Genomic DNA, 72,089 nt, shown 5'->3' with positions numbered 1-72,089 from the left:
TACAGATTTGGTGTTGGATGATGACAGTTTAGCAGTTTTGTGAAACGGACTGAACTTTATTCCCTCACAGAGTTTTTCAGTGTCTAGTGTGGTGCTAGACTTAAAGCTTTATTGTAGAAAGCTTAATTTAAAGCAAGGCATTAAAAATAATAATTTATGTTTTAGTCAATCTGTTGTTAAACAAGCTGATGATATTTTTAACACAAATGCTGTTTCCAACTAGGTGCAGGCCCTCAGTGAGACCAGGTTGTTACGTCCAATGCCTCCCATTCCCTCCCTTTCCATGACAGTTTGGATTCTGATTCTGATGATGGTGGTGACTCTTTCCCTAGTAGAAAAGCACTTTCAATCCCCCTTAATCCCACGTTAAATATTTTTTCTAAAGTGTGTGAGAAAGAAGTAAGGCCAGCCCTTGAGAAAAAGCCAGCCACTAAGAGGTTTAACCTTTCTATTAAAGAAATGCCAGCCCTCAAAAGTCTCCAAACTAATCTAGGCATCAGGGTTATGAAGGCAGACAAGGAAGCAGGTTTAGTCATCATGGACAAACTCTGTTATGTTAGCAAAATGGAAGAAATCTTTTCCAACATTGACAACTACAAAACTGTTTCCTCTGATTTTGTTATGGAAAGCTTTCATAGGATTGACAACACTCTTACCAAGCTTTATCATAAAGTGCTTATTTCAGACTTTGAGTTGGAATTTATGGATGTGAAGTCCCCATTAGTGGGTTGGATGTTTGGGATCCCCAAAACACATAAAGATCCAAAAAATCCTCCTCATAGGCATATTGTGGCATCAAGTAAGACCAAGACTGAATACCTATCAGCTCTTTTAGAATTTTTCCTAAACCCGCTTGTTCAGTCCCCCCAGTTCTATTTAAAAGATTCCTGGGAATTCTTGAATCAGGTCCATAATTGCCCTCCTTTGACTGGTCACTGTACGTTGGTCATCCTGGACATTGTGTCCCTCTGTTCAAGCATCCTGCATCAAAGGGGCTTACTTATGATGGGAGATTACCTTGCCAAGTACACTAATACCCCCCATAGAGTTCCAGTAGTGTTAGATCTTTTGAAATTAGTGTTGGAAAACAATTTCTTTTCTTTTAATGGTACCATCTACCAGCAAGTACAGGGAGTAGCTATGTGGGAAAAGATGGCCCTGTCCTATGCCAACCTAGTTTTGAGTTCCTGTGAAGCAGATGTGCTTACCAAACTAGATGGTTTTGAATATGTCTCTCTCTGTATAAACGTCATATAGATTACATCTTTTTCCTTTGGACAGGGCCCCCTGGTGAGCTTGATGTGTTCTTAGACAAAGTTAACAGCAGTATTGATTTCTTAGACTTTACCCTTTTAGGTAAGGGAGAAACTGTCCACTTCTTCGATATGACCCTCTCACTAACAAGTTTTCTTCAACCATCCACAGAAAAAGTACCTTCCACAATAACTATTTGGATTTTGGCAGCCAAAACCCCTTTTTTATGAAAAAGAACATAGTCAAGGGGAAATTTGTATGCCTTAGCTGCATTGTTAGTGAAGATGAAAGTTTCACAAAAGAAAGCCTCTTTCTTAAACAGTTAATCACAGACAAACACTACCCAACACACTTAGTGGACACCATGTTGGAGGAAGTTGCAGTGAATTGACAAAACAAATACCCCCCCTATTTTGTCAAAAACCTTTTGCCCAAACCCAGTTCTATCTTCCAATGACAGCCTGTGTTTTCCTTTTCCAATTTCGGTTGATGCAGATTCTATTCAGGACATAGTTTCTAGGAACTGGGATATTATCTCCAATTGCCAAGCAACAGGCAAGGCATTAGGTCCCACTCCATCTTTCAGTTACAAAAGATCCCAGTCTCTCAAATCAGTATTTGATCTAGCTGGTCAGAGAAATTTAACCACACCTCCCCCTTCAGTTGGTATGTTTTGTTGTGGGAAATGTGTTTCTTGCCAGTACATTGCAAGTGGAAATGGTTTCACCTTACACACTCCTAGACAAGAAATTAATTTTCCAGACGCATTTGATTTTAATTCAACTTGCATAGTATACCTTGCTGTTTGCAGTCACTGTGGGGTGTTCTATGTTGGCAAAACTATTAGGAAGCTCAGCGATCGAATCAATGAACATTACCAGGCCATAAGAAAAGGTGATGAAAAGAATGCTCTAGCTAAATACAAGCTAACCAACCCTTCCTGATCCACTTTTAAATTTCTAGTGTTAGACAGTGTTTCCTTGATTAATGGAGATGGGAACCCCAGCTAGAAGTTAAGGAGCTTAGATGGCAGGTTAAACTGCAAGCTGACATGCCCCCTGGACTTAATGGTAATCTTAATGTAAAATGCATCCTTAAGTGGATTCGTTAGTGAGAATTCTTTCCCATCCCCTTCTTTGCATAAAGAATTAATTATGCAGCAGCTTTTATTTAAACAGTGTTCAGTTGATAACTTTTGTATTTCTGAAGAAGCTCGACTGTTAAATAAATGTAAAATTAACGACAATGAACAAAAGCGCTCCATTTTATTTCAAATTTATTTCAAGTTTTCTTACACTGTTGTCTTGGTGAATGTTTTTTACTGCTGGATTAAAAGATTTCAACTGCAGGATTAAAAGATTTCAAAGCTACTACATGAAGTGAAGTGATTTTTCTTTCATGTCCAAAATGTTTTATGGATTTATAAATATTTCTATATTACCGGTGTTGAAATTAAGAGCTGCTAAACTGTAAGTTTTATATTTCAAGATTTTTTATGGACTGATTAGATCAATATTTAACAGCTTAGCATTAAGTTTTTAATACATTTGACACTTTCAACATGCTCAAATTTTGAAGTGTTTGTATTCAATTTCATTTTTTTACAAAGAAATTTATGTATTTTGAATGGTTTATTTATTTAATATTATGTTAATTATTTAAGGTAGATAACTGCTGTTACTTTAAGATGATTTTGGATTTTTTTGTTTGTTTTTTGTTTTTAATTTGGTCACACAACCTTTTAGTATGAAGCTTGAACACACAACTTGCCTCTTTCATTCTGATGAAGCCTGAATAATAAAAACTGAAGCTAGTCAGTTACTCAACCAGACTTTTATAGTTTAAAGTTTTTATTCCTTCGACAGTCACTTACTAAACCTGTGTCATATGTTCTTATGTTTTGTTAGTGGATTTAGCATTTTGCTATTTTTTTCAGTTGTTCTTATAGCAGACTTAGTTATTTGGGACTATGCAACTAAGTACCCTGAAGCTATCCCACTAATGCTAATTCTTTAACAAGGGTGTTTGTCATATTATTTTCCTAAATGTAGATACCTAAAGAAATTTTCACTGACCAGATGACTCAATTTAAGTTCAGAATAATGCACCAACTGCACCATACCTCCTGTTTGCCATTAGATAGTGCCATAAGCCTCAACAGGGTTCAGTCTTTTTGAGATTGCATGTTAATTTTTGTCCAATCATCAGAAAACAAATTCTTGAATAAATGGTAGGTTTCACTTGAAATAATAGAAAATGTATACAACCTGATAAGACAGTATAAGATAAGATCAGAACAGATATGCAATATCAACATTCTAAAATTACGTAAGGAAGCTTATCGGTATGGGTGTGGAATCCAGGCCATGAGGGTTAATCATTGTACTGTATTCTGCACTCATTAGTCCAGTCATTGAGCATGTCTTGTCCAAACACCTGACACAACTTGAGTGACCGCAATGCTTTCTCAATAAGAAAATCAAAGACACTAATCACAAATGCTATGCTGATCACCTCAAAGCCCTGACCCTCTTTTCAGTATGTTACAGTCTACTGAGGGGTGATCTCTGACTTTCTTACAGATTCTCTACTGACCCCATACTTTCAGATCATCTACACATCTGCAAATCAAATAGTAAAAGGAACACTGACTCTAGAGATCTCAGTCTTTTCTGAAACTTAAAAATGACATGCTAGGGTGATAGATATTTCTTACAGAGGCTACAACTTCTCTGGAATTGTCTTCCTCTCCATGTAAAGCAAAGTATATCTGACATTCTATCCAAGAGTAATCTGGATGAGGGGATAAGAAATCACAGGTTCATCCCTGGATTGGTATCCTTGACCTTTATGGACAAAGGTAACACATAACTCTCTGCCAGCACCTGGGTTATTTGTATTCATAATACAAGGGACTCCATTGGGAATGCATGGCTAGACTTCTGAAGATCCTCGCAGATCATTAGCCAAATAAGTACCTATGAAAATTCTGATCCTATTAAAGGAAGTGCAAACCAGCATAGCTGGTTTAGCAGCAGAGACTAGCATCTCAAGTAAAGATGAAAACTGACCTTAATGCCTGCAATTCATGTAAACATTATACTATCTAACCAGAGAAACAAGAAATAAAGGTGTTTCAGTTATAGAGTAAGGAAGTGTTCTCAGAAACGTCTGACTAAGTATGATCCAATACCATATTCAAATCTTTTCAAGAGAAAAGGCAAACTCGACACCTTAAAGGACACTGGAGTCTCGAAGAAAGACTGCATAGGAAGTAGTGAATAAATGGCTTAAGATAGGAACAGCAGAGGAATCAAAAATTAGTTCCAAGTCCCTCAGGATTAGTCCCAAAATCAAATAGCAATCTCTTACCTGAGACTGTCAGATTTACTCCCTTAATGTTGACTTGTACACCAATACATTTGTAAGTGCAGTCAGTAGAGAGGCATTTTTGGGGGGTTGAAGTTTAGCCATTTAGGTAGAATTTTCATTTTCAATGTGTTATCTTATGACTTTCATTTAACCATTTTCTTCTGGATGATATGAAGCAGCAGTAAATAAAATACCACAGCATGCATCTACGTATCTGAAACTGCATGCATTGTTAAAGCTGAACATGACCTGCACATTAATGAGAACAAAAAATGTCATCGGACAATAGTAATTTCATAATCAGAGTAGTTGCTTGTAACTATATAGAATATTTTGACAGGGAGTTTAATGATAAACAGCTTTCTATGACCTATAGATTCTTTTGAGTATATCTGAACGAGTCAAAAATACATCTCACTGCATTTTGCTGTCCATTTTGCTACTTAAAGTGCACCAACTATAAAAGGTCAGATTTGCTTATATTTGTGAGTTATAAAAAGAAAAGAAAAGAAAAGAAAATACTACTATGAGCCTTCAGAGAAAGAAATCCTTTTCTTATTCATAGCAACAATAAAACTGTTACACAATCATGTTTAGTTTCACTGTCAAACCTAACAATATGTGAATGGAGTCTGATGTGTCATTTCAGGATTTCAAAGATTCAACTAAAATACCTTCTTTAATATAAGGAATGCCATAATGGCAGTGTCTTCTTTCTCATTAGCAATTTAAGGATGTGATATTTAGGGAGTGACATTCAAAAGGCAGGGGGTCATTCAGTTATATGATTCATAGAGGCATGTTAACCTTTCACTGATTGAAGATAGTTTTCTGACTTTTAATCCATCAATTAACTGATTATGGCTGTTTTATCTGCTTATAAAATACAGACAGAGCAGTTTCCTGTAGAAAACAATAGCTTGTTTAAATATTATTCAGAACTGTGCTTCTTCAGAAGACTTTTAAAGCATTTTAATCCATGTGATGGCTATTCATGATTTTTTGCTTGCATATACAAGTCTGGCATGGGCCAGTGCAAACCAGTACTTAAATTGACAATGGAAGATTTTCTTTGTGAAATAAATAAATGATTCTACTTAAGATGGGTGAGGTTGGGAGCGGATTTGATACTGGTGGGGATGCACCAGAACAGGACGCCCTCTTGAGTTCAAATATTAGAAATTACAATCAGGCATATGTTATTCAATACAGCCCTTTGTCCAACCAGATTAAGCAGATTTTACATAAAAACTGGGGTATATTCAAGGTTAATAATGATATTTACAAGAAGGTCAGTGAGAAACCAATTTTTTCTATGAAGGTTGGTAACAACATAAAGTTAAGCTTGGAGAAGGTTAGGACAGATGGGTCCCATGGTAGAGGAAACAATAAACCTTGCAAACGTTGTTCACAATGTGGATATATTCTTCGGGTACCCTCAGTTACCTTAAATAATAGAATTGGAAGTGTTATACATTTGAGGAAAGGGAATTGTTATACCAGCAAGATAGTTTACAATGCATTGTGTAACACCTGTGATGGGTTCTACATCGGGAAAACTGGGAGGCCCTTAAATGCAGGATATATGAGCATCTATATGAGATTAAACATCAAAAGGAGACAAATGCCCTTTTTAGACATAACCAGGATTGCACTGGACATACCGGGTTTAAGTTTGCTATTGTTGACTCAGTGAGTTTGGCTGTGAAGGGGGGGGGGGGACTGGAAAAATCATTTATGTAAAAGGGAATTAATGTGGTAACTCAGGCTGGCTGCAAATTTTTATCCTGGCTTAAATGACCATATATCCATATTTCCAGTTTTAAAGGAAAGGGCTAACCAAATCAGATAATGTTTATAGTACCTTTTTAAGGTACATTTTAGTTAATTGGCATTGTCACACTACAAAGGTTGCTGATTTTAATATATTTGTATAACAATGTATTGTTTTTATACAGTTAAAATCTTCTATTAGGATTGTTTTACTATATCAATTATATTAATATAAGCTTTTTTAAAATGTATGAGAATTCTATTTTATGAATTATACACACAATGCATACACATATATATTGTTAAAGTTAACATTTCTTGAACATGGCACTTTAAATGTAGCCTACAGGCTGACTAATTAGCTAATTGACTGGTTTTCAGCTACTGGTGGAAGTATTTAAATGTGAAGTACATTCTGGATTAGCACCTGTAATCTGCCAATTAATAACTCTTCCCGCAATTTGTATGGAGTTATATGCATCGGTAACGTATCTAACTATGATTCTAAAGTCTTTTTATAAGACTCATTGTTCTCACAACAAGTGGAACTATCTGGGTATCTTTCTTTCACATTGCTCTCATTTCTGCTTGCAAATCCTGGTATTTTATGAATTTGTGTCTCTCTGTACATAAGACACTGTAGTCACTGGGTGTAGCAGTTTCAATAATCAATGCTACTTTTGTCTTCTTTTCATGGACTACTATACGTGGTTTTCTCGCATCTATTTTTTGAACTGTTGTTAATGGATGATCCCATGTGATATAAATGTCATCATTTTCTATTACGCTTTGTGGCTCATGTTTCCAGTGTTTTTCAGCTTCTTCAGTATTATAATGTTTGCACAATCCCCAATGCAACAGTCTTGCCACATTATTATGCTTTTCAGTATACAGTCCTTCTGCCATTAGTATATCACACCAAGCAACAAGACGTGTGACTGTTTCCAGTTCTGGTTTACAAAACCTACATTTGTCAATTTCTCCCACATGTTCAATGGACTTTATAAACCAATGTGTACATAGTCCACTATCTTGGGCCGCCAATATTAACTTTTCTTCTTTTGGTTTAAATTCACCTGGCCTTAACCATTCCTGTATTCGATCTTGATCAACATGAGGTTGTTCCAAGAGTTTTCTGTACTTGCAACTATATTTATGCATTTTCCACATTTCTTGCCTTTCACTTGATCCTTCACGTTATATTATTTCATTTGTTTTTTGACACATTCTGTTGCTGTCTCATTTTTACCTACTTCTGGTTTGATTTCCATTCTCGCTTGACGCCAATATGCTTCTTATAAACTAAGCATGGACATCATCTTAGACTTATTCTCCTCATGTTTCAAAACTTTCACTAGGTTTGGATCTTATGAGGTTAGCATATATGTATGCAGTCCAATGACTGCAAACTATACATGTAATCAATTTCGAGGAGGCCCATTCCTCCTTCAGAATGGGGAATATATAATCTTGGTATGCACTCATTTTTATAAATCATATGATGAGGATGAAGCATCCTTTTTGTTTTCCTGTCCAACCTATCCAACATCTTTTGGGGCCAGTCAGTCACTCCAAAACTGTAAGTTAGGACAGGAAGAACAAATTGGTTTATAGCTTGGACTATGTTCCTAGATGTCAACACTGTTTTCAGTATTAAAGTCTTGTAAAATATTCCTTACTAAGTTTTATTTGCATTTGTTCATGTTTTGTTGTTGATCCTTCATTAATTCTCAAATATTTATACACCCGCTCTTGTTCAAGTTCTTTTATGTCACATTCCTGTCCCAAATGAATGTTTTCTTGGTGGTGCAGCCTTCCTGCTTTAAAGGTTGCTTTTGTACATTTATCAAGACCAAATGATATTTTTATATCATCTGAAAAAGTTTTGACCACTTGCAGTTGTGCTTTCAGTTCATCTTACAGTTTTAAATCATATACCAAAAGAAGATGAGAAGTCTTTACACTTTGTTGTTTTCTGGGAGCCAAAATATAGCCATTACCTAATTTGTTAAGTAGACAACTTAATGGGTTAACGGCAAGACAAAATAGCAGTGGTGACAGAGAGTCACCCTAAAACAACATCTTTGAATTTTTAACCCTGAAATAATTATTTGTCCTTAATCATGGCTTAACTGCAAAGTGGATTGCCAATGTTTTGTGGTCACTCTAACATAATCGATCAGTGTATCTTATACATTTTTAAGCACTATTTTAACCATGAATGCGGGATACCTGTTTTACAGTTCTCCAATATGACTTTATTTAACAAAAAAATGATCCTTTGTTCTCTATGACTTTCCTGGGTCTATATTATATCATCAAACCATTGTTTCAGCAAATGGCATTTCATCAGAAATGCCATTCATTGAACCCCTCACACTGTCCCCTAATTATATATACCAACTCCAAGATCGCACTATCGAAAGGGTAAATTTCCCAATCCCCTACAATAATGTGATTTCAGGAAGAGCAGTTTGACGAATGTCATGTTCGACCAAATGCCATTAGAAATGCTGTTCTATGAACTGCTCTTTTGATAATATAATAGGGACTCAACTTTTTTTATTACCATTTTGTTCTATTGCCATGATTGAGTTTTCTTCTAAATGACTATAAAATCTGTCAGCATCAGTGCCAGTGTATAGTTTATATGTCATCAAAAGGCAAGTTATTGGTCTATAGTTTTTAGGATAGCTTGCAGGTTTAAGTAAGAGTATTGTTTTTCCTGTTGTTAACTAGGCTGGTGTCTTGTCAGGATGCGCATATAAATATTGCTCACTCATGGGTAAACCTTTATGTAAAGATGTTAATACTTTTAGCCAGAAGTTAGGTACTGCATCTGGACCTGGTCTTTTCCAATTAGGAGCTTTTCTTAACTTTATTTCAATTGCTCTGGCCATTACTTCATCCCATTTCATATTCTGTATATTTGAACTTCTTATTCTTTCTTTTACTTCTTCAATCCATTTAATATCTTTGTTATGTTCTACAGGAACTTCATAGATATTTCTCCAAAATGTATCTGTGTCTTCTTTTTTGGTGGTGTTTCAGTTCCTTTTCTTTTGTTTCCTAGTTCTCCATAAAACTTTCTTTGTGTCATCAGTAAATTGCTTATTTTGTACTTTCCTTTATTTTTATCTACATATCTTCTATGTTTTTCTGCCTGTGCTGATATTTTTAGCTTATTATTTGTGATAGTGCACAATAGAGCCTGATCTGTTATAATACTGCTTGTTGCTTTTATCACGCCTATGTTTCTGAGTATTTTTGTTGATCTGTTCCCTCTTCTATACTCTTCTAACAGTGACTTATATTTTCTCTATTTGATACTTCCATCATGGTATTTGATTTCTCCCCTTCCTTTCCCTTACTACCCTGTGTTCTTGTGGTAAGACTTTATCTGTTATTAATTTAGCTGCACAGTAATATATCCTATGTAATTCTATTATGTTGCATGAATCTGTATAGACAATCCTAATTATTGTGTTCATTTGTTTTACCAAACTTCTATGTTTTTTTTTTTTTTTGGTTTTATTGACCTTCTGTAGTCTATTTCTTTCATTGATCTTAATATGTCTGTCCATCTCTATTAAATCAAACAACTCTTCCCTTATATCATTTTCTAGAAAACTGAGGGCACATTCTTTGTTCTCCATTTCCTCTGGACATTCTGTAGACAGCTCCAGAGCATCTTCCTGGGCCACATTCTCTTCAGTTTCATCCTTGGCTCTTTTATATGGGAACTTACTGGCTTATTTCTCCACAACATTGACTGCATCAGAGTTGCCACAGTTTCTTGTTCCTTCCCTTGCTGTCCAACTCCAAGTGAATATTTGTACAGGCTTCCTATGGAAAGCTCAAAAGTGTCTTCATATGGCAACTGATCAGATGTCTCCTGCTCCACTGTGTTTTCCTTAATTTGGGCTCCATTTCTCTATCCTGCTGTGATGTTATCTAAGTTAACTTTTCTACACTAAATCCTTCACTTCACAGGTAATCCATAACCTCATTTTCTATTTCTTTAACTTCTCCATTACTAATCCTCTTTTATATTCTTCCTCTGTTTTCTTTTTTTTTTTTCTATTGTAAAATTTTCCATGTCTGGATGCTTTTGCCTGTATTTCTCTTCAAATATTTTTGAAGCTGCTTTTTTGTATTGATTAGTTTTGCTTTCTCATTTGCATAAATATTGCACAATATAAAATCTCCTTTTCTTTCCCATGTCCATATTTCTTATCAGATGACTTTTTACTTAGGGGACTCATTGTTCTATCATGCGGTGATATAACCTGTGTTAAACTTTCAACACTAAATCATCCACTTTGCAAATATTCCATAAGTTCAACATTTTTTTTAACTTCTACTTTACTCATTACTGTTCTGTGTTCCCTCTTTGTGATCTTATGTATTTTTTCTTTTTTTTTTTTGGTGAAATTCTCCATATCTGGATGCCTTTACCTGTATTTCTCTTCGAATATCTTTGGGGCTGCCTTTTTAATGTTGATTAATTTGGCTTTTTCCTTTGTATACATATTGCACCATATTAAATCTCTCTTTCTTTTGCATATCTATATTTCTTTTTTATACCTTTTAAAAGTCTCTAGATTTTGTTCTTTATATTTTTGGATTTCCTCAGTTGCTTCTTTTTCCAAACAGTCCAAGGTTTCTTGGTCTATATAGAGTTTTTTATGATTTATAGGAAAATGTTCATTTGTAGGTGTCTGCATCCACACAGGATAAAGTCAACTGCCAATGCATTATGAGCAGCATTGGCCAAAAGAAACAAATATATACAGGCAGTAACATTGCTCAAACAAACAAACTAACCCTCTGGCCAATAACAAGCAGGCACTTGGAAGATTCAAATAGTGATTACCAGCTCAGACATGAGCTGGTCCAACTCTGCTGCTACTTGAGAGCAGACCAAGGACTTCCTAATATAAAAACATTGTCTAGGGCAACCCAGAGTGCAGAAGCAATAGATTAAGACTAGAAATCAATCAGAAAATATAGGACATCAAAAAAATGGTCAGTACAACAGTCCAGGGCACTGATAATTTCAAACAAAGAACAATGTCACAGTAGCTAATACAGATTAATGATATAGCACTAACAGAATTTCTGATAAAGGGCAGTTCAGTACATGGCAGTAAATATACAGTAAATGTGTAGTTCTGGCTGGGTCTGGATTATATATTATATAATATATATATATATATATATATATATATATATATATATATATATATATATATAGTATATGGTCTGAAAAAGCAGAGAGTATCCGTGAAGGTGCTTACCCTGTCTATCTGGAATTAAAGGTGTGCTGTGTGGAACCATTGTACTTCTTTTTTATTCAAACACTAGCAATATGTCAACAATAATAGCTAAAAAGCAGGTTTAAGGTCTTTACACACAGTGCAGACTGGATTAGTTGTTGACCGCAACTGAGCTGAAAATATAAGTATCTTGATTTTTTTTTTTGATTATTTTTACAGATTACTGAGTTTAAAATTTAATATATATATAGCACTTTGTCTATTCTGTATCTTTACAAATCCTTATCTGTTTAAAAACTTTCATTTGTGTCTCTAGTGCTTGCTGTCTGTAGGCTATTCTCACCCTCCCTCCCTATTGGTGTCTTGCTCTTATACTTGGTGGCTTTACAGTTGCCCGCCCCTACTGTGACACTCCTCCCAGTCTAGTGTCATTAGCTCATTCTGCCTAATACAGAGAGAACATTTGATAAGGCCTTCTGTTCCTCCTTTTTCCCTTTCAAAAAGTAAAACAAAACTTTTTTTTTTCTTTCGCCTGAACCTCCTTGTGTTCTGACTGTGCTTCTCAAACATTTTGGAAATATACAGTATATTTCAGAGCATTTATTATAACTGTAATAGCCTTAATATTGCTACAACTCAAGTGCTCTAGGTTACACTGCATCTGAAGTGTTTGTGTGTTTTAGCTGCTTTTCTGTATATATAGACTTTCCTGTTTCTTTTACTAAATAAGCTCTGTAAAGTTGTTTTATTGCATTCCTGCCTGTATTTCTGAGGTTTTTTTTGCACTTTTAAAGTTTGTTTTTGCTTAGTTTAATTGGTAGGCTACACACTCAAGTGCGCTAGCCGAATTAAAGCATTTACTGTGTTTCTGTACCTAATTTCTGCTACTTTGTAAAAAAAAAAAATCCTTGTTTCCTGCCTTTACTGAACTAGAATAGTCCAGTCTTCAGGTATTGCTGATCTCTGGTCTGTGTCATAGTTCCTGTGTTGCCCATATCCTTATTTGGATAGAAGGAAGCTTCTTTGTTCACCAGTGAGACTGGGGAGCTCTGAGCAGCCTATCTGTCCCTTGAGGAGTGGTTCCAGCCCAGTGACCTGTAGCTTATGGGCCGTTTTGTGTCATAGTTCCTGTGTTGCTCATACCCTTATTTGGATAGGGAGAAGCTTCTTTGTTCACCAGTGAGAGTGGGGAGCTCTGAGCAGCCTATCTGTCCCTTGAGGAGTGGTTCCAGCCCAGTTACCTGTAGCTTATGGGCCGTTTTGGGCCATTTCCTATCTCTTTCTAACCCCCTGCTTTAAAGCCAGCTTTAGCGCACTTTGCGCTTGTAATTTAAAGTTTGTCCTGTTTTTTGCATTTACCTGTTGAGGCTACACACTCAAGTACGCTAGCCTGTGTTACATATTTACTGCATTTTCCTGCTATTTGTTGAAAAAAAAAATTATCCTTGTTTCCCGTCTTTCCTGACCTAGAGTAGTCCAAATACAGGCTTTGCTGTATTCTGGACTTTTGGAAAGTTCCTGTGTTCCCCATTTCCTTTCTTGGATAGAGGGAGGTTTCTTTGTTCACCAGTGGCAGTGGGGAACTTAGAGCAGCCTATCTATCCCTGGAGGAGTGTTCCCAGCACAAGAATCTGGTAGTCTATTGGCCATTTTGGGCCAATTTCTAGCTCTTTCATGTCCCCCTGTATAAAACCCGCTTTGGCGAGGTTTTTGTGCTTGTTACTACTCTCCAAGTTCCTTTTGGTCCGGTAGCGTGGTGCTAGCAGCAGAGAGGCCAAAAGAGCGACTGCTAACCTGATAAAAGTGTTTTTTTCCTGCTACTATCTGGGCGACTGTCCGATCTAGCTAAACTGCAAGTATTTCTGCTTCTTGAACTGTTTTAAACTGTTTAAAGTTGTTTTTGCACCTGCACTTTTAAAGTTTGTCCTGTTTGTTGCATTTACATGTTGAGGCTACACACTCAAGTGTGCTAGCCTGTGTTAAATATTTATTGCATTTTCCTGCTGTTTGTTGCAAAAAAAAAAAAAAAAACAATAAATTATCCTTGTTTCCCGTCTTTCCTAACCTAGAGTAGTCCAAATACAGGTTTTGCTGTATTCCGGACTTTTGGAAAGTTCCTGTGTTGCCATTTCCTTTCTTGGATTAAGGGAGGCTTCTTTGTTCACCAGTGGCAGTGGGGAGCTTGGAGCAGCCTATCTATCCCTGGAGAAGTGTTCCCAGCACAAGAATCTGGTAGTCTATTGGCCATTTTGGGCCAATTTCTAGCTCTTTCAAATCCCCCTGTATAAAACCCACTTTGGCGAGGTTTTTGCGCTTGTTACTACTCAGCCAAGCTCCTCGTGGTCCTGTAGAGTGGTGCTAGCAGCAGAGAGGCTAAAAGAGCGACTGCTAACCTGATAAAAGTGTTTTTTCCTGCTACTACCTAGGCGACTGTCCGATCTAGCTAAACTTCAAATATTTCTGCTTCTTGAACTGTTTTAAACTGTCTAAAGTTGTTTTTGCACCTGCACTTTTAAAGTTTGTCCTGTTTGTTGCATTTACTTGTTGAGGCTACACACTCAAGTGTGCTAGCCTGTGTTACATATTTATTACAATTTCTTGCTGTTTGTTGCAAAAAAGAAAAAAAAAAAAAAAGTTATCCTTGTTTCCCATCTTTCCTGACCTAGAGTAGTCCAAATACAGGCTTTGCTGTATTCTGGACTTTTGGAAAGTTCCTGTGTTGCCATTTCCTTTCTTGGATTAAGGGAGGCTTCTTTGTTCACCAGTGGCAGTGGGGAGCTTGGAGCAGCCTATCTATCCCTGGAGAAGTGTTCCCAGCACAAGAATCTGGTAGTCTATTGGCCATTTTGGGCCAATTTCTAGCTCTTTCAAATCCCCCTGTATAAAACCCACTTTGGCGAGGTTTTTGCGCTTGTTACTACTCAGCCAAGCTCCTCGTGGTCCTGTAGAGTGGTGCTAGCAGCAGAGAGGCTAAAAGAGCGACTGCTAACCTGATAAAAGTGTTTTTTCCTGCTACTACCTGGGCGACTGTCCGATCTAGCTAAACTTCAAATATTTCTGCTTCTTGAACTGTTTTAAACTGTCTAAAGTTGTTTTTGCACCTGCACTTTTAAAGTTTGTCCTGTTTGTTGCATTTACTTGTTGAGGCTACACACTCAAGTGCGCTAGCCTGTGTTACATATTTATTACAATTTCCTGCTGTTTGTTGCAAAAAAGAAAAAAAAAAAAGTTATCCTTGTTTCCCATCTTTCCTGACCTAGAGTAGTCCAAATACAGGCTTTGCTGTATTCTGGACTTTTGGAAAGTTCCTGTGTTGCCATTTCCTTTCTTGGATAGAGGGAGGCTTCTTTGTTCACCAGTGGCAGTGGGGAGCTTGGAGTAGCCTATCTGTCCCTGGAGGAGTGTTCCCAGAGCAGGAATCTGGTAGTCTGTTGGCTGTTTTGGGCCAATTTCTAGCTCTTTCAAGTCCGCCTGTATAAAACCCGCTGTAGCGCGTTTTTGCGTGATTTTGTGCATAGCGTGGCATCGAGCAGCACCGCTTATTTGGGTTTGAGCCTTGGAACTGATCTAGTTCTCATAATAAACACCCTATTCCTACGCTAAAGCCTAGCACTTGCTCACTAAAGCAATTATATAAATCAGCACTAAAAAATTAAAAGCACTACACCCTCACAAACTCCCCTTGAGTAACTTGTTCCCCATTGGCCCTTTTTTTCAATTATAAAGGAATTCCCAATACTATTCTAGCATGTCCAAAGGTCAGTTGTCAATCTCCTCTCCGGTCCAGCTGGTGAACCTGGGAATCTTGAGACAATGTTACAACTGCCTAATGTACACAGACAACCCTTTCCTCCTCCCAACAAATTCCAACACATGTGAGAGATGCAACCATATAGCCAAACTGGAGGCTAAGCTCTCTCAACTCAGTACTGGCATAACCAGTCAGTAGGAGAAGGAAACCACACTCACTATAATTCCAGTCTCACATAAACCTACCACGACAGCAAACCAAACACATAAACGCACAAAAACATACTTGGAGGCTCTAAATAAAAATCTGCCTAAGCAGCAGAGACCTCCAAAGCAGACACCCAAGCAACCGCTACCCCAAAACAAAACACGTGCAACACATAGCTCACAAAGCCAGTGTGTCAAACAGTCACAGCCCTTAAGGCTAAACAACACACCTGATACACTTGCAATAGGTGACTCTATCATCAGGCACACTGACGTCCCGCTCACCAGGCTGAACAAGGAGAAGGTCACGGTGAGCTGCCTATCGGGCGCTAGGATCCGCCACATAACACAAGCACTCAGGTCACTCCAAGGCAAGTACAAATATGACTCAGTCATTGTCCATGCTGGTGTGAATGACCTGAGATGTACCTCCCTGGACTACATGAAAAGAGACATAGAGGAGCTCTCTGAACATGTAGCCCAGGCCGGTATGACCCTGACCTTGAGTAGCATCTTACCCTCACCAAGAATGATGCCACAGTATGAAGACAAGATTATCAATTTCAACAATTGGCTTAAGTATTGGTGTCATTCAAAGGGGATCCAATGCCTGTCAGCCTGGGATGACATGCTTGACAAGCCACGATGCTTCACTAGGGACGGCTTGCACCTGTCACCCCTGGGCTTTCGGATATTTGCAAAGGCTCTTGCTACCCCCATAGTGCCTTTTTTAGGCAAGGCTCAAAAGACAAACCCACCTCCATAGGTATCACAAGTAATAAGAAACTAAGAGTAATGCTACTCAACGCCAGAAGTCTAAACCTCAAGATGCACGCACTTGAAACTCTCCTTAGCATGGAGAACATTGATATCTGTGCAGTAACAGAAACCTGGTTCAAGGCTCTCGAGAGCACCCCAGCACTACCAGGTTATACCTCATACCATGCTTTTCGGCCCCAAAACTTGGACCGAACCACAAAGGAGGGGAGTATCAATATTCGTCAAAGATACCCACACCTCCAGGTTGGTGGCACAGCACGAAGCATCAGAGACTATCCATGTGCAACTAACAGTGGGTAAAACTGCCTTCCAGTTTATAGCCTGCTACAGACCACCCTCCCAAACCCAGGAACCCCACTCGGCCTTCCTGAGAACACTGGAAAATATGAAGGTCTCTCCAAACACCATTATATTGGGTGACTTCAACTACCCAACCATAGACTGGGAGCATTACTCTAGCTCCAACACCCTAGCCCAAAGGTTCCTAGAATTTATAAACTCAAATGCTATGGAACAACATGTTACCACTCCCACAAGAGGGAAAACATACTGGACCTGATCATCACCAACATGGGGACTATATGCTCCAGACCAGAAGTGTATCCCTCACTGGTAAGATCAGACCATAAACTAATCTCACTGGATAGTCACATCCCAACCCCACCCCATGCCCAGAAAACCACAGTGAAAAACTTCTCTAAAGCAAATTTCACACTCCTCAAAGCCCCCGGGCCTGTGGATAATACGGCCCACACCACAAAATCCTTTATAAATGCATTCTATGAACACCTTCAGGAATGCATGGATCATCAATCCCAAATAAAGCCAAGACCCAATCCTCCAAAGGCAGGCGTCCTGTCTGGTGGACCCCAGCCATAAACAAACTATACAATAGAAGGAGGAAGCTACTACATGATAGAGCAAAATCCCAAAAAGGGAAGGCATCTCTGATCAGTATTAGCAAAAAACTATGGGCACTCATAAAATCGTCTAAGGCCAGCTTCGAGAGAAAAATTGCACAGGACACTAAGGATAATCACAAGGCTTTCTTTAGTTATGTTAGGAACCTGGGTGGGAATTCCCAGATATGCTCAGAATTAGTCCAAAATGACAAAAAATACACCGAACCCACAGACATTGCCAACATCCTAGCTGACAGGTTCAGCAAAGCGTCTCCCCCCCACCTATAGGGCAAATATCTATCCCAGCTGAGTGCTGCCCCCCTGACATCTCAGATGCTCAGGTAAGAGCTGCCCTCTCCAAAGCAAGAAACACAGCATCAATGGGACCAGGCGGTGTCCCGGGCTGCGTCCTACATGAACTCCAAGAAGAGCTAAACCCAAACCTAAAACTACTGTTCAATCTCAGCCTTACTACAGGATATGAACCCAAAGAGTGGCGTACAGCAACAGTGGTCCCTCTCCACAAAGGTGGTGCCTCAACGGATCCTGGAAACTATCGCCCCATAAGTCTCACTAGCTTGGTCTGCAAAGCTATGGAAAGGATCATCATGGACCTTATAAATAAAGATATTGGGGACCTACAGACACTGGATCCTACCCAGTTCGGCTTTGTTAAGGGCAGATCCTGCCTCTTAAACCTGGTTGATTTCTTTGAAACAGTCACCAAGGCCATTGACAAGGGGAAGGTGGTCCACACAGCCTACCTGGACCTCGCAAAAGTCTTCGATACAATACCCCACTCGGGCATTATAGATAAGCTCACCAGCTTAAATATAAACCCTATGTCACTAGATGGGTTGCAAACTGGCTCAAGGACAGAACCCACATGGTTAGAATAGCTGGAGCCATGTCAGACTCCAAACCAGTTACAAGTGGCGTCCCACAAGGCTCAGTCTTGGGACCTCTCTTGTTTGGTATATATTTCTCGGAGGTACAGGCCAACATGGAAGGACTGTGGCTGACCAAGTTCGCAGATGACTGCAAACTGGGCGCCATAATAGACTCTCCAGCCGACACAAGCATCCTCCAAAAGGGCCTCATAGAAACAGACAACTGGTGCCAGAGCCATGGCCTCAAGCTAAATGCCAAAAAGTATATACTCATCCCCTTTGGCAAAAACAAAGTGCCCACAAATTACCACATAGGTGGTAATCCATTAAGTACAGAAGAAGTCATTAGGGACCTGGGGACCCAAGTTGATAGCAATCTCTCATTTGACAACCACATGGCCAAAGTGGTTAGAAAAACATTTTATATAGCCCACCTAATCATGAAGGGATTCACATCTAGATCAGGGGAGGTCATCGTGCCTCTTTACTCATCCCTCATCAGGCCCATAATTGAGTACAATGCCCCTTTTGGGATGTACCTTACCAGACACCTGCAGCAACTGGAAAGACCCAAAAAGTACCTCACCAAGAGGATCAAGGGCTCAAACAGATGCTGTATGCTGCCCAGTTAAAGAAACTCCAGCTCTACTCAGTGGCATACCGCCTGCTCAGAGGCGATCTGTGCCTGACGTATAAAGCCATGTCCAACCCGGAATTAATGGACATGCTGCACCTCAGAAAATCCAAATCCCATCGAGCTACGCGCTCGAGGGACTTAAACCTCAGCACTGAAATAAATAGGACATGCTGGAGGGACAGATTCATAACCCAGAGGCTCCCTTCACTCTGGAATAAAATCCCAGTCCAGGTTAGGCAGAGTCCCTCATTGACTCTCTTCGAGAGGAATCTTGATGAGTGGATGGAAGATCATAGGTTTACCCCGGGTATCACTTCTGTGTCACTGTTAGACAGAGGCACAGTATACTAACCTCGAAAAAGGGCATAGCAAAATTAATTTAAAATGGGTGGCGAAAGCCATACACACTCTGGCTAGGCTTATAAATGTTCAAGAAAGACAAACGACAGTTGAATAAAACACCTTTATAAAACACAGAGCTTTCGGGACACACCCTTCCTCAATGATTAACATAAGGTTCATTAAAAAGTTCACTTAAATACACCCAAAAAGACATCACATGACCCGCAGCCAGGATCATATGACCAAAAATTCAATTAAAAAGGGTCAATATTTAATACATATAAAGGTACATATAAATACATATAAAAAATGTGAAAATTCTTATATAGAAATGAAAATATGAGCATCATCTTCACTTCAGTTTTGTTTGTTGTATTTTAACCAATATTGGTTTTAAAGAAACAGCTGTGTTCAAACCTGGATATACATCAGCCATAAGACGTATTATCCATTCATATTCCTTTGTTTCTAACAGATTATTTATATCCCCACCTCTAAAGGGTTTCTGTACCATATCTAAAACTCTAAACTTAAACTTATGGTTCTCACCTAGTGTCCTAATGTGTTTACCCAAGGCATTATTTTCACATCCTCTCCTGATTTCTGACTTATGTTCTATAATACGGTCTTTCAGTTTACGTGTTGTTTTCCCGACATAGAAACAAGTACAGGCAACGCATGTTGCTAGGTATACCACATTATTAGATATACACGTTGCCAAATCATGAAATACAAATATTCTTTTGGATACTGGATGTTGGAACATACTATTAGAACCCAGTTCCATACTATTGGAAGAAATTATATCATTGCAACAACTGCAATTATGACAACAAAAGGTACCAGTTTTAGCCCTATAGACTGCTTAATAGTATTGATGTTAAAATCTTTGTAACATAACAAACTTTTTGAAGATCTTTTGTTCCTATAAGCAAAAGATGGTCTCGTGCCTACCAATGCAGCAATGTCATCCTGTGCAAGAAGTACTTTCCAATATTTACTTATAATATTCTTAACTATATGTGATCTTGAGGTATAAGAGGTAATGAACCTTAATTTCTCATCTTTAGATGTAATAGATGGTGGGGTATCATCAAAATTGCAACTGAAGGTAGGCTTATAAAGTGAGCTCCTGTTGGTTTCTATTTCCTTCCTTATATCAGTTAACAATGACTTAGAGTATCCACTCTCAATAAATTCCTTGTACGTTTCATCCATCTGTTTCAAAAAAATCATTTCAGTAGTATTCATTCTACTTACGCATAAGTTGTGCTTTTACAATACCCTGGAACACATGAGAAGCATGCATACTAGATGCATGTAAATATCTACCACATGATACTTCTTTTTTATGTATTGAGGTTATTATGTTATCACCTTCTATTGTTAAATTAACATCTAGAAAATTTATATCAACGTTAGAACATTCCATTTTGAACCTTAAAAAATTAGTAGTATCATTAAGATGGTCAACAAATTCTGTGAGTTCAGTCAAGGAACCTCTCCATACAAAAAAACAATCGTCCACAAATCTCTGGTAAAGCCTAACCTTCTCATTTATATATTTCACCCCATCAAAAATATGTATTCTCTCCCATTCATGCAACACTAAGTTAGCATAGGTATTTGCTACGGCAGTGCCCATTGCTATGCCTGTTAACTGCAAGTAGTATTCTTCATTGAAAATAAACACATTATTACGTAAAACCACATCAAGCAACATACATATGTTCTCAATATGCCTAGTTGTAAAATTTGAACAACGTGTTAAGAATTGACGTATAGAGTCAAGGCCTAAGTCATTCGGAATAACAGTAAATAGAGAAGTTATATCCATAACTACCAGATATATAGGCCCATAGGTTATATCAAAGTTAGTAGCTTTCATATGCCAACACTTCAATTTTTTCAAGAAGTCAACTGAATCTCTCAAGACGGCATGGCAATGGGACAACAAGGGACCCAATTGTTTTGCAAATATAGAAATAGGCTCAGTAGCCCAGCCATTGCCAGAGACTATTGGTCTCATTGGTGGATTGTCTCTAGATTTATGGACTTTGGGTATGCCATATAATTGAGGTATGACTGGACATGACACAGTAAAAATGAAATAAATCTATTGAAATATCACAAGATAACTGCAAGTCATAAATACACATATTTATGTAAGATATACATTTCTTTACTTCTGAGTATGATATACTTTTGAATGCTGTAACATCCTTCAACAAACTTAAAACAGAATCAAAATACTTGTGTTTGTCCATAATCACAACCATGCCACCCTTATCTGCTTGTTTAATTATAATATTAGAGTTATTTTTCAAGTCATTTAAAGCCAGGAACTCTAAATATGTAAGGTTGAAATTCTTAACATTATTCTTGTTAGCAAAGGCCTGTCTCAACTCATGTTCACATAGATCATTAAAGGCAGTCAAAATTGGTATATTATTAGGTATAAAAGTACTTCGTTTACAGACATTCATTTCATGTGATTCATTTTTAAAAATCAATTTCAAGCTTACAGATCTGGTAAACATTTTCAAATCAGTAAGAACATTTACAATATCATCCCCACAAGTAGGAATGAACCCCAGTCCTTTTTTCAACACAGAACAATGTTCAGAGGTTAGCTTAATGGAAGATAGATTCAATATACCTGCCCTTATCTCTTGGCTAATTTCACTTGTTTTAAAGGACTTGAATTCTTTCTCTTGTTGTCCATATTCGTCAACGGAAACGCTCTCGTTGTCGCCCTCCCTCTGGATCTAGACCTAGACCCAGTAGCACGCTCCTTCACTCGTTCTGCCTGCTGCAACTGAAAAGGCTTATTGAAAAAGCTCAAAGTACTTTGATTCAACTTTCTTGCACCTTCAGCAGCATTTGAGTCATTCTCTGTAGTTAGTCCATTTGCAGACGCGTTTTCAGGTCTGCTGTCTCTCACACATCTTTCTGGCACATCCTCAGGCTCGGAGGCATGTGCCGTTCATATGATGTCATCACGACGATTTTCGGAGTGCTCCATATGAGCGCCAACATTTAAAGTGGCAGTACTCTTCTCACAGAACACATCCAGAGTATCAAGCAAATTCACAGACTTCTTGGAATTTATGCCACCAGATTTATTTGTAGAAATCACAAAGGTTCATTCCTAGGCCAGGAGAAGATATTACCACATTGAAAATCCTTTATGTCTCTGATTAATTTACGTTTTAACTGCTTCCAGTCTATCATCTAGAGCTGATAGTCTATCTATCATGGATTGGTAAGATGAAAGCATATTCTCAAAACAAGGCAAAGCAAACAAATCATCTTCCATAGAGATTATCTCATTTTTTAGTTCAAGTTCTACACCCTGGAAGTGATTGTTCATTAAGACCATGTAATCATGGCTTAATTTGAGATTTAAACACTGCCATTGCTTAAGTAAGTCAGGGTAGGTGTTACCATAGGAGGGCATTTTTAATACCCTGAGTCCACGAGGCACCACGCCTTTCTCAATATAAGCAGAAAAACTAAAACGTTGCCACTGAAGGCGTTTATATGCACCCACCTTCCTTTCCAAGGTTTGTAACTTGCGTTCATACTCTATTAAATCCACATTTGGTGTAGGCATTGCTTTGTCACCAGCAGGTAATACTTCAGGAAAAACCTGTAGTAAAGGATTCACTTCTCTTCGAACTGGAACTTTAAGCGATTTAAAGATTCCATTAGGCTGCAATAGGCTTAGACAAAATCCAACTATCCAGCAGCAAATAATAACACAAACAACAGCTGTTCAGCACCCAATGTTCAAGAAAGACAAACGACAGTTGAATAAAACACCTTTATAAAACACAGAGCTTTGACACACCCTTCCTCAATGATTAACATAAGGTTCATTAAAAGTTCACTTAAATACACCCAAAAGACATCACATGACCCAGCCAGGATCATATGACCAAAAATTCAATTAAAAGGGTCAATATTTAATACATATAAAGGTACATATAAATACATATAAAAATGTGAAAATTCTTATATAGAAATGAAAATATGAGCATCATCTTCACTTCAGTTTTGTTTGTTGTATTTTAACCAATATTGGTTTTAAAGAAACAGCTGTGTTCAAACCTGGATATACATCAGCCATAAGACGTATTATCCATTCATATTCCTTTGTTTCTAACAGATTATTTATATCCCCACCTCTAAAGGGTTTCTGTACCATATCTAAAACTCTAAACTTAAACTTATGGTTCTCACCTAGTGTCCTAATGTGTTTACCCAAGGCATTATTTTCACATCCTCTCCTGATTTCTGACTTATGTTCTATAATACGGTCTTTCAGTTTACGTGTTGTTTTCCCGACATAGAAACAAGTACAGGCAGCATGTTGCTAGGTATACCACATTATTAGATATACACGTTGCCAAATCATGAAATACAAATATTCTTTTGGATACTGGATGTTGGAACATACTATTAGAACCCAGTTCCATACTATTGGAAGAAATTATATCATTGCAACAACTGCAATTATGACAACAAAAGGTACCAGTTTTAGCCCCTATAGACTGCTTAATAGTATTGATGTTAAAATCTTTGTAACATAACAAACTTTTTAAAGATCTTTTGTTCCTATAAGCAAAAGATGGTCTCATGCCTACCAATGCAGCAATGTCATCCTGTGCAAGAAGTACTTTCCAATATTTACTTATAATATTCTTAACTATATGTGATCTTGAGGTATAAGAGGTAATGAACCTTAATTTCTCATCTTTAGATGTAATAGATGGTGGGGTATCATCAAAATTGCAACTGAAGGTAGGCTTATAAAGTGAGCTCCTGTTGGTTTCTATTTCCTTCCTTATATCAGTTAACAATGACTTAGAGTATCCACTCTCAATAAATTCCTTGTACGTTTCATCCATCTGTTTCAAAAAAATCATTTCAGTAGTATTCATTCTACTTACACGCATAAGTTGTGCTTTTACAAGAAAGAAGAAACTAAAAACTATAAGAAACTAAGAGTAATGCTACTCAACGCCAGAAGTCTAAACCTCAAGATGCACGCACTTGAAACTCTCCTTAGCATGGAGAACATTGATATCTGTGCAGTAACAGAAACCTGGTTCAAGGCTCTCGAGAGCACCCCAGCACTACCAGGTTATACCTCATACCATGCTTTTCGGCCCCAAAACTTGGACCGAACCACAAAAGGAGGGGGAGTATCAATATTCGTCAAAGATACCCACACCTCCAGGTTGGTGGCACAGCACGAAGCATCAGAGACTATCCATGTGCAACTAACAGTGGGTAAAACTGCCTTCCAGTTTATAGCCTGCTACAGACCACCCTCCCAAACCCAGGAACCCCACTCGGCCTTCCTGAGAACACTGGAAAATATGAAGGTCTCTCCAAACACCATTATATTGGGTGACTTCAACTACCCAACCATAGACTGGGAGCATTACTCTAGCTCCAACACCCTAGCCCAAAGGTTCCTAGAATTTATAAACTCAAATGCTATGGAACAACATGTTACCACTCCCACAAGAGGGGAAAACATACTGGACCTGATCATCACCAACATGGGGACTATATGCTCCAGACCAGAAGTGTATCCCTCACTGGTAAGATCAGACCATAAACTAATCTCACTGGATAGTCACATCCCAACCCCACCCCATGCCCAGAAAACCACAGTGAAAAACTTCTCTAAAGCAAATTTCACACTCCTCAAAGCCCCCGGGCCTGTGGATAATACGGCCCACACCACAAAATCCTTTATAAATGCATTCTATGAACACCTTCAGGAATGCATGGATCATGCAATCCCAAATAAAGCCAAGACCCAATCCTCCAAAGGCAGACGTCCTGTCTGGTGGACCCCAGCCATAAACAAACTATACAATAGAAGGAGGAAGCTACTACATGATAGAGCAAAATCCCAAAAAGGGAAGGCATCTCTGATCAGTATTAGCAAAAAACTATGGGCACTCATAAAATCGTCTAAGGCCAGCTTCGAGAGAAAAATTGCACAGGACACTAAGGATAATCACAAGGCTTTCTTTAGTTATGTTAGGAACCTGGGTGGGAATTCCCAGATATGCTCAGAATTAGTCCAAAATGACAAAAATACACCGAACCCACAGACATTGCCAACATCGTAGCTGACAGGTACAGCGCAGAGGCCACCCCGCCCACCAAAAGGGCTAATATCTATCCCAGCAGAGTGCTGCCGGCCTGACATCTCAGATGCTCAGGTAAGAGCTGCCCTCTCCAAAGCAAGAAACACAGCATCAATGGGACCAGACGGTGTCCCGGGCTGCGTCCTACATGAACTCCAAGAAGAGCTAAACCCAAACCTAAAACTACTGTTCAATCTCAGCCTTACTACAGGATATGAACCCAAAGAGTGGCGACAGCAACAGTGGTCCCTCTCCACAAAGGTGGTGCCTCAACGGATCCTGGAAACTATCGCCCCATAAGTCTCACTAGCTTGGTCTGCAAAGCTATGGAAAGGATCATCATGGACCTTATAAATAAAGATATTGGGGACCTACAGACACTGGATCCTACCCAGTTCGGCTTTGTTAAGGGCAGATCCTGCCTCTTAAACCTGGTTGATTTCTTTGAAACAGTCACCAAGGCCATTGACAAGGGGAAGGTGGTCCACACAGCCTACCTGGACCTCGCAAAAGTCTTCGATACAATACCCCACTGGCATTATAGATAAGCTCACCAGCTTAAATATAAACCCCTATGTCACTAGATGGGTTGCAAACTGGCTCAAGGACAGAACCCACATGGTTAGAATAGCTGGAGCCATGTCAGACTCCAAACCAGTTACAAGTGGCGTCCCACAAGGCTCAGTCTTGGGACCTCTCTTGTTTGGTATATATTTCTCGGAGGTACAGGCCAACATGGAAGGACTGTGGCTGACCAAGTTCGCAGATGACTGCAAACTGGGCCATAATAGACTCTCCAGCCGACACAAGCATCCTCCAAAAGGGCCTCATAGAAACAGACAACTGGTGCCAGAGCCATGGCCTCAAGCTAAATGCCAAAAAGTATATACTCATCCCCTTTGGCAAAAACAAAGTGCCCACAAATTACCACATAGGTGGTAATCCATTAAGTACAGAAGAAGTCATTAGGGACCTGGGGACCCAAGTTGATAGCAATCTCTCATTTGACAACCACATGGCCAAAGTGGTTAGAAAAACATTTTATATAGCCCACCTAATCATGAAGGGATTCACATCTAGATCAGGGAGGTCATCGTGCCTCTTTACTCATCCCTCATCAGGCCCATAATTGAGTACAATGCCCCTTTTGGGATGTACCTTACCAGACACCTGCAGCAACTGGAAAGACCCAAAAGTACCTCACCAAGAGGATCAAGGGCTCAAACAGATGCTGTATGCTGCCCAGTTAAAGAAACTCCAGCTCTACTCAGTGGCATACCGCCTGCTCAGAGGCGATCTGTGCCTGACGTATAAAGCCATGTCCAACCCGGAATTAATGGACATGCTGCACCTCAGAAAATCCAAATCCCATCGAGCTACGCGCTCGAGGGACTTAAACCTCAGCACTGAAATAAATAGGACATGCTGGAGGGACAGATTCATAACCCAGAGGCTCCCTTCACTCTGGAATAAAATCCCAGTCCAGGTTAGGCAGAGTCCCTCATTGACTCTCTTCGAGAGGAATCTTGATGAGTGGATGGAAGATCATAGGTTTACCCCGGGTATCACTTCTGTGTCACTGTTAGACAGAGGCACAGTATACTAACCTCGAAAAAGGGCATAGCAAAATTAATTTAAAATGGGTGGCGAAAGCCATACACACTCTGGCTAGGCTTATAAATGCCCTAGGGCAGATAGCCTAGTATGAACCTATGAACATCTTCTTCAAAAACAGCACAAGTCAACAAAAGAACTTTAAATATTAGAGATACAATGTAAAACAGCATTTTCGGGCACTTATCTAGCACTGGATTGATCTGGATATACAAAAGTTTCTGGAAACATTGGCATCATTGCTAACAGAGTCACAGCTCTGATATAATGCACCAAATGGAAATAAAACTCAGATAAACAAATTAGCCTCCTGGCCAGCAAAGACCTAGAGGTTTAAAACAGGATATCCCAGCTCTGAAGTGACATGCCCCCTCTCTACTGCTAATAGGGAACAGAACAAAGACTTCTTAAAATAAAAGCACTGACTGGGGCTGCCCACAGTATACACAGATTGCTTTAAAACTGTTCATGTTTTACATTTCCCTGCAAAACGGCAGTATCACAAAATTATGTATTTTGCATTCATGTCAAGAATACTTAATACTGGGTTATGACTGGAGACCCAGTCATAGGTCTTCATAGTGCACGGAGCTTTATCTGCTCTATGTACTACTAGTTACAGAAATTAAAAAAAAAGCACTAAGCATTTTGCTGGCTTTCAGTCATAATGTTCAAAAAAGCAGTAGTACACACATTTATGTCATACAAAGTCAGAGATACATCACCAACATAGACTGCAGGCACAGATACATTTTTTTTTTATTCTGACACTATTGTTTACTGGTTGGTACTGGCAGATTTAACTGCCTAGTGTGATACCCAATCTTAGCAACTGAAACAGGGTGTGCTTAACAATTGTTAAGATTGTCCAACACACTGATTTGTCTTTTTCCAGATATCAGAGCATAATCACTGCTCTTCATGCACTAAAATACAATTGATTTCAGTCATGCTTTGTGGTCAAGTCAGTTATGTTCAAATGTTCTAACTTAATTTTTAAATGCCCATCACTGACCCCACTAACTCTGGAATTAAGAAAAAAATCTAATACTGCATAAAGTTCCAAATGTCACAGTCCAGAAAAAAAGAGGCACACTACCAAAGAATTAAAATAATTCACAACTTCTAACAACAGTCTTCACCGCTTACTATTCGATAATGAATTTTATGAGGATGTAAAGGGGGCAGATGTCCACAGAAGCCAAGCAATAGCGAAGCAGTATAACTCACAATCTGTTCTTCAGGTCATTAAGTGAAAGAAAATGATTCACCATGTTTGAAAAGACACCAGTGATGACTGCAAGAGAAAGCCTGAAATAGTGCCATATTTCATGTAGATGATAAGGTAATGGAATGACTCTTTTGTGGTTTGTTTGCTTAGTTTTGTGAGAATATTTGCATTCCTTAAATAAGGAAGCTGCTGCAGATGGAAAAAAAATTACAGTTAGGGAATATCACTTCCTTTAGTATCTGCAGAGGCACTAGTTGGTATAAATGCCATAACACCTATGCCTCTTATTGGGTGTGTAGACAGGGAATTTGTGCAGCCTCAGACCTTGAAAGTGCATGATTGTTGTATATGCTGATGTATATAGCTCTAAGTATTTATTTAGAATAGATAATACTCCATTGATACATTGTATTTCTTTGTCTAAATCACTGATAGTGCCATGTTCCACTGCAAAACATCCAGGCTAAGCTTTAACAGTACACCATCTTAAAGCAGTGTGCATTAGCTTGCTTCTCTATAAGAAACTTGATAAACGCAGTTATGTATAATATAAAAATATAAACAGGGATAAGAACCCAGTGAAGAAAACCAACATTCTTTAAGAAACACTTCACAAACATTACCTTGTTTCTGACAGACCATAAAGAGTGGAGGAGGTTGGGTTATAGCACTGGCATCCTGTAACATTCTTCAGGCGAGCATTCCTGGTTGCTCTCTGGATGGATTAAGGAGTTTTGGTCACCTTTCCTGATAATGTGGATTACTTAGCACAAGTCAAAGATGCCTACAGGAACCTGCCTTCATTATATCTATCTATCTATCTATCTATCTATCTATCTATCTATCTATCTATATGTATGCATGTATATAATTCTCCTGAAACAGGCCCTAACTCATTTCAGCCAGTGATGTTGCAGATAGAAGGAATTTGTTTTTGATGGGAGAGGACTTCAACTGACTGCTAGGGTCTAATGATTCAGATTCCCTAAATAAGTTAAGAAAAGTGAATTGGCAATATTGTAGAAGGAGATGTTTTAAGGTATATAGACAGGCATACCTCTCGAACTCTAAGTGCAAGAAAGCTAGACAAAGCCAAAAATAATAGGGTGACAAAGGCTCAAAATTAGGGACAGCTTTTAAATATTGTTCTTATAAACTCAGAAATTTGATAGAATAACATGTTTTGCATTAGCATGTATTTTTTGAAGGATATGAAATCTTAAACTCAAATGTATATTATTATTTAGGGACTTAAATGCAGAAAGCCACATACTGTATGAGCAACAGACCAAAAATATGAGGCAAAGATCTGGACATTCAATGAAAATCTGAAAAGTTGAGATGTATATGAAGATGGGCTCTGACTTTTCATAAACAAATCAGACTGATTCTGCACTCCCTATTCTCATGTAGCATGGTTACACAGTAGAACTGACAAGCCTATTTTTCAGATTCACTGTTACACAGGATTCAAGCTTCTGATGTTGCCTCATTTTATCTCACTCTGTAAAATATCCAGAGCCTACCCAGTGCACCACCTCCTGGGCAACATTTACACCTCAATCAAATAATAGATCAGGCATCACTAATATCAGAGGTATGGGGTGAGACTGGAAAAGTGAATAGGGACTTCTCACACAGATCTTATGTGAGACAAAGGTAAGGGGCATCTTCATATCTTATTTGTAGAGTTCAGGCATCTTCTCCAGGAATAGAAAATACAACATTTGTATATTTAAAGACTCTCAACGTTGGACACTAGAGTGGAAGCAATGAGAAGAGGACATGTACATTTCTACAAGAGGAAACTCCATATCTGATGAAAAAAAACAGGTTGTGCTGGAATTGTCAAGCCATTTGAATGAAAGCAAATATAAGTTCAGTACACAGACAATTAAAAAGTGTGTATTTATTTATGTGGTATTAGACACAGAATATCCTATTATAGGAGAGAAGTGATGTGTTCCAAGTACTATTTTTCAGAATTTGACACCATAACTACTGCACAACACAACCCAGTTTTTGGCTACACTCTTTGGTAATAGTTTTAATACAATAAATTAGGAAAGGTTATCTTTTCCATTATACCTAAGTGCAGTTCAGATAGTGGTACAGTCACAAAAAAGTGGAAAATCTTCAGGTGAAATGGGACCCCAACAAGGCTGTATAAAAAATTCAGCCTGCATGATAAAGATTTAAGGCTTTAAAAAACTTAGAAAAATTCTGTGCCTTTCTTCCAGAAAAAGTGTGTCATAGCAATGATCACAATCCTTAAACTTACTAAACCTTAACTAAAGGCTATATTATAGACTGAATTCCTTTCCTAATATAGACTGCAAAGTCTTTTCCGGGAATTGGACACTGTGGTATCAGAAGCTGTTATCTGAATCCATTCATCTTTGCAAATGTAATTTTGTAAAATGGGAAGGGGTGTGCACAAAGCCCTATAAATTCTATCAATAACAAACAGTGGTGGACATTGTGTAGGTCCAGCTGCTCATCTAAACATTTCTTGCTTAATGCTGTTATGATTATCATTGGGATAGTCTTCAGCTAGACTCCTCTTATTAAATTATCTTTTCTGGATCTACATTTTATGAGAGTAAGAGCTTCTTTAATTGACTTATTATGAGCATGGGTTCATAAGTTCATAAGTATGTACTAGGCTAATGGCCCTGGAGCCTTTACTAGCCCAGCCCATAGGATTACCCTGGCACCATGCCACCCAACCTTAGTTCCCAGTTCCTCTGTCGAGTAGAACAACTGGAGTGATCCCAAGGGTGAATTTTTTATTTCTTATCCACTCATCAAGATTTCTCTTGAAGAGGGCCAGTGAGGTGCTCTGTTTGACATTTATGGGAAGCCTATTCCATAGCATTGCAATCTCTGGGTTATGAAGCTGTCACTCCAGCATGTTCTGTTGATTGTGGTAATGAGGTTGAGGTATCTGGTGCTCATGGTGTGGAGGGACTGGAATTTCTTTAGATGTAGCATTTCTAACAAATCTGGGTCAGACATGGCTTTGTAAGTCAAACAGAGATCACCTCTAAGTAGGCGATATGAGACACAGAATAGTTTTTTGAGTCTGTCCATATAGGACAAGTGTTTAAGGCCTAGGATCCTCTTTGTGAGGTACTTTTGCAGCCTCTCCAGTTGTTGCAGGTGTCTAGTGAGGTACATGCCAAATGAGGTATTGTACTCAATGATTGGCCTAATGAGGGAAAAGTAGAGGGAGACAATGACCTCTTTCTTCCTGAATGCAATACCCTTAGTAATAAGATGTGCCACATAGAAGGACTTTCTGACCACAGTGGCAATGTGGTGGTCAAAACAGAGGTTGCTGTCAAATTGTGTTCCCAGAACTCTTATAATGCCTTCTGTGTTCAGTGGACTACCAGCAATGTGGTAATTCACGGGAACTGGGTTTTTCCCAAAGAGGATGATGACATATTTCTTGGCATTGAGCCTAAGTCCATGATTCTGACACCAGTCTTTGGTCTCAGTAAGGCCTTTCTGCAGGATGTCAACATCACTTGGGGAGTTAATAATAGCTCCCAACTTGCAATCATCTGCAAACTTTGTCAGCCAGAGACCCTTCATGTTGGCCTGGACTTCAGAGAAGTACATACTAAACAGGAGAGGACCCAGGACCGAACCCTGCGGGACTCCACTCGTGACTGGTCAGCAGTCTGACTTGGAGCCAGCTACTTTCACACTGTGGGTTCTGTCTGTGAGCCAGCTTGCAACCCACCTAGTGATATAGGAGTTGATGCCTAGCTTAGTCAGTTTTTATATGATTCCTGAGTGGGGAATGGTATCAGAGGCCTTGGCCAGATCAAGGTAGGCTGTATAAACCACCTTTCCTTCATCCACAACTCTGGTGACTGACTCATAGAAGTTGACCAGGTTGAGCAGGCCTGATCTACCCTTCACAAAACCAAACTGTGTGGGATCCAGAGTTTGGGGATTCCCTATATCCTTGTTTTATTAGGTCCATGATGATGTGTCCCATAGCTTTGCATATCATTCTCGTCAGGCTAATGGGGCGATAGTTCCCAGGATCTGTAGTCGCTACTCCTTTGTGGAGAGGGATGACTGTAGCAGTGTGCCATTCAGTAGGGACAAAGCCTGAGGTGAGGCTGTGATTGAAAAGGGCACAAAGGTGTGGTGTCAGTTCACTCTGTAGTTCATGCAGAACACAGCCAGGGATATTGTCAGGTCCCATAGAAGCTGTATTCTTGGCCTTGGACAGTGCTGTTTTAACCAGTGCAGCAGTAATACTGGGTGCCTAACAATCTACTGGTATGGTGATTGGGCCTTGAGGGGGAGGGGTAAAGTTGGCACTGAATCTGTCGGCCAGTATATTGGCAATATCTGTTGGCTCATTATAGGAGGTACCATTGTGCAGTAGCTCAGTGCAAATCTGGGTATTGCCGTGGAAATTCTTTACATAACTATAGAAGGCCTAATGATTGTCTTTGCTATCTGCTGCAATTTTTTTTCATAGCTAGATTTAGAGGATTTGATGAGGGATCTCAACTTTTTGTTGAGGCTGATAAGGGAGTTTTTTCCAGTCTTGGGACTTCACTTTATTCCGCATCAGTTCCCTCCTTCTGTTGTAGAGTTTGTTTATGGCAGGGAACCACCAGACTGGCTTCCTTTTTTTTGGAGGAGAGCGTCTTGGTTCTATTGGGTATGGCAAGATCCATGCATTTGTGTACATGTTCATATAGTGCATTGGTGTATGATTCAGCAGTCATGGAACTATTCTCCATTTGCATGGGTGCCGTGAAGTTAGCAACCTCTGTTTTTAGGAGCTCAAAGTTAGCTTTGGAGAAGTTTTTCATGGTACTTACCTTTGTGGGGAGGGTGGAAGAGATGTGTATGTCCAAGGTGATTACTTTGTGGTCATATCTAACCAGGGAGGACCTGACTATTGGTGTAGAGCAATGGTTGCCCATGTTAGTAAAGACCAGGTCAAGGATGTTGCTACTTCTAGTGGAGGTAAGTACAAGCTGGTCCAGGGCATTGGAGTTAATGAATTCCAGGAAATGTTGTGCAAGTGCTTTGGTACATGAGTAGCTTTCTCAGTTAATGGAGGGTAGTTGAAGTTGCCCAGTATGAGAGTGTTAGGTTGGACCCAAATATTCTCCAGGTTGCTTAGGAACGTGGAGTGTGAGTCCAGGAACATGGTTGAGGACCTATAGCAAGCTACGACCTGAATCGCTGTCTTGCCTAATGTTAGCTGCACCTGAAGTATCTCTGATGTGTTATGTTGGGCTACCAGTCTGGAGGTGTGTGCATCCTTTATGAATATAGAAACACCACCAACTTTGGAGCTTCAGTCCAAGTTTTGGGGCCGAAAAGTGTGGAATGAGTTATAGCCTCATAGTGCAGGGGTGCTTTCTGCTGCCTTGAACCAGGTCTCTGTTATAGCACAAATGTCAATGTTCTCCATTTTAAGAAGTGCTTCAAGTGAGTGCATTTTGAGATTTAGTCGTCTTCCATTGAGCAGCATGACCCTCAGATTGCATTTGTTTGTAGCTGTTATGGTGGTACTTTGGTCTTTGGAACACCACCTGCAAAAGGCACTATAGGGGTGGCAAGAGCCTTGGCCAGTATCCGATAGCCCAGGAGTGATGGATGCAGGCCATCTCTGGCAAAGCATTGAGGTCTTCCAATCATGTTATCCCAGGCAGACAGATACTGGACACCAGAAACTTAGCCAGTTGTTGAAATCAATCATTTTCTACTTGTACTGTGGTATCATTCTGGATGATGGTAGGATGCTGCTCAGGGCTAGGGTCATACCGGCTTGGGCTACATAATCCGAGAGCTCCTCCATGTCTCTCTTCGTGTAGTCCAAGGAGGTACATCTCAGGTCATTCACACCCACCATCAAGTTGATTTACTCCATACAACATTTTGTTATGGCAATCTTCCAGAGAGGAGGACCTTTTTTTTCCTGTTCAGAAATGCATAATTCCAAAATCTGGAGTAAGTATTTCATATCTTTAATACCAGATTGTATTTTGCAAACTGAAGTGCACAAGGCAGCTAATTATTTTCTTATTTATATATTGATGCAGTTATAATCAATGCTGAAAGATCTTGTGACACTAACTGAAATTCTGTAAAACTTACTAATACTGTTCTGAGTTGTATTTGCAGATGTAAACAGAAAAAGCTCCTATTACACAACATATATGGCATTCCTTCTGAAGTTGATAAGATAATATCTCCTTTTTCATTATTTTTCTCACTCGAAGAAAGAAGTAGGGAACTCAGGGATTCTGAATGCTTATGTGTAAAAAAATTGCAGAGTTGTAAATGCATTCCCTCCATTTGTAACTTATGGTTGGCATGATGGAAGTACAATTTTTAATGGAAACAGTAATATTGTGAATATCTCCTTGTTGTCTATACATACTATTGACTCACTTTGCTAACTGCTAATAATTGCTGCTTTAAGCCAAACACATTGTTTAACTTAAAACAATGTTGATGTTCCAGCTAAAATGCACAAAATGTAACCAGATGTGAAGTGAGGTTTAAGGAAGGCAATAATTAAGCAGCTTTTGTAATGTTGGATTGAATGGCAGTTGTTACAGTGAAAGAAAACATATATAATATATAATGCATGTAATGAAAAAACATCAGTATGGTTTGTTTTCTTTTCTGTTAATGTACATGTGCTTATGTCTTTTTTTTACTCAAATAATTTTTATTTTGAATTAAAACATAATAATGATTGTTTACAATTAATAAATATTCAACTATATACCATATTTACATTTAGCCTAACAAATAGATTAAGATAGCAACAGATCTATATAAAAACAATGATGTTGATACATTATATTTAAATTATCAGGAAGAGTCTGATTCCAATTGCAAGGTGTCAATCAATGTCAAAACTTTTCTCCATGGGTTATTGTCTAATGGCCTGGGATGGATTGTCAGTGTTTAGTTTTGATCTCCATTAAAACAGACTTCTTCAATAGACATAAAAATTCCTCCATGGTAGGCACTGTGTTGGACTTCCATCTTCTGGTTATACATTTTCTAGCTATTGCAAGTATAGTCCATATTAAATACAAATCCAATTTCTTCAAGTGAGGAGTATTGATTACATTCAGTAAAATTAGATATTTTGTCAAAATAAATGTATCTATATAAAGAGCGTATAAAATTATTAATCTCATTCCAATATGTTCTAATACTAACACAGTCATAAAAAACATGGGACCAGTCTGCATTTGCTGATTCTTGGTGTCTCCAGCATACAGTATTACTTGAGGTGTTTATCTTTGAAATTTTCTCAAGTGTTAAGAAGGATCTATGTCGATATTTCCATTGAAATATTCTCCAATATTGTGAATGAGATGTTAATTTAACTGAGAGTAAGATATTTGTCTTATCTTCTATTGATAGGGGAGTCTGTATATTTTTAATTAAATATTGCCAATAGGATACTTTAGGAGCCGTCCTATAACCAATTAATACATTATATAAGTATGATAACTCTTTTTTTGTATTAGTGTTGTTATAAATAATTTCAAGCAATACATTTAGGGGTATTTTTAAATGATGAATTGTTTACTATTCTACATAGATCCTTAAAATATGTTAAAACACTCTGCAACATTAGCCAATCATCAGGTGTTAAGCCATAGGCTGAGATTAAATGTTGTGTTTCCAAGACTTGTTTTTTTTTATAAAATGAAACCAGCATATTAAGCTCTTATTTCCCCATGAAGTAAAGATCTATCTATGTACTTTATCAGGGAAATTTCTTGCAATACTGAATGGAGTTAATAATGGAAACCAAAGTTTTATATCTATATTCATATTGACAAATTTCCTAAAGGCAACAAAAATGTGGTTTATTAGGTTTAATTTGGTTGGGTTTGCTATATTATATTGTAGATTTATACTCAAATAGTACCACATTCTGTTATCTTTATCTGTAACTATAAGATTTGTTGATAAAGCATTTTCATTCCTTAATATTATGTAATGCAACTATTTCCAATTAGAAAAATATTTGGGATTTACCCAGTCTATCACAGTTTTAAGTGTAGAAGTCCTTATGTAGGTTTCAATGTTTGGAAATTCCCCCCCCCCCTGTCCCCAATGTCTAATATGATGAGAATATGCCACATTATTTTTCTTTGGATACCATAAGAACTTTAAGAATATTGATGTATCTTTTTTAAGAAATCTTTTTTTTCTGGTAATAATATAAGAGCCTGGGCTATATATATTACTTTAGGTAGTAAGACCATTTTATCAACTGCAGTCTGTCTTAAAATGTTATTGTTCCATTTATTTACCAATATTTTAATTGATTCTATAATGTTTGTAAAATTGGTATTTAGAATCTCTACCATATTTTTACGCAATACAATACCCAAATAGTCCAAGGTTAGAACTTGCTTACCAATAATATGATTTACAGATACTTGTACATCCTGTTTTTTTTTATTTAACAACATTGACTTTGATTTATTAAAGTAGAGAGTTTTTAAAAGTTTCCTATTACTAAATCTACTTCATCCAATACTTCTTTATAGTTAGGTAAAGTGAGAAGCACATCATCAGCAAACAACATTATTTTGGAACTATATTGATCATATACCTCTACATCTTGAATTGCTAGATATTAGAATTGCAAGAATTTATATAGCGAATGCAAACAAGATAGGCAACATGGGACATCCTTGTCTAGTGCCTCTAGTGATCTGTATGGTTTCAGAGATAAAATGGCCTATTTTAACAAATGCTAAGTTAGTCTCATAAACTTTCTTTATTAATGTGATAAAAGAGAGAGGAAAATCAAATATATTCAAAATATTAACCAGAAAATCCCAGTTTAAAGAATCAAAGGCCTTTTCTATATCTAAACCAACCATCAATGCTTCTTGATTTTCTCTATTTAAATAATCAATTAAAGTTAATATCATTTTGATATTGTCCCATGTTTGTCTATTATATATAAAACCCATTCAATCTTTATTAATTATATTGGACAGTGGGACTTTCATTCTATTAACTATAATTGACATAAAGATTTTATAATCAGTATTAAGCAAAGATATTGGTCTATAAGAATTGCAATATTTAGGGTCTTTATTTTCTTTTAAGATAGGAGTAATTAAAGAATATCTCCATGAAGGGGAATTATTGCTAATGATTGGACTTCAAGAACGGTTTTATGTAGGAGAGAAGTTATAGAATTGGGAAATATTTTTAAATTTCTATAATTAAACCATATATCCCTGGTGCCTTGTTAGATTTACTTTCTATAATCCTGTCAAAAATTTATTTATGTGTTATTGGTTTTGCAACTCCAGACTTAGCTCTTCAGAGATTTTTTTAATGTTGGGGGATATATTATCTAGGTTGCAAATTTCATTTATACTTATTTCACTCGTATGGTGTTTTGCAAAATGATATTTAAAAGCATTTAAAATGTCACTTATGTCTGAGAAAATCTTCCTTTTTCCTTCATGTAATATGCTACCAATATTATTAGTTTTTGATTGCATTTTAACTTTCATAGATAGATTATGCAGATGTTTTGGAGAAATAGCATAAGAGTTATTTTTTTATCTTTCTATGTCTAAGTTAGTTTTATGGGATAATATCTCATTATATTTTTTATTGGCTTCTTCTATTTTCTTTTTGTTTTCTGACTCACATAAATTTTTATTGGATTTAAGTAATACAGGTTGATTTTGTAATTCCTGTAATTCTGATTCCCATTCTTTAATTTTATTTTTGTACCAGCTGATGGTTTTACTATATATATATAAGCTTTTAATTAATCCCATACCATAAGTATATTTGTTTCTGGTTTGTAATTAATCTCTAGGAAAAACTGAAGTTCAGAGGTTAACCAAGGTTTAAATTCTTTGATTTTTGTAATGTATGAAGGAATCCTTGAAGTAATAACTAACAATTTAAACTGTGTGTGAATTTCCAATACCAAGGAGTTATGGTCTGAAAATGGACATGGCTGTATTGAAAAATTTTAAATTTTAGTATATAAATCTTGAGAGGCATATATTTTATCAATTCTGGTTTGGGTTCCATGTCTATAGTCTTGATGTGAGAAAGGTAATGAATATAGCATCATAAACATTTCTTAGTTTAAACGTCTCTATCCATTTTTTTAATAGTTTAGCTGTGGATAATAGTCGGGGGGGGTTCTTATTTGTGGTGTCTGTGACATCTGTAATACAGTTCAGGTCACTTCCTACTACTATATTGCTTTTATAGGTAGTTGTAAGGAGGTGTAAGTGCTTCTTAGCTAATCCTACCCCCTTGCCAGGGAACCAATATAAATTCACTAAAGTCTATATTTTGTTGTTGAATTTTAATATAACTATAGCTATGAGCCCATCCCTCTTTACATATTTATAGATAACGTCTGGATTCAATGAGATCTTTTTCCATAGTATTGTTACTCCTCTAGTCTTTGATTTATAAGAGTACTGAGCTAGTATTCTCTAATTATTAAGATCCCACTTAAATGTGTTGTTTATTTTAAAATGGGTTTCTTGAAGAAAGACTACTCAAGCTTTATTTCATTTTAGGTATCTTAATAAGTTAATTCATTTGTTTGGGTTGTTTAAGCCATTAGTATTTAAAGACACCAAAGTCAGTTCCATGTCAGGATTTTTTTTTTAGTTAAAAAACAACTATAAATTAATAAAATCCCAGATACATAAAACCCTGATGTATAGTTACCTCTGTGTTAATTAAACAGTTTCTAATTATCTTAATTGGCATTATTTTTTTCATGAGGTTTAATAATAAACATTTTTTGTCAGGCCCTTTAAAACTAGAGGAAAAAAAGAATAAAATCCTATTAACGAAACTTGCACATGTATAAATATTAACCCACACTAACCATGGAATGAAGAACATTCCTAGTCTAACAGACAAAAATAAATCTGTTAGACTAACCTTCCTAAACATCTTCTTTCTCTTTTCGAACCCATAAAACAAAAAATATTAAAGGAGAAAAATGTATAAATTAAGTAACCGGTAATGTTTACTTTTCATCAATTCAGACTTTAATTTCTCTTGTAAATTAAATTAAGTAAATCAACAACCTACAATTGTCATCAATGCATTACTGGTGTGAAGGTGACCATTCAAAGAATACAAGAAACAAACAAATATTTTATGAATTTATGTTTCCAGATATAAGAATGTAAGTAAGTATAAGCTTGGTTACTAGTCTGACTTTATACATATTATTCATTCAAGCAGCTGCAGTGGTGGTGCTGTGGTAGCATTGTCGTCTCACAATAAGACGCTGTCCGGTTCGATTCTCAGCTAGATTGTCTTCTGCGTGGAGACATGTGTGAATGGGCATACCTTCATTGAAGGTTGTGCATCAGGGCTGGCAACTCGGCATGTAAAAATCTGTCTGTCAATCATTAGCGGACCGGAGTTCCGCTGTGGTGACCCCTAACCGGGAAAAGCCGAAAGACACAACAACATTCATTCAGGCTGTATGCCATATAGTCCTGTTATTTGAATGGTGTATAATTAACTAAAATAATGAAACACATGGTCCAAGTTGTTTAAAGAAGTTCCTAGATTAATGTAGCCTATTTAACAAATCTATATAATATTTATGTTTCATTTTCTTTTTTTATTAATTATAATCAAATGCAATTACCTAGAATAAAAGTAAAAAAAAAACTAAGTGTTTATACATAAACATGTATAAAGAATATCCAAACATTAAATGTATCAAAAGTTGTTAGGACACCTCCATGCATTATACACATGACATTAGTGTATTTCTGTCTTTATAAGGACTCTACTTAACTAACTGATTGATTGTTGAATTGGTTGCTATTAGCAATTTTGAGCAGTTTTACCAGATATAGTGAATAACATTATTATTTTATGTGAGTCTTTGGTATTAATATCAGCTTTCATTAGTGTCTGTTAAAGAGTATAACACTATGAGAGAGTTAGGTGCAGTTGTCTGTGATGTTAGTATTATCATACTTAAACTAGGGCTCTGTTTGTTATACTGTTTCATGAAACTGAAAGTTTAAGCAGCACTGTTTTAACTTCACAGACACATTTTAATAAGGTGAACCCATGGCTTATCTATTTACACCTTTTGCCATATATTAAGCATGAATTGTCTTTGATACAGAAAAATAATCTGACAAAATTGTAAACATATTGTAATTTTTAAACACATTTCCTGATTTATGCATTAAAGGAAGATACATCACAGATTGGCTAAAAGTCATGGTATGCACTCCTATGTATTATAGCAATAACCAACTCCTGGGTGTGGGTAATGCTGGATTTACCCACGGTTGGTGTGGTTTGGTGAACGGAGAATCTCGGTTGCTTATTTTAAAGCTGTCTCACTATGTTAAACCCATTTAACATCGCAAGACAGTTTTGAAAAAAGCAACGGAGAAACCAAGATCTCCGTTGCTTTTTACAAACCATTTCACTATGTTAAACGGGTTTAACATAGCAAGACAGCTTTAAAAAAAGCAACGGAGAATCTCCATTGCTTTTTTTAAAGATGTCTCGCTATGTTAAACTCGTTTAACATAGCGAGACAGTGTTGCTGTAAGTGTTATAGTAATGGAAAAAGTCTGGGCGACCAGACCTTTTTCCATTACTATAACTCAGATTTACAACGTGCACACTGACCAATCAGCGTGCACATTTTTGAATATTAATGGGGGGTCATTGTATAATACTGGTTTTCTCCCAGATGCATATGAGTCTGTGCATATCCTGTTATTTTTCAGATTTTATGAATCTTCCACTTTTTACTTATTTTATGGACATTGCCAGTAGACATAAATATATCTCTAATCTAATAGAAAATGTTAATAACTGTTTACTGAGTAGTATAAAGAAAGTATAAAACTGTTGCATGTCCTATTATACACAGTGTCATCTCTTTTAAACAAAACACCAGCAGCATCACTAAGTACTTCTAAATCGCTTTCACTGGAGGAGAAGCCCTCTGTACCCTAACAACCAATCAGGGAGTCACTACCTTCTATTTGCAATACTTTTGTAATCTGAGCTCTGTGACATATGAGTGGAAGACAGACTGACACATATGCTGTCTCGAGTGTTGAAAAAAGCTTCACCACTTTAAGTTTGATGTATATGATTTTCTGCTCAGCTAGCATCAATACAAATATTCCTTCACTTCAACCCCTTCTCGTGAGAGTCTCCCCATCAATCAACCCCATCTGTGGACACTGAACCTGAGAAATACAATCACTGTCCAACAAACCCCACATGCCCCTCTACACAAACAGTCCATCCCTTCACATATCACAAAAAGAAACAAACCCAGCCAAAAGTCCCAACAGCATAACCTGCTCATTTATTCAGCACTATATACAAAGGATGCTCACTTCTTTAACCTCCAGCTATCATGGAGAATATTAGGAGCATAAATCTTCACAGTTTACAATAGCATATTTCTCCCAACCACCATCTCAGACCTACACACAGGCACCTATCTTCCAAGTTCTTTCCCCTCTTACCAGTGCAAGCCATACTCTTTAATCTCTTACTTATTAAATCATATGTGGAAAGCTTACCTCTCAAATGGGTAATCGTGTTTCAAGCCAAAGATTTAAGCCAAACCCACTACTATTATAGCACTCTAGATAATCAAAGAAGAACAAAACGGATGTACAGAGATCACTCCCTCGTCTGCTGCATCTCACACAGAGCAAAGCCCAATCTATCAATCATGGGCAAAAAAAGCGTAAAAAGCTAGCTAATTAGACACCATTTTAATCGGGGACATGCATCGTTTGAAATAAGATTCACTTCCAGACATAGTGATCTCTAAAAAGTAAATCCTATGTATTAGTAACTAGCAAACATTTACTAGGATTAAGGCACTTACATTTAATTACTGGGAGTTATTGATCATAAGAGCAGATCTTGCATAGTTTAAAACTGGAGTAGATTATTATTTTTTTCTTTTTTCCAATAACTCCATTATTTAGCTATTAAATATTTTAAACTTGGGTATGACTGTATGAAACAACTATTTATCCATAGCACTCAAAGCTGTATAAATTAGTTGAAAGGAAAAAAAAACAAGACTTATAATCTTGTCATCCTTTATAAATCATGAAGTATAAGTTTGCTATTTAACTTTACTGCAAAAGTAATTCTATTATATTACATTGCTATTAATGGGATAGAACTAACATTTTTTTCCTTTCTTTTTTCTTTCATTTTGTATATATATACATAAGAACATTTACATGATCTAGTCTATGATTGTAAAATTCCTAACTACATTAGGCAGAGCCCCTCACTAACGCTCTTCAAGAGAAACCTTGACAAGTGGATGGGTAACAGAAAGTACACCCCTGGGATCACTTCATTGGCTCTGCTTGACAGAGGCTCAGTTAATTAATCAATGGGGCGGTGAAAGTCGACACACTCTGGCTAGGCTTATAAATGCCCTCGGGCAGATAGCCTAGTACCTACCTATGAACCTGTGAACCTATGATACCCTGTTTGAAATATAAGATAAACACATTATGTATTCCAGTCAAGTTGCAGTAGATACTTTGAGAGATTTAGCAATTTTTGATTCAGTTATTTGCTTTTTATTTTTTTTTTAACATCAGTCCAGGAAGACTTGTCTTTGACCCTTTTCAATGAAGGAGCTGTCCAATCCATATCTTCAGGTATGGATATAGCATTATTGTTTTTAGTGAATGCAGTGGCTTCTTCTAAGTTGTTGAAAGTCCTCATTTCATTTAGGTGTAAGATTTTAATTCGGGCAGGAAGACAAGTTGAGTTTTGATGTTGTTATGCTTTAGAAGCTTTATTAGTGGCCATACTTTTTTCCTCTGTTCCAGGACTCTGGCAGAATAGTCATTGTCAAAACTTATTGGGTTTTGATTATATTTTAAAGGGCTCTTTCTCCAGGCTGTCTTTAGGACCAGTTCTTTGTCTAAATAAGATAAAAATTTTATAACAATTGATGTAGGCGGAGTAGATGATGATGATGATGATGATGGCCTTCCTAAAGCTCTGTGAGCTCTCTTGATGCCAAATGAGAAACCCTCTTTTAAGTCTAAGACTTCTGGAATCCATTTATTTAAGAAAGTGATGATATCTTCTCCTTCAGCTCTTTCAGGGATGCCAAATAGGTTAGATCTCCTCTCCCATTTTTTCAAGGTCATCCACTTTGTTTAGAAGCCAAATATTTTGTTTGGTAAGTAATTCCTTCTGTGTTTCCTCTTCTTTCAATCTTCCCTCAAAGTAATTCAGGGTGGTTTCTATGTCAGTTATTTTAGATTGATATTGCTGAATGAGTTCTTTAAGTGTATCTGTTTGTTTCTGACAATTTTGCTTGTGATTTTTGTAGATTTTCATTAAAGTCATCCATTTTTAATGGCAGTTCTTGTGCTGCAGTAGTTACCGGTTGTAGTTCTCTTTTTATAGCCAATTCAGTGTGAGAATTATTCGAAGTACTCATCTCCACAGTTAAAAAATCTTCCCCTTTGTAGTTTGACAGGAAAAAATTCATCTAAATCTACCAAAGCTTCTAGTTATATAGTTTAGACTTTCATCTATCAATTCTGAATGTTTTTGTTGAAAAAACATAAATTATTTCCTGTATTTTATATTAGTTTTATAGAGCTCTGAAAATCTGCTGCTTTCAGTTAGCCATTCAGGCTCCACCCCATGTGCTTATTGCTTGAGTGACATTGAGATGCAGCTTCATGTTAGCCAGAGGATAAATTATAGTTTTTGTCTTTAAGCATATGTCAGTATTAGCTGCTAAATCTGCGGTGAGCAAAGCACGATGACAGTTCAACTGTTCACACAAATATCAGCTTGTCAAACACTGGTTTGTTTTACAGTCCAGTATTAATAGCGATTTTTGAAAATGCGATAGGCATATCCCTGATGTTTACAAATGAGCATAGCAAAGGAAAGATTCAAAGAGGCCATTTATGCTAACGTGAAATGCCTTAAGTATAATAAGATGCAAATAATAAATTTTGCAAACAGATTATGTTAATGAGATGTTCTTGAAAGTCATAGTGTAATATCCACTCAGTACGCACATCCTTTGTTAAAAGCAATGCTTCACCTTTAATATCTAAGTTGCATTCCATGAACTTGCCCCCAGCCATCCCTTCAGTAGTTTGCCCACATATACTCAAGTACTTCACTGACTTCAAATTAAACATTTCCCCCAATGATCCCCTTAGTAATTCATATATGTGTGCACAAGCGTGTCCCAGACTCCAAATTAAATGTTTTCCCTTCCTCTCCAACTCTGTATTTTCCTGTTAAATTGCTGCTTAGTGGTGCAAGTTCAGGGTCATTTACATATCTGGTATTCAAATTAGCTCATTTTGGATTCATCTCTAGGAATCTTACTGATACAAATGTGTAATGCCCCTTATCTGTATATTATTTTCCCCCCATCGCTTATGTCTTAAGTGTATTACACTTTTGTAATAGGAGGCATGTATATAAAAAGGCCTCCACATTTACACAGTCATCCTGAAAGTCTGTGATTCGCATAATCATGTAGCACCACTCTTTGCGGATTACCACTATGAAAATGCAAAGACCCAGATTATAAATACTGGCCACAATCTTTAATTTACATATAAATGTAAGAATACTATTTCTGCATTGCCACAGAAGAAAATATCTGGATTGTATAGCACTAAGTCCTTTATATTCTAATCATCTACTTTTGTCTGCTGTGATGTATATGTGAAAGGTAGTCATTCCAAAAACATTTAATCATATTTGTATTATTTTTCTTTTGTTTTGCTTCTGAGATTTCCAGTCAGGCATTTCATATGCAGTACCTGAAGCAAACAGCAGAGTAGCAGTGCTTCTGCTAATGGGAATGAAACACGGAAATGTAAGACATGCTGGTGGATACCGCTCGTGAATTGCCTCACTTATTTCAGTCAAGTGGGATCACACACAGTATCATCTGTTTTCTATCCCAACCAAAAATGTTTTAATATGAGTGAAATTAAGTATAGATGCTGATCCTTTAAGTGAAATTAATTAAAAGACAGAACATGAGTTTGAAAACTGATATACAGGGGTGTCCTAAATCATTGTACCTCATGTTGTGGTATAATCAGTTAATTATGTAAAAAAGTGAGTAAAATGCAACTGCAGTCAAATATAAGCACATCAGATTTATACACAGATGTACATAAATTGTCAATAGACACAAATTCATATATAGCTAGAGGTCAGTGTAGGGGTCATATAATCTTGTCTTTACTATAATGGAAAAATCAGTCACGGAAAATTAAATAAAAATAACAGATGCGTAATTACATAAAGTGGTACTCTTTCAAAAACAATAATAGAAGTAGCAAAAAAGGCTCAAAAACACACAAAAGCCTGTGCTGGACACAAAGTATTGCAGGAAAAAACAAAAGAACAGCAAGGCTACCATGACTATATAAAGATGTATATTGTAATTTATTAAATCCTGGATAAGCACTTTTGCATTTCAGGACGCTTCATTAGATCCAAACAACATAAAAACAGTACTGGTAATTTAAACAATGCATTAACCAAGCATCAAGTAATTAAAACATCACAACCAATAACATCACAGGACCATCTTCTTCCTTCTTTTTCTTAGGGCTGGTTTAAGGAATACATTAGCATTCAACACCGGGAACTTATTAGACTGTAATTTAAGAATCCATTTCAACTATAAGTTTTCTACATAATTATTCAAATCACCTCCTCTGGGGTTGGCCTTTGCACATTGTAAAACTCTAAAGGAGAAATTGTGTCCCAGATTCTCCTTGACATGCTTAGCCAAGGCATTTTTAATATTAAAAACTCTAATGCCATATAAATGTCTGCACTGTCTCACTGACACAGAAACCAGCGCATGCATTGCATGTGGCTAAATAGACCACATTTGGGGTTTGGTAGTCTGCATAGAACCTTGGTTCAAATATATAATAAAAGGGTTCCTATTAGATGACCGGAGACGCATTCTATCGAATGCGTCTTGGTCAAACTTAAAACAACGAAAAGGCAAAATAGCAAAGCAGCTTTTAAGTGAATTCTTTCCCAGGGAAAGAATTTGCTTTGCCACTTCCGTTACTTTACAATTTTCAATACTGTAGTGCAATTTTGGAGTTGGTATATTTAAATAGGTGGGGGGGTGTGGGGGCCGAAGCCCACCACTTTATGTATTCTTCCAATGTTTTTTTCTTTTTTTTTTCTTTTTTTTTTTTTGGAACAGTGATTTTTAGCTTTCGAGATTTTACACTTTTACTTACATGGGGTTGATTATCCATCGTTCACTTTTTTAAGCATTTGATGATATAACATAGACCCTAATAAAACATAGGGTATTGAAATATTTGTTATTTTGTAATAACTGGGCACACCTTGTATCTAAGACAAGGGAACATGCCTGATCTTTTTGAAGAAAACCTATCTGATCGTGGCCCTTTATCACACAACAATAGCTTCAATTCTTTGAGTTTCTAAATCCAAACCTGTGTTTAGAACCTAAAATACCTGCATCCATAGGGTTGAGTGCTAATGTATGCCTTAAGAAAAAGGAGAAATGTGGTCCTGTGATGTTTTAATTACTTGATGATTGCTTAATGCATTGTTTAAATTACCAGTACTGTTTTTATGTTGTTTGGATCTGATGAAGCATTCTGAAACGTGAAATCATTTATCCAGGATTTAATAAATTACAATATACATTTGTATATGGTCATGGTAGCCTTGCTGTTCTTTCCTTTTTTCCTCCAAAACAATAATCTGAACCTTTTTACCACGTCTGTTTTTTGGGAGAATAACAAAACTGAGCTTAGCTAATAAAGATGATTCTTCCTTTCCTCACTGGTTAGAGATCAGATCAGCTGTTTCACAGAAAGATGACAGAGTTTTGCAAACAATGCTGGCATTCAGCAGACTTGCAATGACTTCTACACAGACCTGCATGGCTAATGTGATACCAGACAATCCTTTTGCCAAATTAGAAATTAATTCTTCAGTTGCAGTTGGTTTAGATTTTGTTATCTATTTTTCTGGTAACTACTTTTTTTTGCCATCCATTAGGTTAAACTCAGTAAGGCCTTACTATGTATAGGCAATTCAAATCCTGTGTTACCAGCTCAAAAGAATGCCCTTAGTTACAGCAATTTGCTCTTCCAACATTTCTGGCAATAGTTCTTGATGCACTGAATATTGTAAAGGAGATAAAAGAACTACAGGTGGGCTCTTTTGAAAAAGGAAGGAACTAATTATATAGAAGTAAATACAATTTGTGAAAGTAATATGTGCAGAATAATGTTCAGGAAGATGAGTGAAGTTTAAAGAAAGGCAATAATGCTAGAGTGAATAATTCTTAAAAAAGAAAACGTAACGTGTAATGTATGAATATGACAAATGTTAATATGGTTTGTTTTCTTTTCCATTTATAAATGTGTGCCTATGTCTTAAGTGATAATTTAATATAGATGTTAAAAAAAAAACAGAAAGTAATACGTACCTTGGTAGTAGCAGTTAATTCATGGATGCCAGTAATCAGCAATGAATTTATAGTGACCAACAACTTTTATTCCTACCTCATTTTGTATCGAATACCTGAACCTTTGAGAATTATATGCGATTATCAGCATATATGTTGCATGGAAGTTTTTCTATGTCAGTGATTAATGATTGTCATATCATCTAAGCATCTAGGTCCCTTCTAATGGCAACCAGGTATAACAGCTAAGCATTTTCTACCACCTCCACTTAGTGTTAGTCATTAATATTTTCCTTAGAGTTATGAGAGATATGTACTCAGATCCAGAGCTGCAAGGCAGGATTTCTGGAACTGCACACTTGCTTCCATAATATAGCAGTCCCACCCCTCTCCCCCCGATATAGCCTCCACAGCATAATAAAATGCAGGTCTAGGAACATAGGAACATTAGAACAATAGTAGGCCAGTATTCATGCAGATAAGATGCCTAGCCCTATTATACCTTTAAGTAAACATGCTTAAAAGTTTGTACCTCTTTTAATATAAAAAAAAAAAAAAATAGCCAATCAGGCATTCTGGAAATGCTAACTAACACACTAAGTAAACTTTACATCAGAATCAGTGGCTCACCCATTCTGGGAAGGAGAATGGGGTTTCTGCATGTGATCTAGTGCTCCCCAGAAAATGAAAGGAGTGATTTAATCGCTGAAGTGCATAATACTGTAGTCTGGCATAGTGGGGGGGGGGTGCAAATTGATATTATACGCAGTGATGTACATGATGTCAAGCTGCTGCACCCAGTTATTGCAGATCAAAAATCTTCCAGTGTACTAAGGCAGCGTATGTGATGTTGTTCGCTTGTTCTTCTGCAAGTTTCCTCTTTCCATTCTCAGTCTTCCAACAACTGCAGCATTCCCAGAACAAGCAGTGAAGGGGGGCTAGCATGGGAGACAATTAAAGTTAAAGCAGTTAGAGCAACACTGAGCAGCTATTGGTCAGCAAGATCAGTACACAAGAGGGGGACTCAACATCTAGGCTGTACTACAATGCTCACACACTGATATCACCCACTATTACAACCAGTTTACCACACTCCTCCAGGAGGCAACAAGGTTGTGAACCTAGTCCCTTAAGTTTCACAAAGTCTGTAAGTATACACAGTAATGTTTTGGTCATTAGTTAGAAACAAGGATTCCACCATCACCAGGCTGGAAAATAATTAGGTAAGAGCACGCTGCCTTTCCAGAGGCAGTGTACATCATGTAATGAGGGTCTGTAGGACCTCCCATCCTGACAAATATGTGTATCATGACCTGGTGATATGTCATGTGAGGATGAAATGTTGTAGGTACTCTACCCAGGCTGGTATTGAGAAGGACATGACAGAATTCACTACGCATGTCTCTGAGGCTAAAACGATAGTGGGCTAAAGTAGCATCCTGCCATCACCAAAACTGATGCCACAAATGAAAGAGAAAATAGTTTTGACAGTTAGCTGAGTAGTTGAGTCCACTATGCACCAGCATGCAAAGAAATTACTGAAAAGTCTTCCTGCTTAACCAAGGATGATTTTATTTCTCAATATGGATTTCACATTATGACCAAAGGTCTTGCTGTCTCGGTGCTTTTTTAAGGCAGACTCCATCTCCTACAAATTGCAGCATAATACATTCTTATTTAGATTGTATCAAGGTGGATCTATGCAATGCTAGAAGTCTAAATAAAAAAGATACCCAAGCTTGTCATCCTCTGAAGACCTGAACACATTCATATCTGTATAACTACAGAGAACTGGTTTTATTGAAGTGAGAGCACCCACTTTATACTTGGATTCAGTGTCTGTCTTCAGACCTACTATTTGTTACTAGCTACAGATCACTTTGCATATCTCCTGTTAACCACAATAGTTGCCTAAATGCTTTAGATAACATTGTTGTTCATTCCAGCATGATTTCCTTACATGGATTTAACTACCCAGCCATTAATGGCAAACCTATAACATAAAAAGCGAATATGCTAGGCATTTATTAATACCAATCCTCTTGATCAAATTGTCATTCTTTCTGCTAGAAGCCATAATATCCTTGATATTGTCCTCAGAAATATGACCCCTCCTACCACATGACTCTGTCTTTTCTACTCCCTCAATAAATATAACCACAAACCCATTACATTTGCCTTTAAACTGGTGGATCCCTATGCAAATACTACTGGCTGCAGGGCCTTCTCAAAAGCAACAATCATTGATGAGCTAGATAAATTCCTAAGAAGCTCTCAGCATACTGACCCTATAATAAAAACTACTTCCTATACCTTTAATTTCTACTTATACCTAAGTAGTTGCATTGAGAAGTCCATTCCTAGATGCTTAGAATATAATGATAAATTAACATTTATGTTGAAGTATTTGTCTCAATAAAGTGTTTAACAAATGAAAGAAAATAATCAATTAATTGAATAATTGAATAAAGCTCTACCTCTCCACCTCAAAAAAAAATCAATAAAACAGTATAGCAAAAAGTGAAATGTACCTCTAGAATATGAATTGAAGTTAACTGCTTCCACAATATCTACCTGTAAATTCTTCTTCAACTAGGTGGTCAATTTGAGAGACCTCAGAGATGCTTACCGAATGATATTAATGGTCTTTCGCTCCTCCTAGATAAACTGTAGTCCTCTCCTTCTACTGTCTCCTTCATATCAACATTTGCCTTGCTTTATAAACCATAAAAGACCCTCCCCTGTTTGACTTCCTATACTTCCTCAGAAACAACACTTCTCAAGCACCTGTGCCAAGCAATGTATATAAACAAAATATAAGAGCTGTTAGCTCGGGGAATAGGTACCTAAACTAATGCATACCATGCCTGTGTCACCAGATAACTGTACACATCAAATAAAGAAGAACGCTGGCAACTTTCAAAATGAATCTTGATAACTGCATGTGAGTCAAATTTCCCACCAGGGTTTTCCTGCATTTCCATTCTAGACCAGGGGTATAAATATTTTTTGAATTATATAGTAATTTAAGAAGCTTATTTGGCTAGGCTATTAATTGTTCTAGTGTCTGTTTGCCTTGTATCAACCTATGAATCTGTAATCAATACCATTAAAAAAATCCTCATATTGAAAAAATACATTCTGTCTTATCTCATGGCATAAAATGAACAATTTATTTTTAAAAAGTGCATGCCATGTGTAAGTCTTAAAAATTTCTGGAGACATAAACATACAAAAACAGCAGGTTTATTTTGAAGAAACAAATGAAAATATAGCACACATGGCTTTTATCAACCAGTTCTCAAACTACTTACATTATTTAAATTACCTTAGGTGTAACTTTCAAAGTCTGCAGAAGTAACTTCCAACAACAACCTACCTTAGGGGTAACATTCACAGTCTGCAGACGTAACTTCCAACACCAGGCTACCTTAGGTGTAACATTCACAGTCTGCAGAAGTAACTTCCAACAACAGCCTACCTTAGGTGTAACATTCACGGTCTGCAGAAGTAACTTCCAACACCAGGCTACCTTAGGTGTAACATTCACAGTCTGCAGAAGTAACTTCCAACAACAGGCTAGCTTAGGTATAAAATTTGCAGTATGCAGAAGAAACTTCCAGCAACAGGCTAGCTTAGGTGTAACACTCAAGGTCTGCAGAACTAATTTCCAACTACAGGCTACCTTAGGTGTAAAATTCACAGTCTACAGAAGTAACTTCCTATGGGCTACAAATTAAAAGTCACAGCTGCAGGCCTTGCCAGACCTTCTTTTCAGCTCTATAAATAAAATATTCCCTTGAACTTGCCTCATCATGTAGATCAGAGCCTGTGTATCTACCTTTAAGAAGCATTTCCAGATGTAGCACGTGCATATAAATAGTGAACATGTGCAGGAAGCAGTGCCATTTTGAGAGAACAGCCAGAGTGTTAACATGTATGAGTGCAGTAATCAGTCTGTTTATAAGTTTATTTAAGTTTAAGGTACAAAGCTTCATTTCTAATGTGTGTGTGTGTGTGTGTGTGTGTGTGTGTGTGTGTGTGTGTGTGTGTGTGTGTGTGTGTGTGTGTGTGTGTGTGTGTGTGTAATAAAACTGCTTGAACAGAATCCATGAATGTTCATCTGTTTTATACTGACCAGACGAGTGACGTGGTGTCAGAACTGGGATTTAGAGAGCTGCTTCCACAAGCCATGAGGTGCAGAGTTGAAGGTGAAGGCAAACCAAGCAGGCTGAGTGAAATGGAGCACAGACATTGAAAAGGGGCCAGAAACAAGCTAAAAGTAAAGAAAACTGCACAAATTATTTATTTGGCAAATAAAATGAAATGACACATTATTAAACAAACGAGTAGCACAAAACATATTATTGAGCAAACAAAAAGCACAAAATGCATTTATTAATTAAACAAAATGTTCAAAACCATGATATTTGATAAAACTGGCAGTAATACTTATAAGGAGCTCAGAATTACCTATCATTTATATAACAAGCATGTTTAAAGAAAAATGGGCACAAGAAAAGTACATTGAGAAAGATAAGAGATTAAAGGGGCACAACAAGCACAATAAAAGGGCAAAATTAAGCTTAAGTGACTGCATTTTTTTTGTAACAGACTGTGTTTGGACACAAACTACTATTTTGCATTGACCAAAGCCATTCAAAGTATAACTAAAGTTGTTTGAAGTATCTCAAAGTGTGCAAAGTGTTTGCAGAGTGTGTGCTTTATTACAGTGCAAGTATTTAAAAGAGTTTGCTGTGTGCAAAGTGCAGTTGTATTGCAAAGTGCAGTCAAAGTACAGCCATTTTGGAAAGTTTCTTGTGCTGAGTGCATTTATTTGCACAGTGCTGCCATTTCAGAGTATTTCTTACACTGTGCAGAATTATTTCACAAAGTACAGCCATTTTGAAAGGTTTCTGTGCTGTATACAATTTATTTGCAAAGTGTATTCATCTCAAAGAGTGTTTCTTACAACAAGTTTTTTCTGCCGTGTATAGTTATTCACAAAGTACAGTAATTTCAAAGCATGTCTTACACTGATAAGGAGTGGTTTCTTAAAGTACAGTGGTTTTAGAGTGTCTTGTGCTATGGAGACTATTTGGCTAAGTGCAGTTGTCTTAAAGAGTTTGTTGTGCTATTGGGCATAATTCCAAGTACTGGCATAAAATTTTGGCATATATTTATGTGTGCACATTCGTATATAATTTCAAGCACCTTCACTGCTGTGTGTTGATATGGCAGAGGCATTTTGCAGACTGTCAGCACTTGTGTTTGATCATAATATAGCAGAGACTTGGAGAGTATTCGAGCAGGAATGCAATATTTTCATACAAGCAGTATTTTCTGACAAAGATGCACATACGAGATCATTACTTTTCCTTAATTTAGCTGGGTCAGAGGCCAATGAAAGAGAGCATTCATTTGTGTATGCACCAGAAGTATATGCAGAAGATGAGTCAAACCATTATATTGTGGTACTGGATGAATCAAGGAAAGACCATTTGAGTGTTTAAAACATAAATTTAGAGAAATGTGTAACCTGCAGACAAATGTTACATTAGAAAGATACATTTTATACAAGATACCAAAGACAAGATGATACTTTTGCAGCTTATATCACTCACTTGACAAGGCTAAAACATGCAGATTTGGTGACCTGTAAGATGATTTAATTAAGTACAGTATTTTGTGTGGTGCTAATACTGCTGCAGTGAGAAAGATTTTGCTTTGTGACAGTGATTTAACATTGAGCAAAGCCATAGAGATTTGTCAAATCCATGGGCTCACAAAAAGACATACAAGTACGCTTGCAAGTGATAAGAGCATGGTTTCAGCAGCTTCTAGAGAAAATGTAGACAGCATGCAACATGTGGCAAACAAAAACAGGCCTAAGCACATGACAGCAGCATCCCCTGTAGGTGTGGCAGGGAGAACCCAGAGCTTTCTAGAAAGTTCCAAGATGAGTTCAGTTAAAGGAGCAAGCTCAGTGCAGTATAAGGGTGAGCAAAACTCAAGTCAAGTCTTATTGTTAACTGTCGTAATTGTGGAGCCAATCATGAGTCTCAAAAAAACAAGTTCTTAGCATTTGGTCAACAATGCCACAAGTGTAAAAACTGGAACCATTTTCAAAAGTTTTGTAAATCAAGCAAGTCACATTCAGTTATTAAGAAAGGTCACTCAGAAAAGCATGTTGATCATGTAGAAAGCTGCAGCCATACTTTCTATATAGATTGTGTATCAGTGGTCAGTGAAAAGGTTAATGCAGTAGATCTGTTGGCAAAAAACAAAGTGTTTTGTACTGTCCTGATCAATGGTAAAGCCACAGAGCTCAAAGTAGACACTGGTTCAAAGTGTAATGTAATGTCAGCAGAAACATTTGCCAGTGTGAGAGCTGGTGAGCAACTTAATTTGGCCAGTTGTGCAAAGCTTGCTGCTTATGGAGGTGAGGAAATTCAAACCGAAGCCTCAGTAGTGTTTTCATATTATAGGTTCATAGTTAGGTACTAGGCTATCTGCCAAAGGCATTTATAAGCCTAGCCAGAATGTGTTGGCTTTCGCCGCCACCTTAGATTAGTTCCCTGTGCCTCTGTCCAGCACAGCCACTGAAGTGACCCCGGGGTAAACTTTCTGTTTCCCATCTACTCATCAAGGCTTCTCTTGAAGAGTGTTAGTGAGGAGTTCTGCCTAATGTAGGTTGGAATCTTGTTCCAAAGCATGGGAAGTCTCTGGGACAGGAATCTATCCCTCAAGCACACCCTATTTATTGTTGTGGTGAGGTTTAGATCCTTAGAGCGTGTGGCTCAAGTGGATAAGGTTTTCTTTAGGTGGAGCATGTCCATCAATTCTGGGTTGGACATGGCCTTGTATGTCAGGCAGAGATCACCTCTGAGTAGCTGGAGTTTCTTCAGTCGAGCTGCATAGGCCATCTGTTTGATTATTATGTTGCCTTATTTTATTTTAAAAGCTATGGTTAACCCCATAACACAGAGCGTTAAGTTAAAAAAAAAAAGATCTATCATCTCGAGATCTCTTTGCTTCGCTTTGTTGCTATGTTAAAAGTTTAACATAACGAGCTTAAAAAAAAAAAGCAGCGGAGTTGCCAATCAGCAATCAGCATGCACGTTTTAGAGGAGGAATTGTATAATATTATCTATTTGATTATTCAGCAGGGAACGGTTACAGCTTGCAATTTTATGTTGTCTGAAGACCTCTGCAGTCATTATTAGGTGTCAGAGACAATTTGAAAATGAAACTGCTTTCTTTTAACAAAGAAGTACATCATGTAAGCACATATCTCAGTTCCAGCTTCAATGATACTATTTTTTCAGAGTATGCTGATTTGTTCAACGACAAGCTAGGCAAACTTCCAGTTGTGTACTCCATGAAGTTAGGCCAGAGGTCGGTCCAGTGGTCAGACTAGCAAGGAGGCATCCAATAGCTATGCAGGACAAAGTCAAGGTCCAGTTAGACAAAATGGTGCAACAAGGCGTGATTTCTTCAGTCACAGAACCAAATGAGTGAGCATCGTCCATGGTAGCTGCTCATAAGAATTCAGTTAAAATCAGAATATGTTTTGACCCAAGAGATTTGAACAAGGCATTAAAGAGACCTTATCCTCCTAAGTGCACAGTCAAGGAGATTGCCACCCTCATGCCAAATGCCACAGTTTTTTCTGTCTTGGATGGAAAGAGTTCATTTTGGCAAGTAAAGTTTGTTCACAAATCTTCACTTCTGACTACATCCAGTACACCATTTGGCAAATACAGATTCTTCAGGATGATTTTGGAATAAATTCTGCCAGTGAAGTCTTTCAGCATGCAATGGAGCAAATTTTTTCAGTCTACCTGTGTGCAATAATAGTTGATGATTTACTTGTTGGAGGCAATGGGGAAGTAGAGCATGACAGAAACCTCAGGAAAGTTCTGGACCAAGTGTGTGAATTGAATTTAAAGCTCAATCCTCTGAAGTGCATATTCAGATTACCAGAAGTTACTTATGCAGGTCATTTGTTTACCAGTACAGGCTTATGACCAGATCCTTCTAAACGAACAGCCATTTTTGAGATGCCAGCTCCAGACAATGCCAAACCTTACAGCATTTTCTTGATATGATGTATATATATATATGTATTGTATATAATTATATGTGAATTGTAAATCATGAATATATGTAAATGTATGCAAAACTATATAATTATATACAAAATTGTGACATTTAAATGCTAATATTAATATTATGTGAAGTGAAAATGGAAAAAATAAGCAATGATATTTATAAAATTAAATTAAAATGTAATATTTAAAATATATAATATATAATATATAATGTGTAAAATAATATAATTATGGTGGGCTTGATATCTAAGTCTGTGTCTCTCTTCTTTTTGAGGGCAGGCTTCAAAGGCACTCTATCATTGAGGTCTCAATATAAAGTGGGCTCAAGTTATGGATAATCTGCTCTGCTTATATATGTTCTGTCTTAATTTAAAGATCCCACACTCACTTCTGTGACTTGTTCAACTTAAAAGATAAAACTATAGTTTGTATCCTTGTTCATTATGTGTTATGTTGTAATGTGTGTTCATTATAGATAATTGGCTGATAAATTGGATCCCTGAATTCTTTTTAGATACATCCTGTCTGTGTTTCTATATAGAAAAGATAGGCATGATTTGCAACTAGTGCAATAGTTATGCCTTTCTGGCTATCAATCTCGATAAGTGAGCATTAACATTTAGTTTATTTAATATAATGGTACCTATAAGTGGATTAAAGTGGATCAGATTAACAATAAGATGTTAATATACAGATCTTAGTGCAGCTTCATAGTCATATTTACCTTAGTTCATTTATAGTCCAGAGCAACAAAGTAATTTATAATTTTTTTCTTATTTCTGTTCGCATTTCTGGGTTCATCTGTTAAAAAATTTTTGTTCATTGTTTAATCTTTAATATATATCAAATAACCAATATTTTATTTTTTTTTTTTTATATGCTTTGTGTATATTATGTGCAACAGTCTATATCTCCTCGCTCCTTTTGTTAATTGTTTCATATATTTTTGACCTGTAACATAATATGCTCTTTCTTAGAATATAGGACAAGCTAAATGTTCTCATATAGGACAAACTTCTAAAATCTAAATTATTGTCTTCAGTTGAATATTAAATTATTGATATTAACCTATTTTTGTTTTTTTTGACTGAACCTAGTTAATTAAATCTTGCATCTCATTCAGAGAATCTGACTCTTTCTCATTTTTCTTTTTATTACATCATGCAAAAAATGGGGTGTGTGTACTCTCTCTTCTCAGGTGAGTATATATTTGACAAGACTTCCCGATATATACCTGTATTGTCTACTCCCATTATTAGGCGCTTTTTATTAACTAATAAAAATGAAATGGTCTAAAATGAAATGTATGTAATGGTATATGTAAAAAAATTTTTAAAGTTATTGACCTCCTCATAAAATTTTTTTTCAATTTTTTCAACTCATGTTCATTACCCTTAAATAGAAAAACAATAACGTTTAAAGAAGCAAACATGTCTCTGATAGATTGTGAGTGTTGATTTTTTATCTTCTTCCCAAAAAGTGACTGGGTTGGGCGTGTAGCTATTGGCATGATGTTACTCCCCATAGCCCATCATCCCTTTGTAAATAAAATTTCCCCAGTCACCCCCCTGCCAGAGACAATAGGTCTCATTGAGTTAGTCCTTGTGGATTTGTGGATTTCGGCAGACCTAATAATGGGTGTGGTTCATCTAATCAAAAAAATTAATTATTATTGATAATCAATAATACCCATTTTTTACATTTCTCTTCTAGTCCATTATATATTATTATAATATTTAGTTATACATCATTTCATTTTTCAAATTAAAAATATAATGAGTCTTTTTTAGCATCATCCTAAGCTTTAAACAAAAATCAATTGTAAAATATCAAATATCATCCACCTTTGTCTGCAGGTCTAATCTAATTGTAATGTTATTGTATTGTTAACCATCCAAAGCTCTAGGTGTTTCAGCGTCAGATTTTTTCCTAGTTAATTTTGTATGTTGATTTTAATTTAGAATACAATTCCTTTTCTACTGCTTTAATATTAAAGGTCTTCCAAAATCCACAAAAATCTTTATAACCCAATGAGAGACTATTGTCTCTGGCAGGGGGGGTGTACTGAAAAATATTTCATTTTATTTGAAAAGACACGATATGGTTAACTGTTTGGGCAAATTTATCCCTGACTTTAGTGAGTTATCAGCAGTTTTAAGAGAGCTCACATGCGGAAAATATTGCATGGTCATGGTTAGAACAACACCAGAGAGCATTTGATAACTTCAAACAGCAAATTGCTAACCTGCCTACATTAAGATACTATGATGTCCACAAACTGGTTGTTCTTTCCTGTGATGCTTCAAAGTTTGGTCTTGGCTCAGTCATTCTTCAAGAAGGCAGACCTGTTGCCTATGCATCTATTACTCTTACCCAAACTGAGATGCAGTATGCTCAAATTGAGATGGAACTTTTGGAAATTGTGTTTGCATGTTCAAAGTTCCATGATTATATTTATGGCCAAGCAATCCAGATAGAAACTGATCATCAACCTCTAGTCACTATTTTAAAGAAGCTTATGCGTTCAGCTCCAGCAAGGCTACAAAGAATGATGCTCAGATTGCAAAAGTACAATTTCAAAATGGTCTTTACAAAAGGTAAACTTCTTTATCTGGATGATACCTTATCCAGATCACCCAGAAATACCATGGATCAGCTTGATGTAGAGATTTTTGACTATGATGTCATGGAAGTGCATAATTTGTCTAACATGAGATTTGATGAGCTAAGAGATCATACAAAGACTGATCCAATTTTGCAAAATCTCAACCACTACATCAATGTAGGAAGGCCACCAAAGCAATCCAGTGTACCACCAGAAGTACAACCTTACTTTCCATACAGGGATGAGATGCTGATGAAAGATGATATCATTTTCAAAGGTCTAAAAGTTATTGTTCCTACTTCCTTACAACATGAATACATTCAGATTTTGCATCGTGGCCACCCAGGTTCCGACTCTACCAAAAGAAGGGTGAGAAGACTAGTATTTTGGCCTTCTCTAGCAAAAGACATTGATAAAGTGCTTTCTTCTTGTTCAGTGTGCAACAGTACAAAGCCGCATTTTCAAAAAGAGCCACTTCAGCTAAGCCAAATTCCTGAACTACCTTGGTCAACAGTAGCAACTGACATTTGAGTGGAATAGGCAACATTACTTAGTATTGGTACACTCGTATTCAAACTGGTTTGAGATTGATTTGCTACCTAACCTGATGTCCAGTGCTGTTATCACTAAGATAAAAGATCATTTCTCAGTCCATGGTAGTCACACAAAGTTATTTCTGCCAATGGTTCTCAGTTTACCAGTCAATTGTTTCAGAGATTTGCTAAAGAGTGGGACTTTATCCATGTTACTAGCAGTCCTGAATATCCTCAGTCAAATGGCCTTGCTGACATTGCAGTACAGAGTGCAAAGCAATTACTGGAGTGGTCAAAGTGTGACAATGCTGATATTTTCTTGAATTTACTTAATCTCAGAAATATACCCAGTGACAATCTTCTAGGTTCGCCTGCTCTAAGACTTTTATCTAGGCAAACCAGAACAACATTACTTATCAGTTCTAGTTTGTTGGTGCCTAATGCTAAAAACAACAGAGCAATCAAAGCCAAACTTTTTAAGAAGTGTTCTTCTCAGAACTCCAGCTATGATAAAACAAGAAGCAGATTTCTTCATCCATTAAAAGAAGGAGAGACAGTGAGAATGCAAATGGCGAAAGGCTTTGATCGAAATGTTCAAGTGAGAGGTATATGTACCGAGCCAAGATCCTGCTTAGTGGAATCAGACAGTATTGAGTACAGGAGAAACTGCAGACATCTTCTTCCTGTATCAGAAACAATATTGCAGGATCGTACATGTGATACAGAGTCTAGATCTCAGAGCAACCCAGACAATGTTCATGCCGAGAAACATGTCGCTGTATCCATTCCCATTCCTAATGATGTCCCAGATATCCCCAAAGTTGAACATTCCTTGAAGACTATCCCCATTGATAGATCCAATTCTGAATTTTATATTACACGTTCAGGTCGTATTTCCAGACCTAGTGTAAAATACACAGCAACTCGGACGTGACTGTTTTCTATATGTCTAATTTCATATGATTTCATGTCAAATGGTTAGTTCTGTATAATTGCATGTCAAAAGATTAGGTAAACTGCATGTCATTGAATAATATCATTTTGTATATGATCCATTTCTCAAAGAGGGAGGATGTAGATAAGAGCATGTGTATGTACCTTTAAGAAGCATTTCCAGATGTAGTATGTGCATATAAATACTGAGCACGTGCAGGCAGCAGTACCATTTTGACAGAACAGCCAGAATGTTAACATGTATGAATGCAGTAGTCAGTGTGATTATAAGTTTATTTAAGTTTAAGTTACAAAGCCTCATTTCTCATGTGTTTGTGTGTAATAAAGCTGCTTGAACAGAATTCACAAATGTTTATCTGTTTTATCCTGACCAGACAAGCGACACATCCTGCATAAACTATAGGCCCTGAATGCTGGGAGTCCAACCTCAGGAATCATGAAACATTGGGCAGAACCCCTTGCTTTACCCCACGATGAACTTCAAACTTGGGTAACAAACTTGAAATAAGAAATCCAAACCAATGCCTAGCTAGACAAAATGATCCTTTTATGAAACACAAAAAAATCAACATGCGCAAAGCACCTCAGACTGAGCGCTTTCGCCTGCTAACAGTCAGGCATCATCATGACATGACTCTGATGATGCCTGACTATTAGCAGGTGAAAGCACACAGTCTAAGGTGCTTTGTGCATGTTGATTTTTTTTTTGTGTGTCATTAAAAGATCATTTTGTCCAGCTACGCATTGGTTTGGATTTCTTATTTCATCTTTGGGATTTACCTCTGTTTCTACTGAGGGACATTTTCTTGTCCTTGTTATTGGGTAACAAACTTTTTTGTCTTTAAGCTTTCAGGCACCGTCCTTTTATCCAAGCTAAATTAGAAATAGGTATTCATAGTAATACCATTAACTTTCTAATTAGATTACTGTGAGAACTTTACAGGTACAAGGCACATTCAAGGTGAGATATAGAAGAAAATCCTTGCAACTAACTTCTGTTTCCTTTTTGCCTTGTGAACTCTGCTGATAGCGATAGCTGTCCACAGTGTTGCTGTAGGATTCAGCTGTGACTTGTAAGATAGAGAGAGGGAGAAAAAGAGATATATCCCATTCACCACAGAAAATATGCTGCAACTACATGCTTCCCACTGTGAAATAACCTGCTTGGGACTTATATTGATGGGTTATAAAACCTAGAACACTCATCAGTATTTCCTTTAGCCAGACCAGATCTATTTATAAATGTACTTCCAGGGTTGGTAGGATAGTGCCCAGTGACATGATACTGAGGTGGCATTTTGTTTATTTGGGCACTGCAATAAGGCATAATTGGTCAACAGATTTACGTCTGCCAATAAATCTTTAATGAACAGAAGGCTCATTTCACAGCCAAAAACTCCTTTTCTATGGTTGAATGCTTATTTTCAGCATTGCCTTACTTTGAATGGCAAAGCATAGAGGGTGCTCCTTACCTTGAATATCTCAAGACTGAAGTATCTATATACAGAATAATTTCCTAAGTAAATTCAGGAGTTACTAACACTGTTCACCAAGAGTCCATTGTACCTTGGTAGGAGCTTTTCTTTTTGTGAGGTTTGTCAACAAGCAATAGTTGTAACATGAGGTACAAATTTTGTGCAGTGCCCAGCTTGCCCAAGAAAATGCTTTAACTAGGGAGGATATATTCAGTTTTATGACCTCTATTTTCTCTAGTTGTTTTACTACAACTGTTGATATAAAATGTTCCAGCCTCCATTTTGGTAAGTGAGAACTCCCGTTAATCTGAAACGATTACAACATCATCAAGCTATGGAGCAGTATATCATCAGGCTTGGAAAGGTAGCTGGCAGTCCACAGATGCCAAATGGTAGAAGAAGGCCTTCAGGTTCTACAAAGGCTGTTTTTTTTTTTGTTTGTTTGTTTAGTTTTTTTTGTAGCAAACAGGGAAAGCCATATCCATTAATACTCTTTTCTAATTCTAGTGCTGTTATGTATCTGCCGTTTCCTAGAGTCTCTGTTATCTCTTAAATTCTGTGCAAAAGATAGCTGTCAAACTTTGAACTGCTATTTAGTGTCCTAAATGTATTATAGAATCAGATACTTTCAACAACTTTTGGAACTAGCTGTTCCATCCACATTGTAAGTCTTCTATCACTCCTAGTTTGAGCATGTTTTGAAATTCTCTTTATAATTGTTTCTGTGACTATTTTTTTCTCTTCAAGGTTTCAGTATAAGGTTATTCCCACTAGGCTAGTAGCCTCTTTTCAGGGCACAACCAAAGGGATATTTACACTACTAGGAGAAATTTGTCCAGGGATTCAGGGAACTTCTCCTACTTTTTTTGATAGGTGACATGGGACCTTTTACATCCACCTGCGCTACAACCAATTCAAACAGATGGAACATCAGTTTAACTTCTCATGTGAAGAGCAGCATAATAAGGAGTGCTGCAGCCAATGTATGGTGCACTGCAGTGTCAGCAATCATTTTACAGGTTGTGGAAATAGAACCCACAGCCTTCTGCAGCAAAGTAAGGCAATGCTGAAAAGAAGCATTCAACCATAGAAGGCTCTTGCCGCCCCTATAGTGCCTTTTTTAGGCAAGGTTCAAATGACAAAGTCACCACTGTAACAGGAATAGGCAAGCAAAAACTGAGGGTAATGCTACTCAGTGCTAGAAGTCTAAGTCTCAAAATGCACTCACTCAAGGCACTCCTTAAAATGGAGAACATTGAATCTGTGCGGTGACTGAACCTGGTTCAAGGCTCCAGAGAGCACCCCTGCACTACCAGGCTATAACTCATACCACACTTTTCGGCCATGTAACCTGGACCAGAACACCAAAGGCGGAGGTGTGTCTATATTCATTAAGGATATCCACACCTCCAGGCTGGTTGCACAGCATAATGGATCTGAGGTTATCCAAGTGCAACTAACTCTGGACAAAACTGCAATCCAAATTGTAGCTTGCTACAGATCCTCCACCATGCTCCAGGATTCCCGTTCCTCTTTTCTTGATGTACTGGAAAATATTAGGGTTCAACCAAACATTCTAATAATGGGTGATTTCAACTACCCCACCCTTAACTGGAAAAACTACTCATTTACCAACTCCTTCACACAACGCTTTATGGAATTCATAAACTCCAATGCCCTGGATCAACTTATCCACACCCCCACCAGGGGCAACAATATCCTAGACCTAGTCATTACCAATATGAGTGACTGGTGTTCCACACCTGAAGTCAACTCCTTGCCAGTCCGATCCGACCATAAGCTAATCACCCTTGATATCCACTTCCCGCCTCCACCCCACATTAATGAAACCATGGTAAAAAATTTCTCCAAAGCCAACTTCATGCTTCTTAAGACAGAAGTGGTGAACTTCATGACACCCGTGCAGATGGACAATACAGTTACAACTGCTGAATCCTACACAAATACATTCTATAAGCACTTACTCGAGTGCATAGATCATGCTGTCCCAAACAGAACCAAGACACTATCCTCCAAAAAAAGGAAGCCAATCTGGTGGTCCCCTGCCATAAACAAACTGTACAACAGAAGGAAGAAATTGTTACAAAAGAGAGTAAAATCCCATGAGTGGAGGAGCTGAGATCCTTTATAAGATCCTCCAAAGCTAGCTACGAAAACAAAATTGCCACTGGTTCTAAGGGCAACCACAAAGCATTCTATAGCTATGTCAAGAAACTCAATGGCAACACCCAGATCTGCTCTGAGTTACAGCACAACGGCACAAAAATTACAAAACCAACTGATATTGCCAGCATCCTGACAGACAGGTTCAGTGCTAACTTTAACCCCCCCCCCCCCTAAAGGGCTCATATCTATACAGGAAGAATGCAGAGTCTCTGTAATCACAACTATGCAGGTAAAAGCTGCACTCTCTAAAGCCAAAAACACGGCATCCATGGGACCGGACAACATCCCAGGCTGCATTTTACATGAACTTCAGAACGAACTGGCTCTCCACCTAAGCACCATGTTCAGTCATAGCCTCACATCAGGCTTTGCGCCCACTGAATGGTATACAGCAACAGTTATACCACTCCACAAAGGGGGAGCCACCACTGATCCTGGGAACTATCGCCCTGTTAGCCTGGTGAGCCTGGTCTGCAAGGCCATGGAACGTATCATCGTGGAACTCATAAACAAAGACATTGATAACCTCCAAACTCTGGATCCCACCCAGTTCAGGTTTGTGAAAGGCACATCATGTCTCCTAAAGCTGATTGACTTCTTTGAGGCAGTCACCAAAGCTGTAGATGAGGGTAAGGTGGTTCACACAGCCTATCTTGACCTCGCCAAGGCTTTCAACACCATCCCCCATTCTGGAATTATAGCTAAACTCACTAAACTAGGTATAAATCCCTACATCACAAGATGGGTTGCTGCTGGCTCACTGACAGAACCCACACTGTAAAAGTTGCACACTCCAAATCTGACCTCAGACCAGTGGCAAGTGGAGTACCACAGGGTTCAGTCCTGGGACCTCTCCTGTTTGCTATCTACTTCTCTGAAGTACAGGCAAGCACAGATGACCTCTGGCTAACGAAGTTCACAGATGACTGCAAACTAGGAGCCATAGTTGAGTCCCCAAATGATGTGGAAATCCTACAGAAGGGCCTCGCTGAGACAGATGCCTGGTGTCCGAGCCATGGCCTCAAGCTCAATGCCAAATAGTGCATTGTCATCATCCCCTTTGGAAATACTCAGTACCCATGAACTACTACATATACAGCAGTCTACTTAACACCGAATGTGTGATAAGAGACCTTGGGACCCACGTGGACAGTAGTCTGTCCTTTGATAGTCACATTGCCACAGTAGTCAGGAAGTCCTTCTACACAGTACACCTCATCATATAAGGGTTGTCATCCAGGAAAAAAAGAGGTCATTGTTCCCCTCTACTTGACACTCATTAGACCCATTATAGAGTACAACACTCCTTTTGGAATGTACCTCAAAAGACATCTGCAGCAGCTGGAAAGGCCACAGAAGTACCTCACAAAGAGGATTACTGGCCTCAAACAGATGCCCTACACTGACCGTCTCAAAAAACTCCAGCGGTACTCTATAGCATATCACCTGCTCTGAGGTGATCTCTGCCTAACATATAAAGCTATGTCAAACCCAGAGCTGTTGGACATGCTACACCTAAAGAAATCCCAATCCCTCTGAGCTACAAGCTCTAGGGACCTAAACCTTGTCACCACAATAAACAGGGCATGCTGGAGGGAGAGATTTCTGTCCCAGAGACTTCCCATACTCTGGAACAGGCTACCCATCTATGTCAAGCAAAGTTCTTCATTAGCACTCTTCAAGAAAAATCTTGATGAGTGGATGGGAAATAGGAAGTATCACTTCTGTGTCAGTGGCACAGGAAAATAACTTTCTTGGGGAGCGTAAGCCAGGGAACCTTCTTGGCTAGGCTTACGTAGGCCCTCGGGCCGATAGCCTAGTACCTACCTATGAACCTATAAAGGTGAGTGTGCTACCTGTTGCAGCACTGCACTGACACTGCCTTTTATTTCTCCAAGGCATGTCTGATACATAAACTTTTTCTTATCTCCTGCTTTTGTATTTTTGATAAGGATTCCTCTTCCTGTACTTTAGGTACAGAGTCTCTGGTCTCTGCTATATGAATATCACCTTGCAAGCTAAATACAAAACATTCTACTTCTGCCTATGGCTTTAGTGCATTACTTTAATAGACTACTATTTCTTTTACTTTTCGGTTTGTCAGCCTTATAGTTCATTGCATTTATACTTCCAATCATTCATAAGGTTTTGTTTGTTAGCCAGAAATTTGTTGTATATGGAGGCTGCTAATACTACTACCCGATTCCCTAGGTTGAAGTTTGTAAGTCAGCCGTTCTTATTATAGAGTTCTTGTTATAGCTCCCGGGTATTTCTGCATGTGTTCATTTACTATGGGTATGCAAACTTTAATCTATACAGTAAACTAATATTCTTTTGCACATTTAATTGTGACACTCGAAGTTTATTTATTATTTTATTTTTATTTATTAACATTTGTTGGCTGGGAAAGTCCATTTTCAGTGGAGGCCCAGGGAGAAAATCTCCACAAAGCATTACAGTGACAACAAAGTTTAACATAAGCTTAAAAAGTATTCCATGTTAAAGACGCAGAAGAAAACCTATTTCAAAAATACAATTTACAGGATTTACATTATTTTACACAAAACGCAAGAGAAAAACATATTTCATAGGTTCATAGGTTCATACTAGGCTATCTGTCCTAGGGCATTTATAAGCCTAGCCAGAGTGTGTGTGGCTTTCACCACCCCTTAGGATGAGAATACTATACCCATTAGTTTGCTGTGCCTCTGTCCAGCAGTGACACAGAGATGATTCCTGGGGTAAACCTACGATCTCCCATCCACTCGTCAAGATTTCTCTTGAACAGAGTCAGTGAGGGGCTCTGCCTCACATGGACTGGGATTCTGTTCCATAGTGTAGGGAGTCTCTGGGTGATGAATCTGTCCCTCCAGCACGTCCTATTTATATCCGTGTTGAAGTTTAAGTCTCTTGCTCTCGTGGCTCTGGTGGATTTGGATTTTTTGAGGTGGAGCATGTCCATTAATTCCGGGTTGGACATGGCCTTGTATGTCAGGCACAGATCACCTCTGAGCAGATGGTATGCGACTGAATAGAGCTGGAGTTTCTTCAGTCGGGCATTGTATGACATATGTTTGAGCCTCTTTATCCTTTTTGTGAGGAATTTTGGGGTCTTTCCAACTAGTGCAGGTGTCAGGTAAGGTACATTCTGAATGGGGCGTTGTACTCAATCATTGGTCTGATAAGTGAAGAGTACAGGGGTACAATGACCTCTCCTGATCTGGATGTGAATCCCTTCATGATCAGGTGGGCAATGTAGAAGGTCTTCCTAACCACTTTGGCAATGTGAGTGTCAAAAGAGAGGTTACTGTCAACTTGGGTCCCCAGGTCCCTGATAACTTCTTCCGTGTTTAATAACTTCTTCCATGTTTAATGGATTACCACCTATGTGGTAATTAGGGGTTACCTTGTTTTTCCCAAAGGGTATGACTATACATTTTTTGGCATTTAGCTTAAGGCCATGGCTCTGGCACCAGTTATCCATTTCTATGAGACCTCTCTAGAGGATGTCTGTGTCTGATGGAGTGTCAATTATGGTGCCCAGTTTTCAGTCATCTGCAAATTTTGTCAGCCACAATCCCCCTATGTTTGCCTGCACTTCAGAAAAATAAATGCTGAACAAGAGGGGGCCCAGGACTGAGCCCTGTGGGACACCGCTCGTCACTGGCTTAGAGTCTGACATGGCACCAGCAACTCTAACCCTGTGTGTTCTGTCCTTGAGCCAGTTTGCAACCCATCTTGTGACATATGGGTTTACATCTAAGCTGGTGAGCTTTTCTATGATGCCCGAGTGGGGTATTGTGTCGAACGCTTTTGCTAGGTCAAGGTAGGCTGTGTGAACTGCCTTACCCTGATTAATGGCCTTAGTGACTGTTTCAAAAAAGTCGACCAAGTTCAAGAGGCAGGATCTGCCCTTGACAAAGCCAAATTGGGTAGGATCCAGTGTCTGTAGGTCCCCAATGTCTTTATTTATGAGTTCCATTATGATCCTCTCCATAGCTTTGCAGACAAGGCTCGTCAAGCTTATGGGGCAGTAATTTCCAGGGTCCGTAGAAGCACCACCTTTGTGGAGTGGGACCACAGTTGCCGTACGCCATTCTTTGGGTACGTATCCTGTAGTAAGGCTAAGATTAAACAGCAGCCTTATGTGTGGATTTAGTTCCTCATTGAGTTCATGTAGCACACAGCTGGGGACACCGTCCCGTCCCATTGATGCTGTGTTTTTTGCTTTAGAGAGAGCAGCTCTCACCTGGGCATCTGAGATGTTTGGGAGGCTAGACTCTGGTGGGATAGATATTTCTCCTTTTGGGGGAAGGGAGGGGAGAAATTTGCACTGAACCTGTCTGCCAGTATGTTGGCAATGTCTGTGGGTTCAGTGATTTTTGTATCATTTTGGACTAATTCTGAGCATATCTGGGAGTTTCCACCCAGGTTTCTAACATAGCTAAAGAAGGCCTTATGATTATCTTTTGTGTCATTAGCGATTTTTCTCTCAAAGTTGGCCTTGGATGATTTTATGAGTGATCGTAGTTTTTGCTAGTATTGATCAGAGATGCCTTCCCTTTTAGGGATTTTGCTCTGTCATGTAGTAGCTTTCTCCTCTTGTTGTAGAGTTTGTTTATGGCTGGAGTCCACCAGACCGGGCACCTGCCTTTGGTGGAAAGGGTCTTGATTTTATTAGGGATTGCTTGATCCATACATTCCTGGAGGTGCTTGTAGAAGGCATTTGTAAGGGTTTCAGCAGCGTGGGTTGTGGTTTCCACTGGCTCGGGGGCCTTGAAGGATACCACTCCAGTCTTAAGAAGTGTGAAGTTTGCTTTTGAGAAGTTCTTCACTGTGGTCTTTTTTGCTGGGGGTGGGGGCGGGATGTGGATCTCCAATGAGATTAATTAATGGTCTGATCTCACCAATGAGGGATATACTTCCGGTGTGGAGCATTTTGTCCCCATGTTTGTGATGATCAGGTCTATTCACAGGAATTTACTTTATTCTACACTAGAAAAGCATGGGCATTGAAACAGTACTTTCTATGTTAAGAGTACAGTATACTGTATAGTAGGTTTCCAGTAGTTGATGTGAAGATTGGGTTTTACAAAGATTTGCCAACCCAGAGTTTGGTGAAATGTGCATTTTTAAGGAGGTTTGCTTCTGAGGCAGATGCAGGGTGGATTGTTGAGATAATGTGTTTTTAGAGCTACTTTAAAGGTTTTTGGGTGGTTATTTGGGGTATTTCAGATGGTAAGTTATCCCATAGTTTGGCAACAGAGTGGGAGAACAGACATTGTCCTGCTCTTTTGTTGGGTTTTGTTACCTTAAGCAAGAATTTACAGGAAGATCTTAGAGTTCTTGTAGGGTGTAAGTTTGTAGGACTGAGTCGGGGGCTGGGCATTCATTAGGTTTACTGATTAGATTGCGGGCTAAGGTTATTTGGGTGCATTTTAGACAGTGAGAAAATTCTAGCCATTTTAGTTCAGTGATTGCTTGGCAGTGATAAGAACGGTGTGGTTTTTCGGAGGCGAATTTGGCTATTGTATTGTAGCAGGATTGCAGTTTGTTACTAAGGGCTGTGTAAAAATTGATAAAAATGGCACTACCATATAGAAGGGAAGGGATGAGAAGGGTATTAGTTTTATTTTGGTATATTTATCCATGTAGAGCTTGTGGTGATATAGTTTGCCTAGTTTGATATTAGTTTTCTTTATTGCACTCAGGATGTGCGGTTCATAAGTGAGTTTGTTATCCATTGTTATGCCTAGTAGTTTGGCTGTCTTAACTAGTTCTATTTCTGTGCCATCTTTACCAAGGATTTTGAAGTCAGTGTCAGGTGATTTTGTAGAGAAAAGTAAAAGTTTAGTTTTTTGGGAGTTTAGCATAAGTTGTGCATTAATAAGCCATGATTCGATAGAAGTTAAGGCCTGTTGTGTAACTGTGAGGAGATCTGAGAAGTTTTTGGAGGTGGATATCAGAGTTGAATCATCGGCATATTGGATGAGATTCTGGATTAGGAGGCTTTGTGCAGGTCACTGATGAAAATATTGAACATTAGTGGACCTAAAATGGATCCTTGTGGTACTCCTATATTGTTGGGTTGGTAGTCAGATTGTACATTTAGCCACCTTACTGATTGTTCCATGTTCTGTAAGTAAGATGCAAATGAGTTTAGGGATCTTGAGGAGCAGCCTAGTCTTGATAGTTGAATTACTAGCTTAGTATGTGAGACCATGTTGAAAGCCTTAAATAGGTCAAGTAGGATTACAGAGGTAGGATGCCTTGCATCTAAGACTTTGTTGATAGTGTCAGTGAAAGAGACAAGGGCAGTGATAGTGCTATGGCCTGGCCGGAAACCATGTTGGGTGGGGGACAGACAAGCATTGCAAGAGAGGTGGTTAAGTAGTTGTGAGTGAACACATTTTTCCAAGATTTTTAATAGAGGCAAGTGTATAGAGGTAGGGAGGTAGTTAGAAAGATTGTGGGAGTTTCCCCCTTTATGTAGTGGGGTAATGATAGATTTTTTCAATAGAAGAGGAACATAGGATTCAGAGAGAGAACGATTTATGAGGATTGTAACTGGGTATGCTACTTCGGAAAATGCGAGTTGCAGATATTCTGGGGGAAGATTATCTGCAGATAATGAGCAAGGTTTCAGTTGTTTTAAGAGTTTCAGGATTAGGGAGGTGGGTACAGGTTGGATAGTGAAGGAGTCGGCTGGTTGAGTATTAGTGTATTCTGCAGGAGAGGTGGTGTGTTCATTAGGTTGGGGAAGGTGTGAATTTGGGCTGGGTGGGCAGTCTTTGAGTAGTTTTTAAGTGGTAGAAATGATATGGGTATTAAAATCTTGGAAAATTTGTTGTGGTGTTTTTTTCTGGTGCTGGGGATGGGTTTTGGATGGTGCCTCGGTTATGAAGAGAGGAAACATATTTCCAAAATGTTTTGGGATTGTTGTATAAGGTAGATAGTTTAGTGGAAAAATAATCTTTTTTATCCTGTATCACTAGCTTTTTTGATTTGTTACAGAGTTGTTTGTAGTGTAGTTCGTTTTGTTTTGCTCTATCTTTCAGCCATGTTTTCCTTGCTTTGTTTCTAAGAACGAAATTTTGTTTAGTTTGTTTTGTTAACCATGGGGCATGATTAGTTTTGGTTCTTTTAGTGCACATTTGAGCTAGGCTATTGAGAGTATCTAGAAAGAGTTTGTTGAAATAGTCAACGGCTTCGTCTAAGGGGAGTAAATAGTTCACATCTTTCCAGGGATGATAGTTAACAGAAATGCAGTATGCACCTATTTTAGTTACAGAAAGAATATTATATTCTCTATATCTAGAGATACAGCAGCTCATGTATTTGCTAAATTTAAACAGTACAAATTTGTTGATAACTGCTGGAAGGACTCATTTGACAAGATATAATTCTTCCCTTACATGTAGAACATTCCCATATATATATATATATATATATATATATATATATATATATATATAACTAAACCGCAGAAAATATTTATCAATTCTTAAGTACATTAAGGGTGGTATTCATAGTCCATGGCTTTGCATTTTCATAGTTTTTGTTTTTATTTATTTTTATTAATTTAACATTTGTTTACCGTGAAAGCCCAACTGGACACAGGTCCATTTTCAGCAGAGGCCAGGGAGAAAACCTCCAACAATATGAAAAACAAACAAACATTATACCACAAGAAAATTACAGAGTACAGGTCAACAATGAAACTACACACTGCAAAATATAAATAACCGAAAGAGATGACACCTTAACAATTTTAACAAAATTTGTACATCAAAGAGTATATGGTATTATACAAACTCATCATCATCATCTTTCAGCTGTTTCCGTTAGGGGTCGCCACAACGGATCATCTGTTTCCATTTCTTCCTATCCTCTGTATCTTGCGCTGTCACATCAGTCACCTGCATGTCCTCTGTCACCACATCCATAAACCTTATCTAAGGCCTTCCTCTTTTCCTGTTACCTGGTAGCTTCATCCTTAGCATCTTTTTCTCAATATACTCAGCATCCCTCCTCAGTACATGCCAAACCAACGTAATCTTGCCTCTCTGGCTTTGTCTCCAAACCTTCCAACCTGGGCTGACCCTCTAATATACTTATTCCTAATCCTGTCCACCCTCGTCACACCCAGTGCAAATCTTATCATCTTTAACTCTGACACATCCAGCTCTAACTCCTGCTTTTTTGTCAATGCCACTGTCTCCAACCCATATAACATAGCTAGTCTCACTACCCTCTTGTAGACCTTCCCTTTCACTCTTACTGGAACTCGTCTGTCACAAATCACTCCTGACACTCTTCTCCACCTACTCCATCCTGCCTGTATTCTCTTCTTCACCTCTCTTCCACACTCACCATTACTCTGAATTATTGATCCCAAGTATTTAAACTCATTATACAAACTAGACCAGCATATATATTAGAAAGCACAGTATGATATTTTT

Source organism: Protopterus annectens, chromosome 11.part0, assembly GCF_019279795.1.
Source record: "Protopterus annectens isolate FY-2018-M chromosome 11.part0, PAN1.0, whole genome shotgun sequence".
In the NCBI taxonomy this organism is placed as follows: Eukaryota; Metazoa; Chordata; order Ceratodontiformes; family Protopteridae; genus Protopterus; species Protopterus annectens.
Note: the sequence above shows the minus strand (reverse complement) of the source record.